The sequence below is a fragment of the Solanum dulcamara genome, chromosome 10, assembly GCF_947179165.1.
Source record: "Solanum dulcamara chromosome 10, daSolDulc1.2, whole genome shotgun sequence".
Classification (NCBI taxonomy): Eukaryota; Viridiplantae; Streptophyta; class Magnoliopsida; order Solanales; family Solanaceae; genus Solanum; species Solanum dulcamara.
The window spans coordinates 54914370-54986458 of record NC_077246.1 but is presented as its reverse complement, the minus strand read 5'-3'; the positions used below and the strand labels follow the sequence as shown (position 1 = coordinate 54986458).

Sequence of the window (72089 nt, the reverse complement as noted above, 5' to 3'; positions counted from 1 at the left end):
ATTTGATAGGTCATGGGTCACCCAGATCATCGTCTTTCAAAAGATAGGGTCGTTAGAAGTCGATTCCTTTTACGAACTCGTCCTAAAGCTTAGCCACGACAGATCTTTTGGACTTAGCTTGGTCCTAGGGGTCTTCCGTGACCCCACATCACCTCTAGCACTTCTCAATTTCTCAAGGACTCATCTTAACTCCTGCAAATGCTCCACAATACCCGAGTTCGACCCTACTCGAATACAAGAAGGGTCTGAATCTTAGGGAAAAATTTTGAGGGGTGTTACAAATATATATATTAAGCCCATATTCAGGGAAAGAAAGCTCAGTCAGATAGGTCACCGTGCGTCAATTTTCGGTGACTACTAGGATTGTTTTGTGTAAACCCCATATTCAGGGAAAGAAAACTCAGTCAGACAGGTCATCGTGCATCAATTTTCGGTGACTACTAGGGTTGTTTTGTGTCAACCCCATATCCAGGGAAAGAAAACCCAGTCAGACAGGTCATCATGCGTCAATTTCCGGTGACTACTAGGGTTGTTTTGTGTCAAACCCATATCCATCAGTGTTTTTGTAGCACCATGCTATCTTTCCAATGACTACTTTCTTATATCTAATTGCGTAGCACCATCCCATCTTTTCGATGACTACTTTTTCATATCTAGTTTGTGTAGCACCATGCCATCTTTTCAATGACTACTTTTTCATATCTAGTTTGTGTAGCACTCTGCCATCTTTCAGGTGACTACTTTTACATATCATATTTGTTTCGCACCGTACATCTCTCCAGGCTACTTCTCATATTTAATTTGCATAGTATCGCGAATTTTTGCAAACTATTTTCTCATGTCTGAGTCGCATTGCACCGTGTGTCTTTTTGGTGACTCCTCAAATTTAATTTGCGTACTTCCATACGTTTTTTCGATGACTCCTCAATTTTGATTTGCATTGGATCATGCCATCATTCCAACCTTATCCGTATAATTCTCTTTTTCAGTTAGGTTGTGCCGTCAATCCAACTCTATCCATATAATTGTTTTTCTTAATAGGGACATGTCATCAACCGAACCTACCCTTATAATTTTATTTCTTAAATTATGACCACTTTTACCCATCAAATCAAATAATTTGGCGCATGAGCATGTTTTGGCCAGTCTTACGATGACTTTCTTTTTAAAGATCTACTCATCCCTTAATTTCGAGATGATCTATATATTTTATATCAGATTTCAAACACTTTCTGTTTCAGATTTACTTTTCCCAAAACAAAAAAAAGTATACTCAGATATTTGGGCTAGATTACAATGATATTTTCTCTCCCGTGGCTAAAATAGCATATGTCGGCCTTTTTCTATCATAGTTGTCATTCATCATTGGCCTTTTGATCAACTGGACATTAAGAATGTTTTTTTCTCCATAGTGATCTCGAGGAAGAAGCCTATATGGAGCAATCACCTAGTTTTGTTGCTCATGAAGTGTCTGGTGGCCTTGTATGTCAATTGTGTAAGTCACTCTATGGTGTGAAATAGTCTTCTCAAGCTTGATTTGGAATGTTCAACACTACAATTCAGGTATTTATCACATTTATCACTCTATGGTTGAAACAATCTTCTCAAGCTTAGTTTGGGATTAAATTCAGTATTTCATGAGAAGAATAGGCACATTTAGATTTACTAGCATTATATATCAAATCCAATTTTTCATGAGAAGATTGAGCACAATGAGATTGACTGGCAATTTTGTGAAGTCGAGTGATCAACTTGCAAATATCTCACCAAGCCCCTCATCGGTCCTCATATTAATTACATTTATAACAAGCTAGGTGTATATGACTTGTATGCACTAGCTTGAGGGGTAGTGTTAGAATAGGAATAGGTATATACAATCCTATTTAGAATAGGAATAAGAATATAAATAGTAATAGGAATAGGAATAGGAATAATAAATAGTATCCTACTTGGTAAAGGATTGTATTGTAGTATCCATAAATAGAATCTTTGTGCAATAATATAGAGACACAATTCAATAATATTTTTCTCTTATATTTCTCACTAATATATAAAAAAAAAAGCTGAAGCTTAATTTTTTCCACATTAGTCAGCTTAATTATAAACTTAAAAGGTTTTTTTTTTCATTTTGGCATGATGGTTGAAAGTAATTGTGGGTGCTAGCAAATATGTATATTATATATATACAACATGTACCATTGTAACATGAACCAACCTTCTGGTTAACACTCCAACTCAACTTTATTTCATTTTAACCTCCAACTTCATTTCTCATGTATCATTTAAGCACAAAATGTTGACAGAACATATTTGTGAAATTACTCACTTTTTAAAGTAAGGGATTGTTTTTAACGTTAAGATTCGACATTTGTATCGTTAACAACCTTCTCACCTATTTATTTTCTCTATCTTCTCTTCAACATACTTTTTCCTTCATCTACTTCACTTATCTTTCTTTTTTTTGGGTACCTCCTTTTGTATTTAACTCTATCTATGCTAATGATATTATTCTTTTTATTTTAATTTATATAATTCATTTTGTCCATATAAATTTAAAATCTCACTTATATTCTACTTTATAAATGTAACACCCCGTCCCATTTTAACTTTAATTATTCCAAGGACCAAGAGAAAATTTGTGAAAAACGAAACTAGAGACAAGGTTTGCGTCGCGGACCTGGGCTAGGTATTTTTGCTCCGAATAAAATATTGAGACAGTAGAGTGCGCATGTGTCCGCGTCGTATAGAAGAAAAAAATCTAGAAAAATGGATCTGGGGACCAGGTCCTCGTCGCAGACCTGGGAATTAATTATTTTGTCCGTCGTTTGTCTTAATGAGGGGTGTTTTGATCTTTTCTCCACCTTTTCCAATAACCTAATACGTTTGGAGACTAAAATCCTTTCCTTTTCAGTACCTGATAGGGTTTTTCCCTCATTAACACCCAAAACCTTTTGAGAACAAGAATTAAAGAAAAGAGGAAAAGCTAGGGTTCAAGAATTTCAAGCCTAATCTTTAATTTTTGCTTAACAAATCTTCGTTCTAGGTATGTAAGGCTATTATAACGTTGAACTAAGGTTGTCCTTGTGCATTATATGTCTATATAAACAAATTGAGTTTCAACATTGAGTTTTTAATTTGGATAGTGCGAGTTGTGTTCTTGTATATATTCAAATATATCTTGATGAGTTTCTTGAGTTGAGTTTTTGAGATTATGGATTCATGTTACATTCACATGAACCCTAGCTGAGTTTTCCATTTATTATTTTATGCACTGTTTGAGTTAAAAAATGAGTAATTATTTCCATCATTTAGTTGAAAAAGAGTTAGAGCATGAGTTGAGTTTGAGAAATCTTTTATTTATTATTTTGAGCATGAGTTGAGAAGTCTCTTAATCACTATTTTGAGCATGAGAGTTGTTGAGTATAAGTGACGTGAGCATTTTTTAACACCTATTTTGAGATTGAGTTGAGAAGTTAAATGTTTCTTTTAAATGCATTCGTTGAGTTGAGTTTATGTTTATTTTAAAGAAAAGAGATGAGTTGAAACGAGTTGACTTTTGAGCTAAGTCCAAAAAGAGACTAAATGAGCTAATTGAGTGAATACACTCATTTGAGTTATGAACATAATAAATTATATTTTTGGGAGTAGTATTGAGTACTGACTTGGGTAAGAGTATAGAACAATTCGAGCCCCATAAACTAAATAGCCAGCATAGGATAAGATCATACTGTTCATTCGGATGACTCCTCATTGTCCCAAAAAGAGGACTTCTATTGAATTCAGAGATGAGTTTGTGTCCCTTATCCTAGGAAGGTATTAAACGCATGTGGCAATGACAAGAATTCGGTGTATCATCACGTAGGTCATAATTGATGGTTGTCGGTTAGAGAAACTTTTTAAGAGGTAAATTAATATATTTTTATACACTGAGTTAAGTTATTATCTTTTTTATCTCTTATTATATTTCATGCTTATTTGAGTTGAGTGTTTTCCAGAGTTGAGTATACTATGCAGGTTTCCTTTTGTCATTTTACATACTCATATATTTCATGTACCAACATTATTCGATCTGCATCATTTTATGATGCAAATACACGTGATAGAGATCCTCAACAGGCGCATTGTTGAAGATCCATCTTTTTGCCCAGTTTTTGGTGAGACCTTTTCGCATTAAGAGTCACTCTTGAGTCTTTACTTTCAATTATTAGTTATTGGTGTGAGGAGGTTGTGGGCCTTTCTTGGTACCTATTTCAAAGTCAGTATTCTAGAGGCTTCATAGACTAGTTAGACCGTGTTCAATTTATTTCCTTGAGTATGTTTTGAAAATATTGAGTGAAGTGTCATACATTATTATATATTCTAGTTTTTCTAATTTATGTTATAGAGTTTTAAGTTACATGGTCCATTGTTCCCATCTGAATTTATTTATGAGTTAAATTCTTCTGCTGAGTGAGTTAGCCAGGCCAAGTGTTTCACTTGGGACCCATAATGGTTTTCGAGTGTCAGCCACTTCCTAGGTGTAGGCTCAGGGCATGACAAACTTGGTATCAGAACATAGAGTTCAAGACTCCTGGGTGTATATAAAGTCGATTCTAATAGATTCCTTCTTATCGGTGTGAAATGTGTCACATCTATAATAGGGAGGCTACAAAAATTTAGGAATTGTTTTACTTCTTTTTTACTCGATCTCGTGCTATAGAGTTTAACTCTATGAAATATCCTTCTAATTTGTGCATTTCATGATTTTCATATCATGCCTTCAAAGAGAACATTGAGTTAAAAGAATATTGCTGAGAACGACATTTTGCCACCATCTAGAATGTAGATCCGGAATAAAGCTCGAGCAGTTAAGGATGAAGTCGAGAATAAGACTCAGAAAGTTTCACGGACCACTTAGCCCACAATCACTTTTGAGGCTGAATTTAGGGGGAGCTATTTCTATACTCACTCAGTTGATGGCTGCATAGACAGGTCGTTAGAATATCCCAGTCCCAAGATTTAGTTCTCAGGAGCTATCTGCTAAAAAAATAAGATTCGTGATTTCCTGAGGATGAACCCACCAGTCTGAACTTGATCCATGGTTGATGAGGATCCTCAAAACTTCATTGTTGACATATGGAAGATTTTGAAAGCCGTGCATGCCATAAAAATAGAGGGAATTGAACTTGTCTCCTACTAGCTGAAAGATGTTGCCAATGTATGGTATAATCAATGGGAGGAAAGTAGAGGTGAGGATGTCGATCCTGCAATTTGGGATGAGTTCAAAAATACATTCTAAGACCACTTCGTTCCGCGAGAGATGAGGGAGGAAAAGATAGAAAAGTTCTTGAACCTGACGTAGGAGGGAATGGCCATAAAAGAATACAGTCACAAGTTCATTCAGCTTAAATGGTTCCTGATGTGAGAGCGAAGATGAGGAAGTTCGTCTCAAGATTGAGTAGACATGTGAAGAAGAAGTGCCAGGAAACACTAATGATCTCAAATATGGACACCTCTAGACTTAGGGTGTATTCCTATCAAGTTGACTAGAATAAGAAAAAGGAAAGAGAGGAGCACCAAAGAAAGAGGTCCAAATCTGCAGGTAATGAGGGCAGCCACCAAAAGGGTGTTAAATGCAATTGTTCTTTCTTCTAGAAGAGGTCTTCTTGCTATGCACCATCTACATCAAGTGCACCTGCAGCTAACAACGGGAATGACCAAATGTCTCAAGGTAACCAAAATTTTAGAGCCTAAGGCCCTTAGTCCTAGGGAAGTATGGTCCAAAGTTCGTCACGCAAGCCGCCTTGTGGTAAGTGTGGAAGACTCCACTTGGGAGAGTGTCGATATGACACTACTTGTTGTTATAAGTGTGGCCAGATGGGTCACTTTATGAGAGATTATCCATTAGACAGGTAGGGTAATTGGGGAAATAGAGCCCAATCTTCTTCGGTAACGCAGCCCAACAGAGGAAATCAGAGGGGTGCTACTTTAGGGACAGGCGAGGGTCCAAATCATTTGTATGTTATGGACAATCGACATACAAGAGAATCGCCAGATATTGTCACTGGTATGCTTTGAATCTTCTCCCGTGATATTTATTCTCTACTTGATCAAGGTTCTACTTTGTCTTTTGTGACTCCTTATGTATCCGTTAGGTTTTGGATTCTTCCTAAATGACTCGTAGAACTATTCAGTGTTTCTACCCTTATTGGTGAGTCCATTCTAGCTAAGAAAGTCTACCTTGATTGTACAGTCTCTGTCTATCATAAAGACACTTTTGAAGACTTAGTTGAGCTAGACATGGTTGAATTTAATGTCATTCTTGGCATGGAATAGATTTATACTTGTAATGCCTCAGTTGATTGTAGAAACCGAATAGTCAAGTTTCAGTTTCTGAATGAGCTAGTCATAGAGTGGAAAGGTAGTCAAGCTTTGCCAAAGGGTCGATTCATTTCATACCTTAAGACCAGAAAGTTTGTTTCTAAGGGATGTATCTACCACATTGTCTGAGTTAGAGATGACAGTATGGAAACACCATCCTTTTAGTTAGTACCGGTAGTGAATGAGTTTCCTAAAGTTTTTCCTGCGGATTTGCTAAGAGTCCCTCCTGATAAGGAGATAGACTATTGAATAGATGTTGTTCCTGATATGCAACCTATTTCTATTCTGATATATAGAATGGATCCCATTGAGTTGAAAGAGTAGTTGAAGAATCTTTTAGATAAGGGATTTATTAGGACAAGTGTCTTACCATAGGGTGCTCCTTTCCTATTCATGTGAAAGAAACATGGATCTTTGAGAATGTGTATGACTACCATCAATTGAACTAGATTACCATAAAAAACAAGTATACCCTTCGAGGATCGGCCATCATTTTGACCAACTTCAGGGTGCTACTAGTTTCTCTAAGATAGACCTCATATCAGGCTATCATAAGTTGAAAGTAAGAGAATATGACATCCCAAAGATAATCTTCAGAACTAGGTGTGGTCACTATGAGTTCCTGGTCATGTCCTTTGGTTTGACTAACGCTCCTTCATTATTTAGGACCTCATACATATAATTTTCAAGCAGTATCTAGACATATTTGTGATTGTGTTTATCGATGACATCCTGATCTATTCGAGGAACGAGGAAGACCATGTGAACCATTTCAGGATTGTCCTCTAAACTCTTAAGAAAAAAGAGTTATATGCTAAGTTTTCAAAATATGAGTTTTGGTTGGCATCTGTGGCACTGTTAGGCCAAATTATTTCTGGAGATGGTATTCAAGTTGATTCGCAGAAGATTGAAGTTATTAAGCATTGGCCCGGACCCACATCCCTGACTGATATAAGAAGTTTCTTGGGTTTGGCTGGTTATTATAGGAGATTTGTTGAAGGATTTTCATCCATATCATCGCCATTAACTAAATTGACTCAAATTAAGACAGTTTCGATGTATCAAAGCTTGTGACAAGAGTTTTCAAAAGCTGAAAACAAGATTGACTACTGCTCTAGTTTTGTTCCTACCCGAGGGAATAGATGGGTTTGTGATTTATTGCAATGTGTCTAGAGTCGAATTGGGTTGTGTTCTAATATATAAAGGCAAGTTTATCACATATGCTTCCAGACAGCTTAAGTTTCATGAGAGAAATTATCCAATTCATGATCTGGAGTTAGAAATGATAGTATTTGCACTCAAGATTTGGTGACACTATATTTATGGTGTGCATATAAATGTCTTCATGGATTACAAAAGCCTGCAATATGTATTCAGTTAGAAAGAGCTCAACCTGAGGCAGAGAATATGACTTGAGTTTCTTAAGGGCTATGACATGAGTATCCTCTACCATCCAGGTAGAACTAATGTTGTTGTCGATGCTCATAATAGGTTTTCCATGAGGAGTACCACTCATGTTGAGGAGGAGGAGAAAGAGTTAGCCAAAAAAGTGCATAGACTTGCATGTTTGGGAGCTCGTCTTGTGGACTCTGACGAGAGAGATGTTAGTTTTACAAAATGAAGTTGAGTCTTCATTAGTTATTGAGGTAAAAGAAAAGAAAGATAAAACCCTATTCTCCTTTAATTGAAAGATGATGTTCATAAGAAGAAAGTAGTGGCTTTCACTAAAGGAGGACATGGAGTGTTGGGATATCAAGGCAGGTTATGTATTCCAAGTATTGACGGTCTCCAAGAAAGAATAATGGCAGAGCCCCATAGCTCCAGGTATTTCATCCATCTAGGTTCTACAAAGATGTACCACAATTTGAAGGAGGTCTATTAGTGGAATGGTATGAAGAGAGACATAGCAGAGTTTGTATCCAAGTGCCCAAATCACCAACAAGTCAAAGTTGAGTATCAAAAGCCTTGTAGTGTAGCTCAGAATATAGAGTTTCCAGAATGGAAGTGGGAGATGATCAACATGGATCTCATATAGGCTTATCGCAATCTTGTAGACAACATGATTTAATTTGGGTGATTATGGATATGATGACCAAATTAACTCACTTTTTGCCCGTTAAGACTATAGATTCAACCGAAGATTATGCAAGGTTATATATTCGAGAGATATTTAGATTGCATGGATTTCCCTTGTCCATTATCTCGAATAGAGGCACTCAATTGACTACACAGTTTTGGAAGTCCTTCAATAAAGGTTTGGGTTCGAAGGTGAATTTTAGCACCGGTTTCCACCCACAGATAGATGGTCAGTCATAGCATACTATTCAGTCTCTTGAGGATATGTTGAGAGCTTGTGTTATCGATTTCAAGGATAATTAGGATGACCACTTGCCTCTTATTGAGTTTGCTTACAATAACAACTTTTATTTGAGCATTCAAATGGCTCCATATGAGGCTTTTTGTGGGAGGAGATGTAGATCGCCAATTTGTTGGTTTAAGGTTGGTGAGGCTGAGTTGATAGGACCAAACTGAATTCAACAGGTATGGATAAAATAAGATTACACAAGAAAGGTTGAAAACTGCACAAAGTCGTCAGAAATCCTACATTGATATTAGGAGAAGAGATGTGGAGTTTTAGGTAAATGATTGGGTGTATTTTAAAGTTTCGCCCATGAAAAGAGTTATGAGGTTTGGAAAGAAAGGAAAATTGAGTCCACGTTAAATTGGTCCCTACCAGATTATAAAGAGAGTGGGTAACATTGCCTATGAGTTAGAGCTTCCTTCAAAGTTAAATGTCATTCATCCAGTGTTCCATATCTCCATGCTTAAGAAATTCTTGGGAGATCCTTCACTCATTGTCCCTATCGAAAATATTATAGTGAAAGGTAGCTTGTCCTATGAGGAGATTCCTGTCCAGATTCTTGGTCATCAGGTTTGTAAATTGAGGACCAAAGAAGTCGCTTCAGTTAAAGTTTTATGGAAAAACCAATTCATTGAGGAAGCTACATGGGAAGCCGAGAAGGATATGACGGCCAAGCACCCACATCTATTTGTTCCTCCTAGTGTCGATATTGAAGATAATATTCCTATCCCCATCTACGAGATTAGTACCTTATTGAGTTTGATGAAATTGACAAAGTTATCTTTGAGTTTGATTTTAAAGTTCTTACATTTTATTCGTTCCTTGAGTAAATTCTAAGTGAAGTCATCATTCGAGGACGAATGATACCAAGGAGGATATGTTATAACACTCTGTACTATTTTAACTTATATTATTCTGAGGACCAAGAGAAAATTTGCAAAAAATGAAACTGGGACCAGATTTGCGTTGCGGACCTGGGCAGGTATTTTTAAGCCGGATAAAATTTTAAGATAGTAGAGTGCGAGATGTGTCCGCATCAACTCAAGATAAGCATAAAATATAATAAGAAATAATACTTTAAAAATATAATAATGCAACTTAGTGTATAAAAATATAACAATTTACTTCTATCAACAAGCGCATTGTTGAAGATCCAACTTTTTACCCAGTTTTTTTGAGACTTCTTCGCATTCGGAGGCGCTCTTGAGTTTTTACTTTCAATTATTAGTTATTAGTTTGAGGTAACTGTGGACTTGTTTTGGTACCTATTTCAGAGTCAATATTCTAGAGGCTTCATAGACTAGTTAGACAGTGTTCAGCTTATTTTCTTGAGTATGTTTTGAAAATATTGAGTTAAGTCTCATACATTATTATATATTCGAGTTTTATGATTTATGATAAAGAGTATTAAGTTACATGCTTCATTGTGCCCATCTGAGTTTATTTATGTGTTACAATCTTTCACTGAGTGAGTTAGTAAGTCCAAGTGGTTCGCTTGGGATCAGCAATGATTTTTGAGTGTCGGACACATTCAGGGCGTAGGCTCGAGGCGTGACAATAAAGGACTAAGTAAAATATTAAAATAATAAGTAAATATCTAGATTGAGAAGAACGATATATCGATATTGTATCAAATTTAGAATTATAATTACCGGAATAATGTCAATTTTTTTGATGCCTCATAAATTGGAAAAGACGGATATTCATCGTAACATAAGCTCGAACAATAATAAAATTTATGGAAAATTGTCAAAATTACCCCTAAAATATGCGAAATAGACCACTTATACCGTTGCATTTTGGGATAAAAAATACCTTCGTCGTTATTCCTAGAGACCACAAATACCCTCAAGAGTTAACAATCCAAATATTTGTGACATGGCAAGCCACGTGGACTAATTCCTCTACCTAAGTGTTGCCAACTAGGATTCACGACAAAAAAGTGGACCTTTAGCGGTGACAAAAGTCGCCACCAAAATTCTAAATTATCGCCACAAAAGGTTTTTGTTGATTTTTAGCATTAGATTATAAGGATGATTTTGTGTTTTTTCTTCATAATAGGGACATTGGTTTTAAAAAATCACAAATGACGTCGATTAAGGAGGAGTTTGAAGACACTATACATTTTATTTTTATGTCATATGTAAATTCGTATAATGTACAATAATGCATTGTGTAGTAGGAGATTCAAGTTGAGAAGTAATTTTGGTGTTTTTCTTAATAATATTGGATGTTTTTAAAATTTATAATACATGTATAATGATTTTAGAAAATTAGCGCATAACAAAAAATTAATTACCATATTTTTTGTTGAAAATGTAGGTTTTAGTGGTGACTTTTAGTTACTAAAACTCAGTGGCTAATGCAGTATTTAGTCACCACTAAAATTTAAAAAAAAACTTTAGTGGCGATATTCTAGGATTTTGTGGTGAGTTTTCTCTCAGCTAAAGGTCCAGTTTCTTATAGTGAATCTTAGTTGGCAACACTTAGATGGATGAATTAGTCCCACATGACTTGTCACGTCACTAAATATTTGGGTTGTTAACTCTTGACCCTATTTCTCATAGTTAAGGGGCAATATGATATCAACTATACACACAATTCATATGATAAATAGTTTGTGCGACCTGTGAACATTAAAAGTTTACCTACTTAAGTAGTTACTTATTTGACCCCTCATCCTCTTAAGAAGGTGTCACGATCTAAAAACCGAGTGTGGTGATACATGTCTTATCCCATCTAGACAGGTAAGCCTAAATAACCCTCAATAAGGGTAAAAACGAAAGAAAAAGAGGAATTAAGAACTAAACAGATCATAAACATTGCAGAAATCATAATATAACCAAAATACAAGTCTGAATGTCTAAAATAATACAATAATAGAAAGACATAATCAAGAGTATGTGACACCTGCCAAAATGACAACCAGCTACCTTAAAAGACTCCAATAAAGGACTCAGATGAAGATGCAGGAGGAATGATCAAGACGATGCCGGGTCGTAACTTATACAAGTATAGAAAGCAAGGGAGTGAGTACCAAAACTAAAACAGTACTCAGTAAGTAAAGTAATGTCAAACACAAGTACCCTAACACATCATCTAAGTTTGCTCATACTACAACCTACACATAATTTTGAATTGAGCCCAGCATAACAATACTATAGTGACAATATACATAACACAGTAGAAGTATCTCAGTGGTAATAACATCAACAGGCTCTCTACAAGGTCACTTTAGGTTCTCAATCAAAAATCATAATAACACTTCAATCAAACAAATCAACCAATAATAATGAGGTGCAATGCAATGAAAATGACACATGGAGTGATGCATGTATGTCATATCGATACACACCTGCTGCCTAGAAGCTCAGTACCCATGGAAGACATATATGTCCATGTATCTTCCACGACACATCGCACGTACCTTGAAATAATATGGTATCCATCACGACATGTGACATGACTTTTAAAATCATAAAGTATCCATCAAATCGTGTGCCACATCCCTCGAAATTATATGATATCCATCATGGCGTGTGACACGACCCTCAAAATTATATAAAATCCTCTACAGCATGTGACATGTCTCTCAAAATGCTACATCTACTTTGTTTTCTTTTTCTTCAACTTCACATAGTGCTCATCATAATAGTGCTTCATTAGCAAGGCAAATACTCATGTACATATACATAATACAAGGATGACAATGTTCACAACAATAACCAATCACACATAATCATGGCACATCATACATTATGAATTCAACGAATTCATTTATCTCCATATAATTATTAATAATATTTGAACAACATTTGATAACAAGTAGAACAACACTAAGGCCTTCACTGTTCTCCATTACTCCCCCCACACACTCAAACAAGGTATACAAGGTTTACCACACATTAAAAAAGGTAAAAGAGCTAGCTCCACTTGCCTTAAAAGAGGATAAAACAAACTCAACGCTTGACCCTTTCTCTTACAATGCGCCTCCGAATCAATAAAATCTACTCAAATAAAAAATTCCCATGAGAAATCATGAACAACGTAGCCATTTTGTTATTTTTGAAAACTGGGTCTAAATTGACCCAAAATTCAATTTTGAGGTCTAAGAAAATCGTAATACCCAAAGATTTTGGAGCTCGCATGCGAAAACATATCGAAAAATAAGTTGGAATTAAGCCTAAACTCCATTTTTTCTCAAAACTCAAATTCATGAAAAAAATCCTCAATTTTGGTATTGAAATCACTAATTTTGATGTTAAAATCATGAAATAATAAATAGGTAATGGAGAATTTAAGTTAAAATTATCTACCCAAAATATTTATCTTGAAAATCCTCTGGAAATTGCCTAATCCGAGCTCCCAAAGTCTATCAATAGTGAAATGAGGAAGAACCCCAATGTTTGGAATTAAGAATCTTCCTAGGTCACTTTGCTCATCTTGATCGTGACCCACACCATGCGATCACGATAAAGAATAAAAGACAACTCATTAATTGACCTACGCGATCACTACACCAGGTATGTGATCGCAATGCACAAGATTGAATGCCTTCGTGATTGCATCAGTTATCACATAGTCACAACTTACTGAAAATCATACTTACAAGATCGCGAAACAATGACACGATCCTGATAAAGGATTCATCAGACATCATGCACAACAACAAACACCAAAGGCACACAAAAATTTTAAAAAGACCCTCGGGATCCGTTCGAAATTCTGAGCATACAAATCATATATGCTACTCAACTTGATTCGATGTTCCAGTCTCAATAAAATCATCAAAATACAAATCTGAGCTCTCCTTGATCCAACACCCATTAATTCCACTTTTAGGTATTGCCAAAAATACCAAAAATCCCTTAGAACCTCTGAAAAAATAAATTGAAGCTCTACCTAGGCCTAAAATCAGCTCCAACAAAATTAACGAAATTCCAATTTGAGCGTCCGAACTCCAAATATTGATCAAAGTCAAACTTAGGACTTAACTTCTACAAAAATCACAACTCAAGGGTCCAAATCACCATAGAAACCTTGGAACTAAAAACAACTCTCTTAGAACAAATTCTGCATTTTGAAGCTGATAAAATTGATGAAATTTCATTTCGAGACTCATAGCTTTAGATAATGATTAAAATCACTTTTAACAACTTAAAGCTTTCAAAACTCTAAAACTTCCAAAATCTCAATTTTTCGATTTGTTTTTAATTTTAACCTTATAAACTAATTAACAGGGAAACTATCGGAAGGGATAAAATGGTAATTTTCCAAGAATTTCCAAAAAATGGCCTTTAGGGTCATTACATTATCCACCACTAAAAGTCATATTCATCCTCAAACATAAAGTAAATAAAAGTACATGAATCCTCAAAAGGTTGTGGATATTTGGCATGCATATCTGACTCGATCTCCCAAATAGCCTCCTCAATCGAACGATGCTTCCATTGGACCTTCACAAAAGCTCTTCTTAGTCCTTACCTTTCAAACTTGCCTATCCAAAAATAGCTATAGGTGTTTCCTCGAATGTCAAGTCTGGATCTAAAATCACAGAGTTAAGCAAAATCATATGGGACTCATTAGGAATATACTTTTAAAGTATGAAAATGTGGAAAACAGGATGAACCACAAATAAACTAGGTTGCAAGGCCAAATTATAAGCCACCTCTCCAATTCGCTCAAGATCTCAAATAGACCAATCAACCTAGGTAAGCTTGCCCTTGTTTCCAAACCTCATCACACCTTTCATGGGTGATACCTTAAACAATACATGATCTCCCTTCAGGAAATCCAAAGCTCAAACTCATCCTTTCGGCATAGATCCTCTGTCAACTCTAGGTTGTTAACAGTCTACCCTGAATCAAATGAACCTACTCCATGGTATTTCTAAGCAAATCTATATTCAAGGTGCTCACTTCCACGACATCGAACCACCTAATTGGAGATCTACACCTCCTACCATATAAAATCTTAAATAGATCCATCTGAATGATGGAGTAATAGATGTTGTTATAGTCAATATTCTCTAAAGGTAAATGTTGATCCCAATAGGCAACAAAATCAACAATACATGCTCGAAGCATATCCTTCAATTTTTGAATCGTTCGCTCAGACTGTCCATTAGTTTGGGTGAAATATTGTACTCATGTCCAACTGAGCACCCAACCTATGTTGTAATTCCCTCCAAAAGTGAGAAGTAAAGAGAGAACATCAATCAGAAATAATAGAAACAAGCACCCCATGCAATCGAACTATCTAACTAACGTAGATCTGAGCAAAACTTCTCATCCATATACTTCACTTGAGTCGGAATGAAATGGGTGGACTTGGTCAATCTATCAATAATCATACAAATCAAATCATAACCACTCAAGGTGGTAGGAAAACCCACCATGAGATCCATATTGATATGCCCCCACATTCAAGTAGGAATGGACATCCACTGAGACACACCACTAGGTCGCTGATGCTCACACTTGCCTGACTGACAAGTCAAACAATTGGACACAAATTCAACTATGTCCTTATTTATATCGCAACACCAATTATCTTGACTCAAATCATGGTACATATTGGCTACTCTAGAGTGAATAGAGTATCTCAAACAATATGCCTCATCCATAATCAATCTAGTCAAATCACCCACCTTAGCCTTACAAATCCTACCTCTTATCTTCAATACACCCGCAGAATCAAGTATTATTTCCTTAGCTTCATCTCTCAACACTTTATATTGAAGGATATACATTTTCTCATCCTCAAACTTTCTCTCCCTAATTTTCTCAACCAAGGTAGAACGGACCTCTACAAAGGCAAGAACACCACTATCCGCAGAAATCTGCAATTGAAAAAAGTTGTTAGCCAGCCTCTAAACATCTATAGCCAATGGTCGCTCCTCAACTCAAATTGAGGCAAGACTTCCCATACTAGAAGACTTCCTACTTAAAGCATCAACTACTATATTTGTCTTTTTTCTAGGATGATACAGAATAGTCATGTCATAGTTTTTCAACAACTCTAAACACCTACGCTGCCTTAAAGCTGGATCCCTTTGAGTGAATATATACTGAAGGCTCCTACGATCAATGAAAACCTCAAAATGCACCCCATACAAATAATGACGCCACAACTTCAACACAAAGGCCACATCTTCCAACTCTAAGTCATGGGTGGGATAGTTCTTCTCATGAGTCTTCAATTGACAAGAAGCATATGCAATCACCTTTCTTTTTTGCATCAATATACCACTTAAGCCAACTCCAGATGCATCAGAATACACAATGAAACCCACACCCTCCTCGAGCAAGGCCAAAATTAGGGTCGTAGTCAATAAAGTCATAAGCTTTTGAGAGCTCACCCCATACTCATCGGACCAGAAAATCCACCTTTTTTAAGTCAATCTAGTCAATGAGGATGCAATAGAAGAGAAACCATGCACAAAGCTCCTATAGTAACTAGCCAACCTCACAAAGTTATAAATCTTGATAGGTGAAGTAGGACTCATCCAACCCCTAATCGCCTCAAGCTTGACCGAATCCACTCTAATACCCTCCTTAGACACTAGCACTGAATCAAGCCAAAACTCACACCTCAAGAATTTTGTATATAACTTCTTTTTTCTCAATATCTAGAGCACATTCCTTAAATGGCGAATATAATCAACCTCGGTTTTGGAATATACCAAGGTATCATCAATGAAAATAATCACAAAGGAATCCAAGTATGGAAAACACACTTCATTCATCAACTCCATAAAGGTTAGCGGGGTGTTAGTCAAACCAAATGGCATCACCAAACTCATAATGGTCATACCAAATTCAAAAAGCTATCGTAAGGACATCCAATGCCCTAATCTTCAATTGATGATAACCTAATCTAATATCAATCTTAGGGAATGTTGCCTCTCCCTGAAGCTGATCAAATATATTATCAATGCATGAAAAAGGATATTTATTCTTAATAGTCACCTTGTTCAACTGCTTATAATCAATACATATCATCATAGAAACATTTTTTTTCTTCACAAATAGAACTGATGCACTCTAAGGTGAAACACTAGGGCGAATAAACCCCTTACTTAATAAATCATTCAACTTAACCTTCAACTCTACCAGATCCATACGGTATGGAAGAACAGAAATGGGCTTAGTGCCCAGCTTAAAATGAATGGCAAAGTCAATATCTCTATCAGGAGGAACATCTAAAAGTTCAGTTGGAAATATGTTCAGAAAAGTCTTTGACAATCGAAATAGACTCTACAGAAGGTGGATCATCAATAGTATCTTGGATAAAGGTCAAATAGGACAAGCACCTTCTTTCCACTAACCGTTGCGCATGAATGAAGGAAATAACCTTACTAGGGTAAGAACCACTAGAACCCTTCCACTCAATTCTCGAAATACCAGGCATCCCTAAGGTCACAATCTTAGAATACAATAACAACCCAGTGAAATTCCACAACGTGGGGTCTGGAAAGGGTAAAGTATACGCAGACCTTACTCCTACTAAGGTAGGATGGTTATTTCCGGGGAAGGTCACAATCTTAGAATAACACTCAATAATAACATGATAAGGAGAAAGACAATCCATACCCAGAATGACATCAAAATTTACCATCCCTAATATGATCAAGTCTACCCAAGTGTCATGCCCTGCCAAAGTAACAAGATAGGATTGGCACACCCGATCCACCACTAAGGACTTACCCATGGGTAGAAACACAAATCGGTATGGGCATGCGATCACTCATCAAATCAAATCCAGCAGCATAATAGATAGACATATAAGAGAATGTAGATCTTAGATCAAAAACTACAGATATATATCGATGGCAACCCAGGACGATATCTATGATAATTGCATCTGAAGCCTCAATTTGGGATCTCTTTGTAAAAATCATAATAGTGACCTTCTCGACCACCTCCTATCTGATCTATACCTCTACCTCCATCATGTGGAACCATAGTACTACTAGCACCTCTAGTAGGAACCTGGCCACCTCTACTTGTCTGAGATCTACCTCGACCTCTAGTTTAAGGTACTGGTGATGTAGCCAAAATTGAAGAACCAGGTTGGGGTCCTCTTTGATCCTGCACAAGGTAGTATCATAATACATGCTCAGGATATCTACCTCCAAAATAGAATATCTGAACCGAGGATTGTTGTGATGGTCCAGAGGAACCACTATAACCACCTTAACCCATTGGCCCCTACTATAAACCATAAGAACTCTGACATAAACTGTAGGGACCATGAGATATCTGACCACCTTAAGATGCTTGTATAGCTTCATGAACTAGCCCATGGCACTAAAAGAACTACCTCTCCTAAAGGATCCCCTGCCTTCAAATGAAGCTCTAAAAAATTGACTGGATGAATAAGATCTCTTAATGTCCTTGAACTCCTCACGCTACATCAATTTTTCCTTCTTGGCAGCTCCTACTATGAACTAGAAGGAAGCACCCTCAAGGGATGATCTGAACATTGCTGAATGAATAAGGTAGGATAATCCCTTATGAACCTTCAAGTCCTCTCAGTCTCATCTGGAATAAAAGTTAATGCATGTCTAGACAATTGATAGAAATGGGTCTCATACTCTGTAAAAGAAGACAACCCTTCCCAGACTCTTGAATCTCAGTCTTCTCTCCTCTCTCACACTCCAAGGGACAAAGCGATTATAGAAAAGCACGAGTAAACTCCTCCCAAGTTGCCGGTAGAGATCCATCCGATCTAGATTCCAAATAAACTCACCACCACTCTTTGGCAGGCCACGTAATTAAAGTGTAGCATAGAGGACCCCATGAGAATCAACCAAACTAACTATCTTAAGCAACTCTCGACACGTAGAAAAGAACTCATACGCATTCTTACTCTTTCCACTCAGAAACTGAGGTGGATCCATCTTTTTAAACTTCTCATAATGATGTTGTTCATCATCATATAACACTACAAAGGTACATCTTAGGCTTTAACCCATGATAAAGTATCACCATCGACCTTAGGATCCATTAGTGGTTGCCTCATTGGACCATGAATAATTAGGACCTAATATTGTTCTAGGGCCTGAGTCCTTACTCTAGTCCAAGAATCATGTGGTGTACCTGTTACACCCCCACTTTGATTTAAAACTTCAAGCACACCCAAAACCATCAGCAAAGTATACTGAAGCAAATGGGCAACAATATATATTAAAGGAATCTGATCCCCTTTAGCATTCATCATAGGCTCGGGGGAGACATATCTAACATGAGCTCTGGCTGGTGATTCTCCTAGAGCATGGCCTCTTCCCCTCACATGAGCTCTATCTCTACCACTAGATGGGGTCTCAATGACATGATTGAGGACTACCTCTTTTTCTCTACCAGTCGCAGTAGTTTTGTCATTTCCATCTGACAAAAGGACACTTGATAACTTAGAACTAGCAAAAGTAACTATGCACAAAGAGAAAGAATGGACAAAAGGAAGTTTTTGAATAGTCTTCCTAGCCTTTTGAAGATAAGCGAAGAACGTCTCTATGCCAATCCTAAAGACTCCACTTGACTTGGCTTGTACACACGACCTATGGACTTGGCTCTGATACTAATTTGTCACGATCCAAAAATAGGGCGTGATGATACTTATCTTATCCCACCTAGGTAGGTAAGCCTAAAAAACCTTGACAAGGGTAAAAGTGGAAGAAAAAGAGAAATTAAGAACTAAACATTTCATAAACATTGTAGAAATCATAATATAACCAAAACATTTCCCAAAATATGGTGTTACATGTACAAGCCAAAAATAATAATACAAATTTGAAAAAAAAATACAAGGATGAATGTCTATAATACTAGAATAGTAGAAATACATAATCAAGAGTATGTGACGTCTGTCGGAATGAAAAGAGGCTCCTCATAAGACTCCAATGGAGGCCTAAGACGAAGATGCAAAAGGAATGATCGAGATGATTCGAGCTCATGACCTACATAAGTGTAGAAAGCAAGGGAGTGAGTACCAAAACCACAAAGGTACTCAACAAACGTCCCTAGTTGTCCCTAAGTAATGTAATTCTGAATACAAGTACCTTAACACACCATCTAAGACTCTACATACTATAACACGCACATAATTCAAAATCTAGTCTAGCACAATAATACTATAGTTACAATAAACATAACACAATAGAAGTATCTCAGTGGTAATAACATCAACAGGCTCTCAACAAGGTCACTCTTATTTCTTAATCAACAATCACAAAAATAACACTTCACTCATACACATCAACCAATAATAATAAGGTGCAATATAATACAAATGACATATGGAGTGATGCATTTCTGTTCTATCGATATACGCTCACTGCCTAGCATCCCAAGACCCATAAGGGACATATTTGTACATGTATCTGCTATAACACATGGCACGTCCCTCAAAATATATGGTATCCATCATAGTATGTGACACAAACCTCAAAATCTTATAGTATCCATCACAGTGTGTGACACATCCCTAGAAAACATATGATTTCTATCACGACGTGTGACACGACCCTCAAAATCATATAGTATCCATCATGGCGTGTGACATGTCCCTTGAAATGATCTATCCTCTTTGTTTTGCTTTTTCTTCAATTTCACATAATGCCCATCATAGCAGTGTCTTAGTACCAATGCAAATAAGTATGTACATATGAATAATAAGAGGATGACAAGGTTCACAACAACAACCAATCACACACAATCATGGCACATCACATATTATCAAGTCAACAAATTCATTTATTCCTATATAATTATTAATATTTGGGCAATATTTGATAACAAGTAGAATAACACTATGACCTTCACCATTCTCCATTCCCCCCCCCCCACACACACACAAAAACAAGGCATAAAGGTTCACCACTTTTTAGAAAAGGTCAAATAGGTCAACTTACCTTAAAATAGGATAAAATAACCTTGGCACTTGAACCTTTCCCTTATGATGCACCTCTGAATCCCCCAAATCTACTCAAATAAAGAATCCATATAAGTCATCATAAACAATGATACCCATTTTGTTATTTTTGAAAATCTAGTCTAAATTGACCCAAAAAGTCAAACCCGAGGGCTAAGGGCAAATTTGAAATTTTTATAGAAAATTATAATACCCAAAAATTTTGGAACTCACACGAGTCGAGAAATAAGTTGGAATTAAGCTTAAACTTTAATTTTTCTCAAACAAGTTGGAATTAAGCTTAAACTAATTTTGATGTCAAAATCATGGAATAATGAATGGTAATATAGGATCAAAGTGAAAATCACTTATCCAAAAGATTTATCTTGAAAATCCCTCTCGAAATCGCCTAATCTGAGCTCCCAAAGTCTATCAATGGTAAAATAGGGAAGAATTCCAATATTCAAAAATAAGAATCTGCCCAGGTCACTTTACTCATTGCAACCAACACCACACGATCGCGATGAAAAAAACTCAATTTATTAATTTACCTACGCAATCGTGAAACCATGTACGCGATTGTGATGCACAGGATATGAGGCTTTCATGATCGCATCGGTTATCATGCAGTTGTGAGTAAAAGCTTATCTAGGTGATTGTAAAAGAATGACCAAGATCGTGATGAAGGATTTATCAAACATTAGGTACAACAACAACAACAACAAACACCAAGGCACACAAATTCTCCTAAAGGACCCTCGAGATTCGTTTGGAATCCCAAGAATAAAACTATATATGCTATTCAATTAAATTTGACATTCTAGATTCAATGGAATCATCAAAATATGGATCTGAAGTCTCCTTGACTTGGCACCCGTTAAGGCCACTTCTAACTAACTTTAGCCAAAAAGCCCTCGAAACCTCTGAAAAATAAACTGAAGCTCTACCTATGCCTAAAATCACCTTCTAAATCCAACATAATTGATGAAATTTTAATTCGACCACCCATACTCTAAATGTTGACCAAAGTCAAACTTAGGCCTTCACTTCTACAAAAATCACAACTCAAGGGTACAGGTCACCATAAAAAACTTGGAACTGAAAATGATAATTCTCCTAGACCAAATTCTGTATTGCTGAGCTGATAGAATTGACAGAATTTCATTTTGAGACTCATAGTTCCAGATGACGACTGAAATCACTTTTAACAACTTAAAGCTTTCAAAATACTAAAACTTCCAAAAATCTCAACTTTTTGATCTGGTTCCAATTTAACCTCATAAACTGATCAAACATGACTCAGAGCAATTAACAAGAGGGGTAAAATGGTAATTTTCTAAGAATTTTCAAAAATAACTTTCAAGGTTATTACAGAAGGTGATCTCAAGTTCATGTTTAACTATATATACACAATTACACGTGATACCTATACCGTCAGTATAATAGTCAACTTGTATATACAAGTTAAATTATTCATTTTAATTCATCTTTCCTTTCTACTTAAATCTATCTGTTTCAAATAAACTACTTTCTAGACATACACTGCATCCGTATCATTTATGGCTATTAGTAATATGCTAAAGTAGCAACATTGATTGAAACATCAAGAAATAGTCAAAAGTTAAAGGGCATTCCAATGAAAATTTAATGTAACTTTCCAGGGTCTCACACAATGAATAAGCAGTGAACCATTCTTTCATTAACCCATTGATCGCTTAGCACTCGTGGTATGTGTGAGACCCCAAAAGTTAAAAAGTTGGAACTTTGAGTTAAAAAGGAAAATAGTGAAACATTGGGGATTGGAGCTCATAAATGGCGCTTAGCAACTTGCAATGTGGGTTGGGCGACATGCCAGAAAGGTTCAGGGTTTAAGAATTTTTGACGAGTTACAAGTTGATTTGGAAACTTGCCTAAATCAAATCGGCGAGATGGATACCTCACCTTTTTTATCAGAGAAGTTAGAAGATCCAGAGAGAAATTGGGTGAGGGGAGGATCAAGATGGTGACACCCCAACCAGAAGGAGAGCTACGTCGAAGCTTGCCAAATACATAAGATATCTTCTCCCATGAACACATGAGGTTGGAGAGCTAAGGTGGGGATCCGTGACTCACCGATGTGTCGGCGAGCATGACCCAACTTGCCTTTTTGGTCTCTGATAGTTATTCTCTAAGAGTATTTTTGTCCTTTCCTACTCATTTTATTCCTAGAGTATGTCATTTTGAGCCTAATTCCTAAAGCTATAACTACCCTAACCCTTTGAATTCCCCTCATTCACTCCCCAATCCTTACGTACAATATTTCTCTCTCTAATATACACTCCCAAGGGTTTCATATTCAAGATTCAAGGAATCTCAAGTTTAAGTCTCCATAATCTTTATATTCATGTCTTTATTTATCAAGGTATGTGAGAGTTCATTAATGGATTTTATTCATCCATTGGGCCTCCAAGGGTCCCAACTTTACAAATTCAATTTCACCCAATTGATAAGGGTTTCATGTCAATTCATCATGATTCCTTTCTATTCAATTTAAATCAATGTTATTCTTCATTATCATGCATGAATTTACTACCGTACACGATTTCTAATTTATTTCACATGGACCCATGGATTGAGCTATGATTTCATATTGTAAATTTTGAACTTATGAAATTATGATCTTGAATTAGATGACATATTTTTATGAAAAGCTATGATGATGATGAATTCTATTTCAATGATATTTCAAGCAATGTATAAAGATTGTGAAATATTTTCTCATAACTTATGTTTAAGAGGTGAAAGGTTTTTCTCACCGACTCATGGATTCTTATGAATTACTCATGTACTGAGCTACTTTTATGACTATTTTTATGATGATATTTTAATGAATTCCATTGGGATAATGGCTAAGCACCGAGAGGAATTTTAGGTGGGGTTCGGTCCGGTAGCCTAAGTAGCTAACCAAGGAAATCCTAGTAGCAACCTACAATCCCTAACTATATTTCCATCATAGATTGCCTTTATGGTTTAGCTAGTGGATCCATGTATAGCTCATGATATTAAGATGTTCTTGCGGAGTCTACCTTGGCAAGTAGTCTTTCTCTTCTTGATGTGGGAGTTACATTAGATTTCATGTTATGGCTCATATTGTCTTAAGTGTCAGTTAAGGTCCTATCCCACACAAAGGTATAAGCTATGATATAATCTCTTATGTCGATTTTATGATGCATTGATCATATGATTTTGACGCATTAAATGCTTTTAAGTTTTACTCATGATTTCAAAGATATTGAGCATCCATTCCACATTCATATTACTTATGTCCTATTATTATTTTTCATGCATGTTTCTCAAATACTTAGTGAATTCCATGTACTAACGCATACTTTTGCCTACATTATATCATAATATAGGGTCCAACGATCACGCTTGTGGCTAAAGTTACTTCGATTGCTACCACTTGATTGGTGAGTCCTCATGTCTCGAGGGCGTAACTAATATAAGTTCATGCCCTTTTATCTTGACATTTCTTTCTTCTATGGGTGAGCTAGGAACATGTCTTATGCCCCCCATCTAGACTAAAGTAGAGACATGTTAGACGTCTAATGAGTTATAGTTTGAGTGTTCCTTTATATTGCTTTAAGCGTTTCTCCTATTGAGACTTCATTGAGACTTACTTTCTGCTTATGTCTTTCATTGGTGTTTTAAGTTACCTTGTGTGTGTGATGTATGATTAGAGGCTTAGTTGAGGTCCCTCTAGATTTTAATTATCGTGTCACGCCTAGGGTCTAGCTTGGGTTATGACAAACTTGGTGTTAGAGCACAAGGTTTTAAAGTGTCCTAGAGAGTCTAACATGTTGCGACAAGTACAATCTTATTCATCAGTATGAAGGCGCCACATCTATGAATAAAAGGCTATGAGGAATTTCAGGAAATTCCAATTCTTTTATGGTTTTATCGTGCGATACAATTGAACTCTAAGGATTTTCCTTTAATGTTTTCTCTCTGCAATTTCAGAACGATGCCTCCAAGGAGAAACCCTTTCTGACAAGTATATCATGTAGATTTCTGAGCAGCATTCCAAGTACTTGCTCAAGTAGTGTCGGCTCAATCAATCAAGAGGTAGTTGCTCCTGTGAAACCAAACGTGGTTACGTTTTCGACAAAGGTTTGTGACTTCATGAGAATGAGCCCCCCAGAGTTTCATGGGTCCAAGGTTGACTACGATCCACAAGAGTTTGTTGAATATATTCATAAAATTTTGGAAATTATGGGGATTAGTTCGGTGGAAATAGCGGAGTTAGACTTTTATCAATTAAAAGGGGTTGCAAGGATGTGGATTGACCAATGGAAAGTTGAGTGTTCTAGAGAAGCGGACCATGTTACTTGGGATGAGTTCAAAGAAGTGTTTCTTGACCATTTCTTTCCCCTTGAGCTATGAAAGGCTGAGATCCAATTGTTCATTAACTTGTAGCAAGATAACATGAGTGTGAGGGAGTATGCCCTCAAGTTCACACAATTGTCAAAGCATGCACCATTTATGGTATCCTACTCAAGAGCCCGAATGAGTAAATTTGTGTCGGGTGTTTCGGACTTGGTGTCCAAAGAGTGAAAACTACCATGTTAATTAGGGAGATGTATATCTCAAGGATCATGATCTATGTCTAACAAATTGAGGATGAGAAGCTTAGGGAGAGGGCAAGATAGTTTAATAGAGAAAGGACCGATGGTGGTAACTTTTCACACTCTAGGTCCGAATATGATATTCTTCCTCAATTTTGCCAAGGGTATTCAGGCCAAAATGCTTCAAATGCTCTGACTACAAAGTTCGATAAAGATAGTGTGTCTAACCCTAAGGTCCAAGGAGGAGCCCCAAGTAGCCAAGTCATCCCCACATGTAAGAAGTATAGGAGAAACCATAAAGGAGAATTCTTAGTGGGTTCTAATGCATGTTTTAGGTGTGGTAAGACGGATCATCAAGCAAAGAATTGTAAAGATCGTGGTAGACCCCAGGCTCAAACTCAGGCTATAGGTCATCTAGTTCATTAGGGTGCTACTATGGGTGCTGGTGGCGGTCAGTGCCACAACTGATTCTATGTTCTTCATACTAGAAAGGATTTGAAAGAGTCTCCAGATGTTGTGACAAGTATGTTGAAAGTCTTCTACTTTGATGTTTATGCTTTGTTAGATCCGGGTGCTACTCTATCTTTTGTTTCTCCTTACCTTGCCATGAGATTTGTTGTTGATCCCGAGCTATTGATAGAGCCTTTCTCTATTTATACTCCAATTGGTGATTCAGTTATGGTTAAAAGAGTCAATAGAGATTGTCCGATCTCAATTTTTCATAAAGGTACCTCATGCGATCTTGTAGAACTTGATATGATTGATTTTAATGATATCCTTGGTATGGATTGGCTTCATGCATGTTATGCTTCCATATGTTGTAGAACCCATGTGGTCATGTTTCAATTTCCTAATGAGCCTGTCTTGAAATGGAAGGATAGTAACTCCGTGTTTAAAGGACAATTCATCTCGTGTCTCAAAGCTCAAAAAATGATTTTCAAGGGTTGCATCTATCATCTAGTCCAAGTTAGGGATACAAATTTCAAAGCTCCTACTCTTGAGTCAGTTTTGGCTGTTAATGAATTTCTGGAAGCTTTCCCCAATGATCTTCCAGGTGTACCTCCCGAAAGAAAAATAGACTTCTGTATCGATATTCTCTCTAATACCCAACCTATCTCTATTTCTCCTTACCGTATAGCCTTGGAAGAGCTCAAAGAACTAAAGGACCAGTTAAAGGACATGTTGGATAAGGGTTTCATTAGACTGAGTATCTCTCCTTGGGGTGCTCCAGTTCTCTTTGTTAGGAAAAAGGATTGTTCTCTTCGAATGTATATTGACTATCAACAATTGAACAAAGTCACTATTAAGAATAAGTATCACATTCAAAGGATTGACGATTTGTTTGATCAACTTCAAGAGGCAAGTTACTTCTCAAAGATTGACCTTCGATCGGGTTATCATCAACTCTAAGTAAGGGAATCTGACATTCCAAAGATGGCATTTAGAACTCGGTATGCTCACTTTAAATTCTTGATAATGTCTTTTGGGCTAACAAATGATGTTGCAGCTTTTATGAATTTGATAAACTGGGTGTTCAAGCAATATTTGGATATGTTCATGATTGTTTTCATGGATGATATTTTGGTCTATTCTTGGAGTGAAGAGTACATGCCAATCACTTGAGGATTGTGTTGCAAGTCATCTAGGACCGTCAATTATTTTCTAAGTTTAGCAAGCGTGAATTTTGGTTATAATTGGTTGTATTTCTTGATCATGTTGTCTCTAGTGAAGGTATTATGGTGGATCCAAAGAAAACAGAAGCGGTTGAAAATTGGTTTAGACTTTTTTCTCCTTCTGATGGAGTCTCTTGGGCTTAGCCTGTTATTATAGATGGTTTGTAGAAGGTTTCTCTTCCATTGCATCGCTCTTGACTACTTTGACTCAAAAGAAGGTGAAATTCCAATGGTCTAAGGTATGTGAGAAAAGTTTTCAAGAGTTGAAAGATAGACTTACTTTTGCTCCGATGTTGACCTTACTGGAAAGCTCGGATGGGTTTGTTGTGTATTGTGATGTTTCAAGGGTTGGTCTTGATTGCGTTTTGATGCAAAATGATAAAGTGATATCCTATGCCTCTATGCAACTTAAGGTGCATGAAATGAACTATCCTACTCATGATTTGGAATTGGCGGCAGTTGTGTTTGCCTTAAAGATATGGAGGCACTACCTCTATGGTTTCCATATTTATGTATTCACCACCATAAGAGTTTGCAATATGTGTTCAACCAAAAGGATTTGAACCTTCGGCAAAGAAGATGGCTTGAATTGTTAAAATATTAGTATATGAGTGTGGTTCACCATCTGGGTAAGGCGCATGTTGTTGTCGACATTCTTAGTAGGTTGTCTATGAATAGTGTTGCTCATATTGAGGATGAAAAGAAGGAGTTGGTTCTTGATGTTCATAGGCTAGCTTGTTTAGTAGTTTTCTTGGTAGATTCGGAGGATGGTGGTGTTGTTGTTCAAAATGCTTCTTAATCGTATCTTGTGGCAGATGTTAAGGCGAAGCAAGAGAGTGATCCCACCTTGGTTGAGTTGAAGAGAGCGGTTGTCGAAAAATCTATTGAGGCTTTCTCCCAAGGGGGAGATGGTGTATTGAGATATCAAGGACGGTTATGTGTCCCGGTGTTGATGGATTGAGAGAAATGATATTGTTCAAAGCTCATAATTTGCGGTATTCAATTCATTCGGGCTCCACAAAGATGTATAGATATTTGAGGGAAGTGTATTGGAGGAATGGCATGGAGAAAGATATAGTAGAGTTTGTGGCCAATTGTCCTAATTGTCAACAACTGATGGTTGAGCATCAAAGCTCGGGAGGTTTAACTCAAGATATTGAGATTTCTATTTGGAAGTGGGAAGCTTTGAATATGGACTTCATTACGGGTTTGCTTCATACTCTTTGGCAACATGATTTGATTTGGGTTGTTGTTCATCGAATGACTAAATTGACCCATTTTCTTACCGTTAAGACTTCCTATTTGGCCGAGGATTATACGAGACTATATATTCGTGAGTCGGTTAAGCTTCATGATGCTACTTTGTCTATCATTTTGGATCAAAGCACGCAATTTACATCTCAATTTTGGAGGTCTTTCCAAAAGGGACTTGGTACTAAAGTTAAGCTAAGTATCTCTTTCCCCCCTCAAACTGATGGTCAAGCTGAAAGGACAATTCAAACATTGCAAGACATGTTGAGGGCGTGTGTTATTGATTTCAAGGAAAATTGTAGGGCTGAGCATAAATACCGAAAAACTAAAATACCGTACCGAACCGAATTTTTTTGGTTTTTAGGTTTCGAAATTTTGGTTTTTGGTTCATATTTTTTGTAACTTTGATTTTTCGGTTCAGTTTTCGATATCACATTTTGTTGTATTTCGGTTTTTCAGTTAACCGAAATTTAAATACTTTTTAATTTTTATACATATATATTATATATAATAGCCAAGCCCAAGTTAGATTTAAAAATTAAAATAGCCCAACAATCCACTACAGTGCTGCGGCATATTCCTAATTTCCTATTTCCTGTTAGCAGTATCGCATGCAAACAAGACCATTCTAATCTTTTTGTGTGCAAATTTGAAAGATATTTGGACAGGTTAGACGCATAGACAATCAAAGTATCAATTTTTGAAGCCCCCACTTTTCCAAATAACATAGGTTGCAAATTCTAGTTAGCAATTTGGAAGTCAATCAGTTATTTGCATAGCTTTTTTCTTTAAATATTGAAAATGGAGTTGGTGCTTAGTAGTGTTTATCATGAATGCATTGATTGAGTTTTTAAAAAATCATTTTTAACCTTAAAAATAATCCAATTTTCAAATAAAATTTAGCACATTAAATAGGCCCTAAATCGAAAAAACCAAATTTATTAAACCAAAATCGAACCGAACCGAACTAATTCGGTCTGGTTTTTGGTACACATAATCTTAAAACCGAAAATCGAAAAAAACCGAAATAAGAAAACTGAACCGAATTACCGAACGCCCACCCCTAGAAAATTGGGATGAGCATCTACCATTGATTGAATTGGCTTACAATATTAGTTACCATTCTAGTATCCAAATGACTCCATTTGATGCTTTGTATGGTAGGAGATGTATGTCTCCTGTTGGGTGGTTTGAAGTTGGTGAAGTTTCTTTGATAGGTCCCGAGTTGGTGCATGAGGCTATGGATAAAGTTAGACTCATTAGAGAAAGATTGAATACCGCTCAAAATCGACAAAAGTCCTCTACGGATGTAAGAAGAATGGAACTTGAGTTTGATGTTAATGATTGGGTTTATTGAAAAATTTTCCCCATGAAGGGTGTGATGAGTTTTGAAAAGAATGGAAAGCTTAGTCCCTAATATGTAGGCCCATACCAAATTTTGAGAAGATTTGGCAAGGTGGCATATGAGTTGGATTTGCCTTCGGTGTTGGCATCGGTGCATCTAGTGTTTCATGTGTCTTTATTGAAGAAGTGTATTGGTGATCCTATCTCAATTGTGCCTTTGGATAGTGTGGATTTGAAGGAGAGTTTGTTATGCTCTTGTTCTGCTTTAGAAACAATGACATTAAGACTTGTATTTCTTTTCGAATCTTTTGTATTACACTAGAGGCTTGTACACGTGACAATCAGATTTTGGAGGTTATATTGAATTATGATGTGTTATTTGTGCTATTGAAACTATACTAGACTCTCATTCTGTCTTATTTTCGTATTTTCTAAATTTGTTGGATTTTAGACTGACTCGTATTAGTGGGATATGGACGAGTGTCATCACGCCCATTTTTGGGTAATGACACCAAGTATTTTGGTCCTTACTAAGGTGCTACAGAGGATTAGTGTTGTTGAAAATAGCTTTAGCTACTAACAAGATCACAAATTCATCCAGCATTTCATGCTTGTCAATTAAAGAAAAGGGTAGGACCAGCGGTACAGGCTCAAAGCACTATGCTAACCTCCGTTGAGTCTAGATGGGCGGGCAATCCCTCGACTATTTTGCAAAGAAATAACAAGAGTGACAATAAAGGTGTTAGCACATTTTGGGCCAATCTGAATTCGGAAGATGCAACATGGGATCATTAGAATTATCTGAAGCTTTAGTTCCCACATTTCATTGGGAATTAGTTGGTTAATGCACTCGAATGACAACACACGAGGGCTGATAGTATCCTCAGAGGTTGTGCATCCAACAACTGAGATCAATTGTGTGTAAAAACTGATTACTCGACATTGCTAAGACAACTGAGAATTTTTGGTATTCTTCTTCCCCCTCATTTATTTTCCTTGACTTCTACCCATCTTTCTAATCTTCTTTCACAGGTGAGAGATTACTTAATTTAATGAACTATTGAAGTGGAATAGGGCATTCTTACATCTGCACTTCTTGAAGTAAATGATGCACCAAAACTACTACCGTAAACAAAGTAATCACAATTGTCTCCTGGTAGCGATCATTCACAGACAGATTGTGCAACTTTATTATATACAGCTCTTGATTTGTTTTTTTTAAAAAAAAAAAAAAAGCTTTACTATGCCAGAAAGGTTCCAAATTTCAAAGATCCAACATGTCAGCGGCACTGAGGTCAAGTCGTCCAAATTTTGATGATCATCTAGACGACAGATAAACTCAATGCAAACTCATACTCCAACAAATTTAGTTAAGGCGGAGGTATCAAGAGCGGTGAACTCGTTCACAGCATCAAGCACATCATGAGCAAGTTTTACAGCATCCTCCTTGCTTTGTGCCTAAAATGATCATATAGTCTAATATCAGATTATTGTAGTTGCAGAAAATTGCAAGAGCTTCACAAATCATCAAAAGGAATAGTTTTAACCTCAATATTAAGGGGTAGAACAGGGTCATGTAGTGAGAGTCTTAGAAGGAACCACCCGCCATAACCAGAAACTCTAACCTGTCATTAAACAAAATTGATCATTAGACTCCCAATATATGTGTGCAGATGTCTAAGGATCAGCAATTGATAGTAAAAGAAGGTCAGACCAACAGCAGGATACATATGATGATTCAGCACATGCAATGACTACGACTAAACAAACGAAATATGCTGGCCATAAACAATTGATGCTCACTATGCTCCAATTTGAAGGAACTATGATAAAAATTCAATGATATCAACAAGAATAACCTCATCTACTTATGCTTGGAAAAAAATCGTTAAAAGCTTACCCCTTCATAGTTAACAGGTGCTTTCAGAAGCTTAGCATCCGACTCAACTGTATTCTCAAGTTGCTTTAACACTGCTTCACCATAATCACGGAAGGATCTGGATACACAAGCATGTTCCTCAATTTACAGAAATACAATAAGCATAGCCAAATTAAATTGAGACGGACACCGTAGCATACCCTCCTTGAAGATCTGGGTGATTCTGATCAATCTTTAGTCTAAGTTCAACAGCAACAGCTGGTTCTTCGAGGCCCTCCACCATGTCAGTCAAGACTTTGCTGCCGCCGCCTAGTCCTGATGTTCTAGCTGATGCAAGCTTATTCAGTAACTTCACCTGCAAGTGACGAAAACCAATAGACGAGCTTTAGAAACTATACTGACAACAAAAATCATAGAACCCAGATATTAGTTTCGGCAGAAATGTACCATAAGGTATGCACCATCATCAAGCCAATGATTCTCCTTGAGAGCTCCATGGCCACTAGTTTCAATAGCCAAATGTGCTTCTTCACCAACAGAGTTCTATAAATATTCTACTATTAAGTACAATCTGTCTCAGAGAAACTTAAAGCTTGGCAACAAAGATTTAAAGAAATACTAGAAAAGCAAAGAAATTGGAATTGGCCAGAGTCATAAGCCATCTTTTTAGGCATATGAGTTTATCATAGTTTTGGAGTTTGAGGCGATAATTTCTTCAAGCAGATAAGTTCAGCAAGTTCAAATGTACCATACTAGACTAAGCTCATGAAGAAAAAGATGATTAGTTTTCGGAGGATTCCAGTTTGTCTCAAGGCTCAATCCTGAAAGTTTGTGATTATATTGAAGAATGCACTCAATTTCAGAAATAAATCCACAAGTTCGTGTTGCTAGCTTCTCCCATTTCAGATTACTTTATCACCCCAGGTGAACGAAGTTAAAAAAATTCCAATAGAAGCAAGGGAAAGTTCAGATGAAAGCATTCTCTCCTAAAACTAGTCACATGCTTGTCTAGTTAAAGAATTAATAAAAGCACTTAGCACAATGCATCAAATTCTTGGTAGAAACTAGTAAATCCATGAATTATAAACAAAACGTTAGAGTTTGAGATAAGTTGATAAATGCCGAACGGAGGTCAGGGATCAGAGCTCACCTTTTTCTTTACTAAAAGGCAAAAGAGTTTGCAAAGAAACAAGTGGTCTCACACAACTTTCTGTAGTAAAAAAGTGTTCAGAATATTAGACCTTTCCAAGAAAGAGGAATTCTTTTTCTTTTTTGGGGTTGGTGGAGATTTTTTGACACAATACAAAATGTAAAGGACATCAGAATTGGATCAAGCTAAAATATACCTACAATTACTATATTTTGGAGAGATGGTACTTCCACTAGAGAAAGGTGAATAAAAGAATGCTATGACATGACGACCACAAGCACATGAAACAGAATCGGAACCATTTTAGTTAAGACATCATGTTGCTATCTGAGCCACTAGGCAATTGGACAATCCAGGCAACCAAATAATTGTCCAATTGCCTAGTGTCTCAGATAGCAACATGATGTCTGCATTCCCAGCACCAGACAATGTCATGAAGAGGATAGATGCTTTGAGAAGAAACTTCTTGTGGCAGGGAAATGAAGATAAAAAGAAGTTCCATTCAGTCAAGTGGGAAGAGGTCATAAAAAATAAGAAAGAGGGGGGAATGGGGATCAGGAACATGGAAAGACAAAACAAAAGCCTTATGTTAAAACGGTTGTGGAAGTTTAATGACAGGAGAGAATATGCTATGGAAAGAAGTGGTCAAGGCAAAATATGAAATGGAGAATAGGTGGATGACAAAGATGGTGACCACACCATATGGATGCCGTATATTCCAGGTGGGAAATGGCACGAAAGTGTTATTCAGGGAGGACAAATGGATAACCCAAAGACCCCTGAAACAATTATTTCCAGACTTGTATGCACTAAGCCTCCTACAAAATGCAACAGTGTCTGGGATGTGGACAGAACAGGGGTGGAACTTGCATCTTAGGAGGAACTTAAATGATTGGTAGATGGGAAATATAGTGTCTTTCCATGACACAATGGCACAATATAGTAATCTGAGTGAAGGGGAAGATAAGGTTGTTTGGAATATTGGCAGCAAAGGGGTCTTTCAGTGTCAATTCAGCTTACAAAGACCTTAATCAATCAAATGATAGGATGGAGCACTGGCCATGGAAGATGATGTGGAGAACTAAAATCCCATAAAAGGTAAATTGCTTCACGTGGCTACTAGAAAAGGAAGCAGTGCTAACACAAGAAAATTTGAGGAAGAAGAAGTTCCAACTGTGCTCAAGGTGCTACTTATGTGAGGAACAGGCAGAGACAAGTCAACCATCTATTTATGCATTGCAAGTAGGCAGATCAACTATGGAGAATATTCAGCAGTCTTAGGAAGATCACTTGGAAGAAACCAAGGAACATAGCACAACTACTAAATTGCTGGATCAATGTGGGTAATACTTCAGTAAAGGAGGGGAGATGGAAGATTGTCCCAGCTTGCATATGGTGGACAGTGTGGAAAGAAAGGAATCAAAGGTGTTTTGAGGGCAAGAAGAACAATTTACAGATTTTTAAGATGAATTGCTTAGCTCTTTGTTATTTTTGGTGTAAACAGGAAGTATTAGTAGAGGCAGAAGACCATTTTGATGTTTTAGACTATTTGTGACAAAAAACACAGATAGAGTCTGTTAGGTTGTAATATGTTTTGGAAGGGGGACTACATCATTGTAGTATACCTGTGGATATATAGATGAAAAAGTTACAATTTTCAAAAAAATAAGACCATGATAAGATCCATCTTATGATGGATGTGCTAATATGTTTGCAAAGATGAAGGGACCATTGAAATGCTACCATCAGAACCATGCATCAAATAACCAAATCGTACCAGACGAATAGCCTCATCAATTACATTCTTGTATCCTCTTTTGAACCTGTGATGCTTCCCTCCTGCAATAATATTATTAAATTTAGCATCCATTCTCATAACAAGGGTATAACAGGTGACTTTGACTTCTCATCTGACCTAGATTCTTTTCAATAAATGTTGTCAGCCCATCTGATGTTACACTGTCTGTGACAATAGTGGTCCCAGGATGCTGGTCAAACATTAACAAAAGTAGCAAACAGTTAAGATGCTTGTTAGAGGAGTTCTAGAGACATTTGTCAAAAGGAGATACTCACTTCCTCCAAAATAATTGCGGACATTAAAGCAATCAAACGATTTCGGTTAAATTCACGACCACTTGAATCCACAGCGGCAGACCTGACCAGAACACATATCAGAAAAGGGAAACGACTACTTCCATTGAAAGAAAAGACTTGTATATGGCACATCACCTGTCAACATCTGTATCAAAGATGATTCCCAAATCAGCCCTGTTATCAAGTACTGCCTTGGTGATAGCTTTCATGGCTGTCTTATCCTCTGGGTTAGGTATATGATTGGGAAATAAACCTAGCATGAGAATCAAATAATTACCAAGAGTCACAGAGAAATTTGTATGTGAAAATTGCAGGTTATATCTTACCATCTGGCTCCAAGAACTGACTACCAGAAGTAATTGCACCCAGAGGCTCAAGCACCTTCCCCTGAAAATCCAGCAAAATAAGAACATGATCAAAGCATCTAAAGAGCAACAATGGAAAAAAAAAAGGTTAAAGTGATATACCCTGAGAAAATTTAAGTTACAAATTAAGATTATAAACAGATTTCAATATATCTTAAAGACCTTTTACATGGTCCTTCAGTCTCCTTTCCCCTAGTGAAGCTTCAATTGATAAAAATTATTGAGGCATTTTAGTTCCTCACACATTGACAAGAGTTGAAAGACAATATATCAAGTAAAAACATATCCTTTCTAGTGTAACCGCCTTAATTTGACTTAACAGGCTGGCACAGATCTCGAGAGCTAATTTACAACGTATTCCAAAGAAACTACACCTAATGGAAGACATAAAGCTGATATTTTGATAAGTTTTAGGGTATTATATGCAGTTTTCATTTAACTTTTGCAGGGTATATTATTGAAAAAGGTATAGAGAGTACGGATAGATTTATAGTTCAGGAAAGTGGGATCACGTTAGCATGGCAGCAAAAGAGAGTGTAGCAATATCTTTTGGCAATTAAAAGTATTTAAAATTTCTCAATCATGTAGTACTAGCTTTCTCTCAACTTCTTGGTTTTTCTTGTTCATTCTCCAGTCCCCCTATCTGTAATTCCTCATCTTTCACAACTCCTAGAAGCTCCTAACAACTACATATCATTGACTGCAGAGACGGACAATGGTAACTGCATAGTCAATCAAATACATAAAGATCAGAATGAGATAATCACACTAATCTAAATACAGAAGCAAAAAAACAGTTAAACCATCAGATGACTGATTAGTCGTGAACTAGCCCTGTAATACCGTCCAAGGATTTGAGGAATTATATCACCAATAAGTGGTTCTCTATATCACAGTCCCAAAATAAGAAGCTAGAGAAGACATCAGACTAAAAGCAGACAATAATTCTTACTTCATATTGAGGTAGCTAATTAAAAAAAGGTTGGAGCTATTTATCTTCAGAACTTAATTCCTCAAACTTCCTAGTTACACCTATTTTTAATTTAAGACTTTAGAATAGTGTGATAAACATGTGCATAGAAAGTTTAAAATGTTTTGAGAAGTCCCAACGGCTCAACCAGTTTCATTAAAAGGTGGTACCTAATAGCACAGAATTAGATGTGGCAACAAAAAGTGAGTTAAGTTTGGTTAGGAGTAAGAAGCTTAATTTCATCCGAAGACAGTTTTTCCCTGGTAAGAAGCTTAATTTCTCCCAAAATCATTTCCCTAGATATCTCCACATTTTCAGCAATATTCTTTTTTTTTTTGAAATTGGTAAATTTGTATTCATCAGCATTCAGGGCTATGCTGGCCACCTCCAAAAATTTACAAAAGAGTTGTGGATACTTACAAGGATCCTATAAAATCCACTAATTGGATTTCTTCTTCTATATTCTGTTCTTTACACCAAAAACCTAACATAGTAATAACTTTCCACTTGATCTCCTGTACAGAGCATTCTTTCCCTTGAAAGATCCTCTGATTTCTCTCCTTCCATATAATCCACCATATGCAAGCTGGAACTGTTCTCCACCACCTCTTTTGACTCTTACTGCCTCCTCTCTTCATCCAGCAGCTAAGGAGGTCTTCTGTGTGCTCTGGCATGCTCCAGTTCAGATTAGCTATGTTGAAGAAGAGTTCCCACACTTGTGCAGTCACTTTGCAGTGAAGAAAGAGGTGCTTGTTTGTCTCAAATTCCTCTTTGCAAAGTGTACATCTAGAGGCTATATTAATTCCCCTTTTCTGCATAGCCTCATGTGTCAAGCAGGCTCTCTTAGACACTAACCAAGTAAAGCACTTCACCTTTGGTGGAGCCACACTCTTCCAAATGGTATTCCAAGGACCTGCTGATCTACCTGAAGTTTCTACTGATCCCCATTTGTAAACTTTATTTACAGAGAACAAGTCATCCTTGTGGTGCCCCCAAATCAATTTTTCTTCTTCCATGTTGGTACCTGGGAATCCAACAATCATCTTCAGCAAATCTGTTACCCAGGGTATTTCCCAATCATTAAGCATCGTCCTAAAAACCAAGTTCCATCCATGTGGTGACCACATTTCCTGTATGTTGCACTCAGGATTTACACATAGAGAAAAGAGTCCTGGAAATAGAGACTGTAAGGTGCCATGACCACTCCAATCCTCTTTCCAGAAAGAGATTTTATCCCCCCCCCTCCAACTTTGACCTTTGTGTTAGCCTTGAGTGTCAACCAGAGATTTCTAATGGACCTCCAAACCCCAACTCCGTAGGTGGTAATCACTTCATTTGTACACCACTGCTCATTCTGTCCATATTTATGGGATATCACTCCCTTCCACAAGGGCTGGTCCTCTTGATTGTACCTCCAGAGCCACTTCATGATCAAACTTTCATTTTGTAATTTTAGGTTTCTCACTCCTAGAACACCATATCTTTTGCTTTGTTGGACAGTAGCCCACTTCACCTGAAGCTCTTCTCAATTTTGTTCCCTTGCCATAAGAAATCCCTTCTTAGCTTGTCTAGAGTCTTAACCACTTTCCCAGGAATAGGGAAAAGAGACATTACATATGTTGGTAAGCTGTGCAGTACTGTATTGATTAATGTAACTCTCCCTCCTAGTGAAAGATATTGTGATTTCCACAAGGCCAGCCTTCTCTCAGTTTTTTCAATTATCCCATCCCAAATGTGGAGTGTCTTGTCTTTAGCACTCAATGGCATGCCTAAATAGATTGTGGGCATTTTCTCTATCTTGCATTTCAGAATATCTACTAGTATCTGTATCTCCTGAACTTCATTGACTGGAAAAATGCTGCTCTTCCTCCAGTTCACTCTCAGCCCTGAGCATGCTTCAAAAACCACCAATATTACCCTGAGGTAACATATTTGCTCCTGTACCGCTTCACAAAAACACCACTGTATCATCTGCATATAATAGGTGTGTCAATTCCATAACTTCATTGGCCTGTTTTTATGTCGAATCCTCTTATCCAGTTATTGATTGAAACCTTTCTTAGCAAACTTTCCAGTTCCTCCATGGCAATAATAAACAGAAAGGGTGACAATGGGTCCCCTTGCCTAAGACCCCTTTCTGCTGGGAAAAAATCTGCAGGCTCTCCATTTATCAAAATAGAGAACCTGGTGGTTTTAATGCAGAATTCAATCCATTTGAGCCACCTAGCCCCAAACCCCATCTGTCTAAGTGTGCTGATTAGACAGTTCCAATTAAGGTGATCATAAGCCTTTTCTACGTCTAACTTGCACATCACCCCTGGCACATCATCTCTGAATCTAGTATATAATTAACACAATCAACACATACGCATATGTATTTGTATAGATAACGAATTTGTGCACCCTGATATGCTTATCAACACCTTCAAAACGAAAAATTCCCTTTATCTATCATGCCACACATACACATTTATTTATTTTTTGTGTGTGTATACATCTGTGTATATACACCCACATTAAGATAAATAATTTAATTCAGAATGAGAAGCTCACCCATATATAATCGTATACAAAAAGGAGAGAATCCACGCCCTAATACACTTATCCACGCATTCACAATTTTGAAGACTAAAATGCCCTATACCTAATCTTTCTTCTCCATCCCCTCCAATCTTCAATCAAGACTTTTTAAGGCTTTAGATTCTCCTTAGCTACTACAATCAGGTGTTGAAGTAATCCTATTACTATAATCTATTGTAGATAACACAGACGAAAGAGAAAGATCACTAGATGCATCCTAGATTGAACTTTTACTGAAACAATAGTAATCGGTAGAAAAAGGAAGATTTCACATCATTAATTTGCTGTCATCTGTCGACTGCCAATAGCCTGTTGAACTTGCGACCAAATTAATAAGCGATTAGGCTTCCATTGAGTAAACATTCTTTACAGATAATTGTCAGAACATAAGAAAATTTTCCCAGTTTTAATTTTCATCAAGAGTCTTAGTCTTCGAGGTCCCAATAAAAAATAATTCCTAAAATATCTTTTTTTATGATGTAGACCAAAATGAATTTGACTATACAAAGTTGTTTTGATAGAACTGTGTACTAGACATCCCAAAAGTCTAATCATCCATCTATACAACATGGAATTTCCTTGTGACATTACAAAAACAAGTACAACAGATGCCATTTTTTACTCTTAATTGAATTCCTCACTCCTTCAAAAGGTCCTACTGTTTCTTTCCTTGATAGTTACCAGATGATACACAATGGAGTGTATATATTTTTTTATCTTGGGGTCTAATTTACACGTAGTCCAACCGCTCTTTTCCTCTGCAACTTTGGTAGGATGAGAAATTTTTGTGTGATTAACTAATCAAAAGGAAGCTGTCAGATCACTAAGTTTCTCTATATTCCTAGAGATATCAAAACCATTGAATCTGACAACGATAATGGTGAAAGGCCTGATCGGTGATGTGAGATTGGACCATGGGGGTGCGTGGGGACAGATAAATCCTGGTAAGGGTGTCGTGGAAATTGTACCTATAAGTATGTTAAGTCATGGAAATAGACCCAGCCCTATTAATAACACAGACATACACACATCTTTTTCTTCTTGGTTTTTCTTTTTTAAGTTATAGTTGGTGTTTTTCTTGGTTCAGAAGGTTTTCATGCGATGTATGGAAGGTGAAAACTGTCAAGACACACTACAAGGCTAAAAACTTACCACAAAGAATCCGCCTGCTCCATTCCCTGCATCAACAACGATATGGAATCCATCCAGTGGCTTTTCTGAGAATTGAACCACAAAAGAAGGAAAAGAGAAAAAGGATGAATGAGCACTAACAACAGCCTGAACAACACTGGGTAAGAAAAACAATTAAGGTAGATTCTCTGAAGACAGTCGGGATATTTCATTAGATTGGAAGTACACAATATTCTTAGTCGCAGGTCAATACCTTTTGATTGTAGTGCAATCACAAATTAACATTATGATTTGCATCCATTTCTTCAAAACAATGATATTCTCATTAATCCAGAAACATACATGGTAAAAATACCTATATTTCCTGCAGCTTTGCGGACTGCTGCTACAAGATTAGATGCATAAACAGACATGTAATCCACTCTTTTAACATTGAGAGAAGCAGCTGTTTCCGCCCCTTTAGAATCATCATTTGCAATATTTCTGTATATATCAGCAGCTCGCTCCAAGATATCTTTGATGTCGGGCTTCCCAAGTCCTCCCGCACTTGTAAAGAACTTGAACCCGTTCCTGTTGTAGGGAAGATGGCTTGCTGTTGGCAAACAAAATTACAGCATTAAGCCAATTCTATTAATATTGAACTGTATGAACTCCAACAGTGAACCAAGCTGCCATACAAGGGAAGCAGCAGGACTTCTCCATGTGCAAGTAACAGATGGTATTACGCCTCCAAAGATAGAATTATTATTGAATTTACATCGCAATTCATATTAGATAAAAAATTCATGCACTCACCTGTTATCATTATGGAACCATCCACTGGACAGGAAAATTCTTCGTTTACGGTAAGAGTGCTATTGAACATGGCTGGAGTGGATGCCAATCTACCATGGGGAATAAGAGGGATGTGGGGCAGAGAAAGGCACCATCGTTAGGCATGTCATCACTTGAATGACATCAAACAAACAATTTAAACCAAAGAAAGATGATATGCACCTATCTCTCTTCAATCTTGTGGATATTAGGAAAGAAAAGAAAGCTTCCTTGCATTCCAATGTCTTTACATTCTATAAGAAGGGTTTTACTTATACAATGAATCCTACGACTAATTAAGAAAATACAATCAATAACAATTAAAAAAAATACTATATTCCTATAATTAGGCTAGGCTCTATCCTCGCCAGACCCCACTTTGTGGGACTACACTGGGTATGTTGTTGTATAATTACGCTAGGAAAAACGATAACTCCTAAAATCATGCTAATTAATTAACACAATCAACAACAACAACAACAACACTCAAGTTGGAGCCAAGATGTCCCACATGCCCAACTTACAAACCAAAGTATGGAAAGCTCTTTTGCTGCCTCTTGAAGCACATCAAATAGTAGTTTTTTCCTGACTATACACAAAGCAAACTCAAGGTACCACGAGTAACTTTCTCTTTGATGAAGTGCCGATCAGTTTTAATGTTTTGTTCAGTCAAGTTGAAGAGAATTCTGAGCTATATTAATTCCATCTTTGTTGACGCAGTACAAGGAAAGTCTCCCTTTTTCAGACAATCTCAGTTCTTCCAGCAACTTCTGTAACTTTTGCAACTTTTGCAGCCAAAGAAGCTGACAAACACCCTCGCCATAGCTCTATATTTTGCTTCTGCACTAGATCTAGCAACTACACTTTGCTTCTTGCTTCTCCAAATAATTAGACTCCCTCCTTACAAGTGTACAGTAATCATACATAGATCTTTTGTCAGTTGTGCCCAATCTGCGTGTGTAAAAGCTTCAATGTTGAGGTGACCATATTTAGAGAAAAGCAAGCATTTCCCTGGTATAGACTTAAGATACAGCAAAATGTGAAAGATAGCTAGCACATAAGGATCTCGGGGATCATGCATGAACTGACTCATAAAGCTATTGAATAGGCTATGTCTAATAATCTAGTGTGAGAGATAAATGAATCCACCAACCAACCTCTGATACCTCTTCTTATCAACTGACTCTTTAACTTTATCTTCTGTTTGTAACTTGTAATTGCTTTTCAATAGGCGATTCTACTGGCTTGCAACCTGTCATACCAGTTTCTTTCAAGAGATCGGGAATTTTATTTTATTTTTGAACTTCAATAGATCTGGAATTTATTTCATTAAAGAAATAAAGATTCTTCTTTCTGAAATAGCAACCTCAACCCCAGGAAATACTGCAACTTACCTAGATCTTTGATCTCAAATTCTTGAGCAAACAGCTTGTTCAATATGGTCACCTCCTGTCATTACTATGTCATCAAACATAAACTATGAGAAGAGTGAGTTTACCCATTTGATATCTTATGAAGAGGGTGTTATAGACATTGTTTGCTGGTAATCAAACGAGATCATTGTTTTGCAAAATCTGTCAAACCAAGCTCTAAGGTAATCCATAAGGGATCTCCCAATACACCTCCTCTTTTAAGGCTTTATGAAGGAATGCATTCTTCACATCTAATGTTGTATGTCTCAATCAAGATTCTACACAGGAAAAAATAATTCTCATAGTGTTCATCATTGCAATGGGGGCAAATGTCTCCCGATAATCAACTGCATAAATTTGAGTGAATTCCTCAGCCACCAAACTTGATTTGTTCTTTCAATAGAGTCATCAAAGTAACAAGTTTCCAAGTCTCATGTTTTGCAAGGCCTTCAATTTTGCAATCATAGTTTGCTTTTATTTAGGATATGCAAAATGTTCTGAAAGGTTTTGCTCTTTTTGCCTTTCAGTGCCATCTTCAGGTGATCGAAGACTTGATCTAAGAGGTGGATTTCCCTTTATAGGAGGTGTTAGAATCCTAGGAATATTCTATGGCATATGTATAAATATAGTAGGTAGCTTGATTTACTCCTAGATTTACTCATGTTTTAATTAGGTATTGATTTCCTTTCCTTTTTAAGACATGCATACTTAGCTATTTAAACCCCAATAGCTTGTGGGAATAATCAAGTTGAATTCTCTCTCAAACTCGTCTTCTAACATGGTATCAAAGCTTTCTTTAGTAAGAAAATAAGAATAAAATAAGAAAACAAAATTCCTGAGCATTTTTCCAGCGAAACCTCCACTATTCCGAGATTTCCACACTCTTCAAGGGTATTGTGCATCTAGCAATACTACCATTACGATCGGAATCCTCGTGTGTGGTGTTTTCCGGACACTTTCCATCCTTTTTTCCAGTGAGACAACAAGCAATTTTCCAGATCTAGGGTGGGTTTTTTTCCAGGACTTACTTTATTTTTGGACACTAATAGGTCTGTTTTCATGTCTCTCGAACCCGATATGTTTAGCACTAAATCTGTGGGCTCCAACAACCCAAACCAAACCATGGCATCACCACAAAACCTTTGACAGGTAATGCGAACTATTGATCTTGGCGAACTATTGATCTTGGTCCTCTGTTCAGTTATGGTGCAAGGGACAAGGTGTTCAGGATCACTTTGTTACACAGACCAAGGATAATACTGAAAAAGATATGGGCAAATGGGAGAACACTGATGCTCAATTGTGTAGTCTGTTATGGAAATCTATTGATTCGAAGTTGATGCCATTATTCCAACCATTCCAAACTTGCTTCTGAGTTTGGGAAAAGGCTCGTAGGCTATACAAAAATGACATATCTCCTTTTTATAATGTGATTTCTCGGTTGACTAACCTTAAAAAGTAGGACTCAGATATGTCGACTAATCTAGGACAAGTTTAGGCAGTTATGGAAGATTTTAATGAGTTAATGGCCGCCACTCCAAATGTTGAAAAGCAATTGAAGCATTGTCAGAAGATGTTTCTAGTTGTTACACTTGCTGGACTTCCATCTGATCTTAACACAGTGCGTAATCAAATTTTGCCTAGCTCGAGTTGTTCCTGTTGTAAATGACCCGTTCGCTCAATTGTTATGAATAGTTGCACCACTTATGTCGTCTGGTCATCCGGTACCACCTGCAGATTCTTCTGTTCTAGCATCTCAGACTTATTCAAACTGAAAATCGACATGGAGGCTAGTATGGGAAACAACGGCCAAGGTGTGGCTATTGTAACAAATTAGGACATACCCGAGATGTGTGCTACTCTTTCCATGGTAAACCAAAGAATGCTCATATTGCTCAAACTGAATCCACAGGTAATCCAGCCAATCAATTGTTCTCTTTGCCTGAGGTAGAATACAATGACTTTCTTCAGTATCAGGCGAGTAAGAAGACATCTTCATCAATAATTTTCGTTGCCCAGATTGGTAATCCTATTAATCTTATTGCTTGTATCTCACAATCCACCACACTTAGCCCTTGGTTCATGGACTCAGACGCTTCTGACCATATTTCTGGTTAACAAATCTTTATTGTCTAATATTACTTACTCTCAGTCCCTTCCCACTATTATGTTTGCTAATGGTTCTCAAACCATGGCACACTAAATCAGCCAAGCCAATCCCTTACCTTCCTAGACTCTAAATAATGTTCTTTTTGTCCCTAGTTGTCCTTTTAGCCTCCTGTCAATAAGTCGTTTGGCTAAGGCTTTAAATTGTTTCGTCTCATTCTTTAGTGACTTCTTTCATCCCAAGTCTCCTCCCTTTTCTTAGTCATTAGGAGCATACGCACTTAGTCAGATACCAAGAGAAATCTTGAGTCTTTCTGATGAGTTTGCAAGTAATGGAATAGGTTCCCAAGCTTCCAATCCCTTTTATCCACATTAGAATGATACCAACCCCCTCATCCCACTATCCTCTAGTTGTGCAAAATCACTCCACCTATTCCCCCATAATTCTTTGATTATCTCTTAAATGTCCCCCTGAAGCTTAGTCTCTTGAAAGTACATTATATCTAGCTTCCAAGTGAGAATGAGATTCTTAAGCAAGCTTCTCTTTCTTTCGCAATTCAGCCACTCATGTTCCACGAAACTATATTGAGCTACCCACCCCCCACCCCCCCGCGTCCGCTTCTAGTCCCATTACTCATTATTCTTGAACCCTGATTTGAACACAATCTTGGTTCAAACTGGCCAGAAGATCATTAGACCTTTTCCTTATCAGTCAATTGTTGAGAGAGAACTGTATCATTGGTACACTTAGCTTGGAGAATCCTGATAACACTCGAGCTCCTCATATAACCCACTAACCTCAGAATATAATCGGTGATAGTCAACTCACCTTGCTTTATGGTATGAATTTTATTTCAAATCTCAAAAATCTAGACATCATTACCCATGCGAGAGTAATAAATTTTCAGCAGTATCAAGAAATAAATTTGGCTTAGAGATTCGAGATGCATAGTATTAAAAAGTTGTCATAACAAATGAATTCTCAAAGTTAACTACACCATTATAAGATGTGGCAGGTTTTTCTTCTCTCCATTAATATAACCAAGAAATTTTAGATATTTAATATAAAGCAAACAAGACCTTGACCAAGCAAACATACGTGCCAACTCAATCAGTTTTCACAGGACTAATTTGTGAAAGAGAATTATTATCCACTGCCTTTGTATCTCCCATAGTTTTAATCAGACTCCTAATTAGAAAATAGAATTCCTTTCTAGAAGAAGAAAAGATAAAATTATTGCAAAAGTCAGATTACGTCATAGGAACCCCAGCTCCAATAGTAGGAAAAAATTGAAACTAACTAGGTGGGGTCAGAATAGGCCTGAAACCTAGGGGGTTTTTTCAAAAAAAAGTCGCCGGGGATCGCACTTGTTGACGGGTGAAGCCAGCTGTATAACCGGATTTGCGACTGTTGGTAGCCCGTGCAATAGTCTTTGTCAGATCTGTTTTCTGAGATTTGGTTGATGGAGCCCGGAGGTAGGGGAAGCCTATAGTGGTATTAATTTTCTTTTCCCACTACACTAATAGAGGGCTCAAAAAGCTACTGTAATAGTAAGCGAAGGAGAAAACTCAACCTCTTTTTGAGAAAAAGGAAACCTAGTGCTGCGAGGCAGAAAAAACTCACCTCAAAAGGCAGCAATGGCTTTGATGTAGATTTGGAGAAAGAAGAGAAAGCTTCTTTGTATTTCAGTATGTCTTTACATCTCATGAGAAGAGGTATTTACACCATGAAATCTATAACTGATTACGGAAAGAAAATCAATTGAAATATAAATAAAACTATTATATTCCTATAATTACGCCCACTTGGGGGATTTCACTAGGTATGTTGTTGTTGTTGTATTCCTATAATTACACTAAAGAAAAATAATGTCTCCTAAAATCGTGTTAATTAATTAACAAAAACAAATCTTACAACATTTTGTAGACATCTTAATTGGAAGTGCACGAACTATAGGCAAACAAAAATTCCTCGCTTTACAAACCCAATAAGAAATGGTGGGGTGGGAATGAAGCAAGTTGTCTTTGTACAAATTTGAATCAAGCTATGTCTTTGATGGCATTATTCAGCATTGTGTTGTATATTAAGGATCAAATATCCGGTTACAGTTGTATCAACCCAAGATATTTTAACCAATCATATCCATAAGATTCCTTTTAGAAAACTATAGGTAATCAGCTTTAGAACCAATTAACTAGTACTCATGCAGAAATTCCAAACCCACACCTGAGGTTGGATCATAGAACAAGTCGAGCTGTAGGTTACAAATTACTGCACATACCAAACAGACAATGAACAACAGATTGATAGAAACCATTTGTCGAATCTCTACATTCTTACGTAAATCTCTAATGAATGGTCATTGGTCCTGGCATATATGAAGTTTTTTATTTGATTAGGACAGATGTGAAGATTCATAATGAGTTAATGATTTATCTCTGGGTGGGGGTGGGGGTGGGGGGGGGAATATTCAGACTCCTTAGATCTCTTTGAAATTACAATTTGCTTTTCAGATCTTCATATTAAAAAGGTCTCCCCTGTAGGCCATACAGCAACCAAAAGAACATAGAATCAGCTATCACCTTAAAATGATTAAATTCCCTTCTTTATAGGTTCTGGGTTAGATGAGCAAAGACTCTGTAGTCAGCAGTCAGCACATATAAGTTACAAATAGGACCGAAAGAAAAGCATCACCCACCCATATTGGATGACTTCCACTCCAGCTCTAGCAAGTCCTCGAGAAACTGCGTCCTGAAAGATAGCAATTCAAGCTTAATCAAATAGACAGCAATGTACCCCGTGAATGAAAGAATAAACCACCAAAGTACAAGAGAATGGATGCCGCTGAACTAAGAAGTCCTTAACAGCTACAACAGTCTACAATAGGAAATATTTTCATTTTGATTTTTTTCATAATCTCTGGGTGGATTCTTCTGTTTTGATTGTACACAGTGTGTACCACTGCCTATGTACTACACAAACAAAAGAACAACCAACTAAGGGGTCATTTGGTTTGAATACAAATTATGATGGGATTAGTTATGATGGGATAAGTTATGCTGAAATTATTTCTTATTGACTGTTTGATTTGTTATATTCAAAATAATATGCATTGCATAAATTTTAAGAATGAGTTATTTGTTTACAAAAATACCCTTCACTTTATTTAGTTTTTTATATTTTCTTTGCCAGCTTTAGTTATTCATACTTAAAACTAAAACTTTCATCTTATTTAGCTTAAATATTTGTGTGCATTCCCATGATGGTACCATATGTATTTAAAACTGAAGTTTTCATCTTATTTAACTTTAAAATAGAACTTCCATCTTAAATTTGTTAAAGTAAAAGAGAATTTGTCATTTATATCACTTCATTTAAGCAAATATCACTCTTTAATTTTAAAATATTAAAGTTTTCATTTTAATTGATATATAAAACACAAGCTTTCAAGTGACTAAAAGAATATGTAATTAAAAATATGTATTTAGTAGTAGAGAAATCAAAATATAAATAAACATAAAAATTAGTCAAATAAAAAAAGGGCAGCCCGGTGCACTAAAGCTCCCGCTATGCTCGGGATCCGGGGAAGGACCTGACCACAAGGGTCTATTGTAAGCAGCCTTACCTTGCATTTCTGCCAAAGGCTGTTTCCAAAGTTTGAACCCGTGACCTCCTGGTCACATGGCAGCAACTTTACCAGTTACTCCAAGGCTCCCTTTCATAAGAATTAGTCAAATAAATTAATAAATAAAAACTATATTTATATGATGTAATTTTTTAATAGAAAAATATGACTTATCCTGGAATTAGTCAAATAAATAAATAAATAAAAATTATATTTATATGGTGTAATTTTTTAATAGAAAAAATATGAAGAATTATCATAAAAATAAGGAGTAGTGAAGGTTGTGAATGTTATTATACATGATATTAAAAATAATGTGAATAAACATGAATGTGAAAAGTGGTGTATAAAAAGGGTTTAAAGGGATATCTTTGTCATTTTTTCTATTTTATCCCGGGATAAGTTATCTCGGAATTAGTCAAATAAATTAATAAATAAAAATTATATCTATATGGTGTAATTTTTTAATAGAAAAATATGAAGAATTATTATAAAAATAAGGAATAGTAAAGGTTGTGAATGTTATTATGTATGATATTAAAAATAATGTGAATATACATGAATGTGAAAAGTGATGTATAAAAAGGGTTTAAAGGAATATCTTTGTCATTTTTTCTATTTTATCTCGGGATTACTATACCACCCAAGGGGAGGGATAACTTATCCCGGTACTAATTATTAATTCTGAAATAAGTTATCCCGAACTTGTCAACCAAACAACAAATTGACACCATAATTTAATTCTAGGATTATTTAATGTTATCCTTCACACCAAACGACCCCTTAGGATACAAGAGCATGCGTGTCACTGCACCAAGAAGTCCTTAACAGCTACAGCAGTCTACAGAAAGAGATTCCTTTAACTTATTTTTTTCAAAATCTCCTGGTAAATTCAGCGGTTTCAACTTAACACAGCGTAAAGTTACATATGTACCACATTTATGAAAGAACAACGAACTAGAAGTACAAGACTATGAATGCCTTGGTAAATTCAGCGGTTTCAACTTAACACAGCGTAAAGTTGCATATGTACCACATTTATGAAAGAACAACGAACTAGAAGTACAAGACTATGAATGCCTCCTATGTTGTGCGGACTCTTAAAAATCTCAGCCACACCCGTGTCGACACGACATGGGTATGGGTGTGGGTGTGGGTGTGGGTGTGGGATCTGTACAGGATTTGGTCAACTTAACTTGGGTACTTTGACCACATTCTATGACCAAGAAGTATAGAATGATTTGGTATTTGATTTTGACTTCTGGGTTTATGTCATATACAGTTATGTTACATATTAGAAAAACAAAATCATGCGAGATAAGAATAAAATATTGTTGTTTGTAAAGATTTAAGTTTTATTAGTTTTAGTTCAATAATTTTAACTATTTTACATATATACTTTATAGGTCGTAATATAATTTTATTGGTTGTATCCCAGCACCTTTGCTGACATATGACCAGGAAGTCATGGGTTCAAGCCTTCGAAACAGCCTCTGGCAGAAATGCAAGGTAAGGCTGCGTACAATAGACCCTTGTGGTCGGGCCCTTCTCTGGACCATGCGCATAGCGGGAGCTTAGTGCACCGGGCTGCCCCTTATCCCAACACCCATATCCACGCTCAGATCCATACCCCGTATCCTAAAATTTATGAGATGAAGAATCACACCCAAATCAGATACCCGCATCCGAGTCCGAGCAACTTAGAATGTCATTGCACCAAGAAGTCATTAACAACTACAACAGTCCGATCAAGAAATTGTTTTCTTCGTCAATTTCAAATTAAAGACGTGAAGGATGCCTTACCTATGTTTTATCCAGAATGTAAGAATGATTTACTGCCAATGATTGAAATATATAATCAATCATGGTTAGATCAAATAGGGATAATAGCATTTTTGATCTCCAAATTATTGTTTTTTCTTATTTTAGTCCAAAAAGTATTGGAGAGAGGTGATTAGATAAAATATGACGCTACTTCATATCACCGAGGATATGACCTTAGATAGAAAGGAGTGGAGGTCGCGGATTAGGGTAGAAGGCTAGTAGGGATAGAATGGTGTCTTGCCTTGAGTCGGTTTAGGGTTGGTCGTAGGTCTAGGCGTGCCATCATAGTTATGTTGTTATTGCCTTTGATTTTCACATTACTTCGCTTCTGTTATTGTTCTTGTCTTGTAAAATTTGCATCGTTTTTCTTTTTTTTGGTCATTATGCTATATATATTGTTTTTCTCTGTTACTTGGGATTGTGACTTTTGAGCCGAGGGTCTTTCGGAAACAGACTCTCTATCTCCATGAGGTAGTGGTAAAGTTTGCGTACATCCTACCCTCCCCAGACCCCACTTGTGGGATTTCACTGGGTATGTTGTTGATGTTGTTGTAATATCTGACAAAGCACATTTAAAATATTGAAATGTGTGTTTTTGGTCACTTTTATGTAGAAGTATGCTATATTTGGACTATTTTTAGAACTATATTACCGTCAAATATGAAGTGACGATACAAGCTTAACATAAAACATGGGTAATTAAATGGTGGAGTGGTTAAGAATTATGAAAAATTTATGAATATTCATGAGCAAAGGGATCAAAAGTGCACATTTCAATTAATTGAAGGTTAAATATTATTAGTCCAATATCACAAGGACTAAAATCAAAATTTAGCAATAATTAAGGGATTAAAAATGCTATTAAGCATTGTTTTAAACAATGCAACACTTCCAAGGCATCTCGTATTTTTCTTGGCCTGTTAAGAAGTAAAGAAGTTGCTGACCGGAAACTTATGAATATGCCTTCTAATACCTTTGGATGCATCTCACTGCTGTAGTCACTATGAACCAGAGACAAGGAGAGTCCATGATCAAGTGTTAACACCCTATAGTTAAGCCAAAGAGAACAAACTAATAGAAAATGGCCCCCAGCTTACAAATTGTTTCCATGTAGAAGTAATTAGGAGTTCCCCAAAGAAGCAAGAGATGCAACTCTTCAGATTTCTTTGTTCTGTTATTGTTTTTCTTTTTTCCTCTATTTCCCCTTATTCAATTTCTCATTTTTTTTTCTTTAACACAGGAGCTACTAATAGTAAACAAGCTGAACTATAGGCTCTCAGATACCTTTGCATATCCCTGCAGTCACTAAAATGAAGGTGATCCAAATTGTTTTCATGTAGAAGCAAACAACGGATGCATATAAGAAGTAAGTCGAGGCACCACTATCAGGTTTCTCCTTTTTTATGTTTTACTTTCTGGGCTGAGAATATTGGGGGGGAAAAAGGTTACTTATGCCAGTAGGTTCTTTATGTGCAAGGGATTGGGTGAACATGGAAAGCATGACTTTTGGTTTATATATCAAGATATTCTTCTGAATTTGCAGCTTCCTGGCTTTCAGAACTAGTCATTGCCCTCTTCCTGCCTTGCCGCTCTCCGACTAGTCGTATTGAAACATTTGAATTAGCAGCTTCCTGGCTTTCAGAACTAGTCATCAACCTCTTTCCTGCCTTGCTAGCTCTCCGACTAGTCGTATTAATACCTGCCTTCCTGCTTGCCTTGTGCTGCTTTCAGACTTGTAGCTAAGTCATACTACATTGTCCAGTAGCTTCAAGGATATGGTGGCAAATCCTAGGATGGTTTGGAATACTTCAAGGCACTGTGAATGTGGTAATGTTCAGCTGGAATTGTGGCAGAAGAAGAAGATGCAGGGCGCTGAATATTGCTCCTTTAGTATTTATGTGGGTCGTTTGGAGAGAAAAAGGAATAGGAGAAATTTTGAAGGTGTGGAGTTGATCTTTGAATAATTTAGTAGCCTCTTATCCATTATTTCCATTTGGTGCACCCGTGAAGTTCCTTTATGTATAGAAGATTGGGTTTGTTGAAAACCATATTTTTTGGTAGATTTTATACTTTTTGGTATACTTCTTGTGTGCAGACGCTTTTTGGCCCAAACATTAATAAAGCTTGTTACTTAAACAGAAAAGTTCATTAATGTATGCCAGTAAAATGCTGGGAAAAGAGTACAGAGTGTGATGAACAGAGGAAGTCAAGCATGCCACCAGGTTCTAATACATTTGCCACTACTATGTTGCACCAAAAATTTAGCAAGAATATACAATTGCTTTATAGCTTAAGTACAATATCATTCTTGTCTTCAAAACTTCTAGCATTTCTTTCTTTCCAAATAATCTAAGCATACAACAAGTATGGTGTTCGAAGTAGTAAGAAAAGATTTAGCAATGCCTTTCATTTTCCATGCATAAAATTCTAAAATAGAACTTGGCATGCACAATTAAAAATCAAAATGTTGAAACCAGGTTTCGAAGTTGACATGACTCTTTATGGTGTAGGACAGGGCAGAAGCTCAAGTACAATATGGACAATACTCCCTCCGCCACTGTATGTGACACAGTCGAGAGTACGATGTCAAACGGCCTATTTTTCGGTATGAATTCGGACATACAATCTTCAACATTTAGAAACTACATAAAGGGTACTATAAGTCATAACAATTAACGATTCAAAATATTTAAGAGGCATATAAAAAAATGCAGTCAAAGAAAAAGTATTTCGACTCACCAAATAGTAAATTTGTCACATAAAGTGGTGCAAAGGGAGTATTGTTTTTGTTTTTATCTATTTATTGTTATTCTCAATCATACGTGGTTTAAAATTTTGGAAGATCATTGTTTTTCTTTTTAGTTATTAATTGTACCAACAAGACAAGGGGAGACAGAAGGAAGGACACATTCTCTCCTTGAATTACCCCCCCAACTCCACATTTGTACCCATTTAAGTGGTCAAACCTCACAAAATTAGCAAGAGGACACAGTGGAGAAGGCATGCGAGAGCAATAAGAGTGAGGAAGTGAGAAGATTCAAGTGTCTAGACCTTTATCCCCAACTCCCATTATATCTCCCATTTATAGTTGTCAGTCAGACCAACTTGGCAAATCAACTTAGAAGGATGACATAGAAGCGATGATACGGGAAGGCATGACAAGTGAGGAAGTAAAAAAGGGCTAAGCTTAACCCCCCCCCCCCCCATTCCCCTAGATAAGAGGAATCCCACCCCATTCAATGTAATTGTTTATCCTCAGACATGCGGAGACCATACAAAATAATGGCAGCAGGATATCATTAAGGAGTCTAGCATGCTTTCCCAGGAACCTAAAATAGGAGATAATTAATTATTTCCCCATTTTTGATGGAGACTTATTTTATCAATTAAAAAAGTAAATACCCTGCAAGGCTCTACCAGTTATGTACTAATAAACGTTAGCTGCATCCCAAAAAGATGCAAAACATGCCTTATTTTAGTGAGGAATATTGGAGAAAAAGGACCCATGAGGCTAATACCTCTGGCAACTTAGACTAACAAAAAGCAAGAAGGAATGTTCTACCTTGTAATAGTTGAAATTACATGATTTTTTGACAAGGAATCAGATTCTAGTATTATATCAGAAAAACCGCATAGGGATAGTGTTGGTTGGTATGTACAGCCCAACTACAAATTGTCCATTGTACTAATAAAATCTATCATGGTGCCCACACCATTAACATTAACTCTAGCCATGTTACACCAGAAAAGGAGCAAACAAAGACATTTCTGCTTAAGGCTGAAATAGCTGATTAAGAAAGGGTATACAGCTTAACTTTCTTATATAGGGTTAATACCTGTAACTTCTGTGCAGAAATTCGTGAGTCATGACCGACGGAGACTCTTAAACATTTAGAAGAAACATTTTTCTTTTTTGCCAGCAACCAACCAGAAAAACCTGCTGCTATTGCTTCTGTAACTGTCTCTGTGAGAGTAAGAGGTTCCCCCTCAACTCCATCAATAGCTACTCCGCGTATATCACTGGGTAAATAAAGAGGAATAAATCATATTGGAACTTCTTATGAATAACTGTTTGTTAGCTACATGCCTACATCATAAATGGATGGGTATCCATGGTCTTGCAGAGCAGGTCATCTTAGATGGATTCTATACTAAAGATGATACTCTTGATAAAAATATTAAAGATGATACTTGATGAACGTTTATTTTAAGTTCTCAAAAAACTGTGCCATGTTATGCTTCTGTTATAATTATCAAATGGAAAATATTTCATTTCAAAAAAAACTATCAAATGGAAAATATAGTTGAACTCCATATAGCATGCAAGCCTTGAAGACTTACAGTCAAGTGATACAAACAAGGAAAAGGTAGATATTTATAGAAAAAATAATGTTAAGAGTCACCCACAGGGAGCTAAAGATCAATAGGAATTCACACTTATCTTAAATGCATGTCTAGACCACCACTCTTTCAATTAAATTCTTTCAATTTTTGTTCAGATGCAAGTTTTACAACTAAAAAGTTTTAAATGAAGAAACTTCAGTTAGCAAAAACTTTACCTGCATTGAGAAAATGTAAATGATTAGTTAAGCATGGTCTGATTCTCTACTAAGCATAACAGATGTATCAACACTGACAACACCAGGCTATCAGACATTAAAAAATAAAAAAAAGCAATATCAGCTGTTCTTTGAATTCTCCTCTCTTTTTCCTCTACACTCACCAATTCACTTGCTTTTTTTTTTAGAATAAGAGATTCCCTGCTTCCGGATCATATAGTATCTTTTTCGCTAATCGAAACACCAAGCTATGGAGAAGCAAAAAAAAAGAAGTACAATAGCTATTGTAGCATCATCCTCTCTTTTTCCTCCACACTTGCCAATTCAATTGTTGTACAGAATGAAAAATACAAGCTGGCAAATCCTCCATTATCTTTTTCACCAATCTATTGCAAAACAATTGAATATTACATCCAATCAGCTAACCAATTTGAAACTTATCGAAAGAAGCCTGAAGCATGACAAATTATCCACCTTAACAAAGATGACAAGTATGAATTAGCAAGAACCAAGTACCTTCCATTCTGAAGCTTAAGAAAGTTGCTTTTCTCAACAGACGGAATTGCAGTAGACGAAGAGGCAGCTGCACAAAAATCCATGTTTTTAGCATTATTTAGGACAATATGAGATGGTTGCTTAAGATGCAGTCAGAGAAATTAATCATGGTTATGAGTTGTCAAAAAAGAAAATGATAACTAGATAAAAGTACACACCTATTGTGGAAAAATCAAAAGACTACCAATTTAAGAACAAAATTAAGCACTGAAAGGAGTGTCACTGAACAATTAGATATGCTAAACATTTTTTGGAAAGTTATGGCTTAATCTGAGATCAACCTGAACAGTAAGATTCTAGAACAGACCATTGCAATAAACAATTCCTCGCTTAAATTTTGATAACGAGCCCAGTTGCATGGTGGAGTTGCCATTCCATGCCAACTTCCCTCCTACAGGGGGAAGCAAGTTGCGCCTACTAAGGGTACAATAGTGCGGTCGGTATTTTGTGCTCAACTCCCTATCCTGCTGGCAGCACTTTGCTACCAGGTTATGTTGGACAACCTTCCCTGATATTGCTGCATGATTAAAGATTTCAAGCATTATTAAAGTAGCGATCAATGAGGTCTCAATGAATAGATCACAGTTTTTCAAAAAAAAAATCCTGTTACATTTGTTGTGCATGGTCTATAACATCTTGAGTCATTCTGAAGCCATCATGTTTTGATACCTCTTTATCTTACTCCAACTGCCCAAATATTTCAGACCTATTCCATTGTTACCTAGACATACTCATATGTATACATATTGCTAAAGCCTAGTTTATCCAATAAAATAGCAATTAAAATGAGGAGTAACCCAAGAAAATTTTTACCCGGGAATCTATTTAATCAGTCAAGCAGTAAGTAGACAATAGTTCACCAACCAAAAGCAAAAGCAGGAGGTGGAATTGAAGGAAAACGTAAACACTTTCAAAAAGCAGTTAACCAACTACAACAACAACAACATACCCAGTGAAATCCCACAAATGGGGTCTGGGGAGGGTAGGATGTACGCAGACCTTATCATTACCTCATGGAGATAGAGAGGTTGTTTCCGAAAGACCCTCGGCTCAAAAGTCACAACCCCAAGTACGAGAAAAAAATAATAGATATAGCATAATGGCAAAAAAATAAAAAGCGATGCAAATTTTACAAGACAAGAACAATAACGATAACAAAGTAATGTGATAATCAAAGGCAATAACAACACAACTATAATGGCACGCCTAGACCTACGACCAACCCTAAACCGATACAAGGCAAGACACCATTCTATACCTACTAGCCTTCTACCCTAATCCGCGACCTCCACTCCTTTCTATGTAAGGTCATGTCCTCAGTAATATGCAGTAGCGCCATATCTTGTCTAATCACCTTTCTCCAATATTTTTTCGTTGTACCCCTACCCCTCCGCATAACCCCCAAATCCAACCGCTCACACCTCCTAATTGGGCGTCTACACCCCTCCTCTGCGCATGTCCAAACCATCTCAGTTTCGCTTCTCTCATCTTGTCTGTCACAGAGGCCACTCCCACCATCTCCCAAATAACCTCATTCCTAATCTTATCACTCCTAGTGTGTCCACACATCCATCTCAGCATCCTCATCTCCGCAACATGCACTTCTAAACATGAGAGTTCTTTACTGGCTAGCACTCCACTCCATATATCAACGCCGGTCTAACCACCATTCTGTAGAACTTACCTTTAAGTTTAGGTGGTACCTTCTTATCACACAAAACTCTAGAAGCAAGCCTTTATTTCATCATGCTGCCCCCAATGCGATGCGTGACATAATCATCAATATCCCCACTACTCTGGATGATGGATCCAAGATATTTAAAGCTTTCTATCTTGGGGATAAGTTGAGTGGCAAGCCTCACTTTCATGCCCTCTTCATCCATCGCAATACTGAATTTGCACTCCAAGTATTCTGTTTTAGTCCTGCTCAATCTGAACCCTTTAGACTCCAAAATTTGTCTCCAAATCTTCAACCTATCATTAACTCTGTCCCCGAGTCTCATCAATCAAAATTATGTCGTCCCCAAATAGCATACACCATGGAACCTCCTTCTAAATAGACCGTGTCAGCTCATCCATCACCAAGGCAAAAAGAAAAGGATTCAGCATAGATCCCTAATGTAGTCCTATCTCAACAGGAAAATACTCTGAGTCACCTCCCACCATCTTGACCCGAGTTTTGACTCTAGCATACATGCCCTTTATCGCCCTAATATACACCATCGGGACACCTTTAGCCTCCAGACACCTCCAAAGAACATCCCTCGAAATTTTGTCATAAGCCTTTTCAAGATCAATGAACACCAATTGAAGATTATTTTTTCTTTCTCTAAATTTCTCCACCAGTCTCCACATAAGATGGATTGCTTTAGTCGTCAATCGCCTCGGCATGAATACGCACTAATTCTCTGAGATTGACACTCCTCTCCTCACCCTCATCTCCACCACTCTCTCCCATATCTTCATTGAGTGGCTTAGCAATTTGATACCCCTGTAATTATTATAGTTTTGAATACCACCCTTGTTCTTATATAATGAAACCATAGTACTCCACCTCCATTCATCGGACATCTTAGTTGTCTTCAAAATAATATTAAACAACCTAGTCAACCACTCCAAACCTACCTTGTCAGTGCTCTTCTAAAAGTCCACCGGAATCTCATTGGGCCCGGTCGCTCTCCCCCTCCTCATCTTGCTAATAGAACGTCTAACCTCCTCAACCCTAAAACACTTGTTGTACCCAAAGTCCCGAAGACTATGAGAGTGCGTCAAATCACCCAGTACAGTGTCTTTGTCTCCTTTTTCATTTTAGAGTATGTGGAAAAGTTTGCTACATTTGCTTGATAGAGGTCTCATCTACTAACATTTCACCTTCCTCGTCCTTGATAGATCCAAGTCGCGGGCTTTCCTCTCTCTTGCTTTGGTGAGCCTATACAATCTCTTATCCCCACCTTTTTCCCTTAACTCGACATATAGACATTCAAAAGCTGGTCTTAGCACTGATGACCACCGACTTCGCTTTCGTCTTCGCCTTCTTATAGATATATTTAACCAGAGAAATATAAGACTTAAAAATATCCTTAAGATAATAACAGACACGTAGAACTTGAAAAGGCTTAAATCAGGAGGGCAGCCGAGTGAGGGAAGGCTTCAGCCTCCACAGATCGCCTAGGCTTCCCTCCATGCGATTCTACCATGGTGAAGCCCGTCCCACACTATTATGCCAGACTATCATCAAGTACTATATTGTGTTTTCCCTTACATGCGTTCATCTATCATTTGAAGGAAAAAAGTAGATTTCAATTTAGAAAGATAAATATTGGTTGACATCCACTATTATGAATGAACAAAAGGAATAAAGAATACTACTACACCTTGTTTGGATGGTTGTTACCCGTTGTATTGTATTGTATTACTAATTTAAACACAATGTTTGTTTTGATTGTTACTTAAATTTTATTGTATCGTATCATTTAAACCAATCATTATGTAACGATGAAAAGTCTCATTTTGTGTAACGACCGACTGCGTCATTACCTTTATATTTTCTTCTCATTTTTTCTTTATTTATCATTTAGTAATTCTATTTTATCATTGACCTTACCTTTTTATAATAGCTCTATCTCATACCATACCTTTCTTATAGGTTTATAATTCAAATTATTGATATTTGACATTATGTAATGACGGAGAAATATACAATCACGTTGTATTTGTTAAAATAATACAGTACGATACAATACAACACAATATAATACAATATATTATGAAACAATATGTAACAACCATCTAGACAGAGTGTAAAAGAAAGTAATTGGGGCAAGACCATTAATATTGTAAAAATTTAAGTGTAGCCCTACCTTCCAGCCACATTGTCATCCCTGGCCCTAGCAACATGTATCTTCTCTAATCTCTATGTAGTCTTGCTCAACTCTTTTCAGTTCAATTTTTTTTAAATACAGTTTCTTGTTAAGTGGTTTTGTAATATCATAGATTTGAGGTTATAATAATGAACACAACAGGAACAAGAGAATCAAATGCTTTATTAACTTTGTACTAGTGGTAATACACCCATGTCGCATCTCCAGTTATGCTGAATCTACACCATTACTGAGCCATACATTCATTAAATTAGACCAACTCTCTGTGTGCTATTTATCAACAAAATTCTGGGCACAAGTGTAAACGTGGAAAAAGAGCTGATTCACTACAACCAAAAGGTCATCTCAACAGAAAACAGTCCAACAGTTTCAAACCATTACAAGAATCAGTGGAGTAGTTAAGTATTACCTGCCATTTTTGCGGATACCGATGCAGGATCTCGATTTTGCGCGAGAGAAAGACGATATTTAGGGATAGAAGGAGACTGAGGGTGATGGGCGGAGAAAGAGGAGTATATCTATATATATTATATATTACAATAGAGAAGGAAATAGCAAATGAGGCACTGAGTTGGTGGCGTCTGCCGTCATGGATAACTGTTACACCAGAAAAAATGAGTCGGTATTATTCCTTAGATTTAAAAGAAGTAATTATTTTGGTGAATATTTTTTTAATAATAATTACTTGTTATAAAGTAATTATTACAAGTGGTGGACATCCACCATTATTTATTTAATAACACTCTCTTTTGGATGTTCACGTGTAATGTGTCTTGTTAAAAAATTTACAAGAAACAATATACATAGTTATCATTTATCATAAACACTCATAGATGTTATGCCTCGTTAAAATCTTACTAGAAAAAATCAGTGGAAAAAAACCTAGTGAAGAAAAAAGAGTACACATATCTGATAATATCCTTGAGTGTTGCCTCATTAAAAATATTACCAGAAAAATTCAGTGGAACAAAACTTTGGTTAAGAGAAAAAAAGAGTACAGCGCGTATTTTACTCCCCCTGATAAAAACTTCATTTGATATTTTGGAGACGACACATTCCAAGCTTATATTTTAGTTTCTCAAAAGTTGATGTTGGTAATGCCTTTGTGAATAAATCTGCAAGATTATCACTTGAACGAATTTTTTGTACATCAATATCACTATTATTCTGGAGATCATGTGTGAAATATATTTCATTCTGTCTCCTTTTGTGAAGCCACTTTTCAACTGAGTTATACATGCAACATTGTCTTCGAATATAACTGTGGGTACTTTGACATCATTTTCCAGGGCGCATCTTTCTTTAATGAACTGTATCATTGATCTCAACCACACACATTCTCTACTTGTTTTATGAATTGTTATTATTTCAGCATGATTTGAAGAAGTAGCATCAATTGACTTCTTTGTAGATCACCATGATATAGTAGTTTCTCCGTATGTAAATAGATAGCCTGTTTGAGATCAAGCTTTGTGTGGGTCTGATAAATAACGTGCATCTGCATAACCAATAAGATCTGCACAATCTTTGTTAGTATAAAACAAACCCATATCAATGGTACCCTTTAAGTATTGCAAAATATATTTGATAATATTTCAATGTCTTCGCTTTGGGATGAACTATACCTTGCTAGCAAATTAACAAAAATTATTATGTCAGGCCTGATTGCGTTAGCAAGATACATAAGTGCACCAATAGCATTGAGATATGGTACTTCAGGACCAAGAAGTTCTTCATTCTCTTCTGAATGTCGAAATGGATCTTTATCCACTTCAAGTGATCGAACAACCATTGAAGTACTTAATGGATGTGTTTTGTCCATGTAAAATCGTTTTAAGATTTTCTCAGTGTAGGCAGATTGATGGACAAAGACTCCGTCTACTAAATGTTCAATTTGCAGATCCAGACAAAGTTTTGTCTTTCTAAGATCTTTCATCTCAAATTCTTTATTTAGATATTCAATCGTCTTTTGGACCTCTTCAGGGGTTCCAATGAGATTTATTTCATCAACATAAACGGCAAGTATAACAAACTCTGATTTTGTTTTCTTCGTAAAAATACATGGACAAATGACATCATTTATATAACCTTTTTTTTATCAAGTACTCAGTAAGACGATTATACCACATACTCCCTGATTGTTTTGGATAGTATAATGATCTTTGCAATTTGATTGAGTACATCTCCCGAGACTTAGTACATGCTTCAAGCAATTTTAATCTTTCTGAGATTTTCATGTAAATTTCATTATCAAGTGAACTATAAAGGTAATCTGTAACTACATCCATTAGATGTATTTCAAGATGTTTATGTACATCTAAACTAATGAGATATCAAAAAGTTATTCCATCCATAAAAGGTGAACATGTTTCTTCATAGTTTACCCTGGGTCTTAGAGAGAATCCTTGTGCAACAAGGTGTGTCTTGTATCTTACAATTTCATTTCTCTCATTTCGATTTCGTACAAAAACTCATTTATAGACAACTAGTTTTACACCTTCAGAGATTTGGACTACGGGTTCAAATACCTCACGTTTAACAAGTGAGTCTAATTCTGATTGAATTGCCTTTTGCCATTATGAACAATCACATCTACGTCGACATTCTTCAATCGATTTAGGCTCAAGACTTTCACTATCTTGCATGAGGTTAAGTGCAATATTATATGCAAAACATTATTCATCATAATTTTTGATCGATCTAAATTTTATCTCCTCACCGATAGAACTTATTGAAAGTTCTTCATTCACTTGAGTCTCGGGTTCGCTGATTTCTTTAGGAATATCAGAATTACTCAAATCTTGATCTTCTTCAGAAGGTTCTTTTGTAGTATCATCTTTATTATTTCTCACGCTTCTCTTTCTAGGATTTTTATCCTTTGAACCCAATGTTTTACCACGCTTTAGGCGTGTTTGAGATTCAGAAGCTATGATACTAGTAGATGTTCCTTTTTGGACATCAATCTGAATAGACACATTCACTGCAGGGATATGTGACTTAGTTATCCATTTCAAATCAGTAAATGCGTTTGGCATTTGATTTGTTATTTCCTGTAAGTGGATGATCTTCTGGACCTCCTACTTACATGTGCAGGTATGTGGATCAAAATGAGATAGTGATGAAACTTTCCACGCAATTTCTCTTTCTCTTTTGGGTTTCTTTTTCTCTTTCCCTAATTACGAAAAATTTGTTTCATCAAATCGACAATGCAAATCGAGTAGTAAATAAGTCTCCTGATAACGGTTCAAGATAACGAATTATGGAGGGTGAGTCAAACCCAACATATATGCCCAACTTTCATTGAGGGTCCATCTTTGTACGGTGTGGTGGTGCTACAGGCACGTATACCGCACAATTAAAAATTTATAGATGGCTATATTTGGCTCATGATCAAATACTAATTGTGACAAAGGGTATTTATTATAATTTATCGGTTTGAAATGTACAAGTGTTGTTGCATGTAAGATAGCATGACCCCAAACAATAATCGATAATTTTATTTTTATAAGTAGAGGTCTTGCTATCATTTATAGGCGCTTAATAAATGACTCTACAAGGCCATTTTAACTATGAACATCAGCAACAGGATGTTCAATTTTATTCCAATTGATAAAAAATAATCATCAAAAATTTGGGATGTAAATTCTCCTGCATTATCAAGGCGAATAGCTTTAATTGGATAATCTGGAAATTGCACCCTTAATATTATTATTTGTGCTAATAACTTTATAAATGCAGGTTGCGAGATGATAAGAGGCACACATGAGACCATTTCGATTATACATCTATTAGGATCATAAAATATCTAAATAATACACTAGGTGGATGAATAGATTCACATATATCCTCATGCATACGCTCTAAAAAGCCAGGAGATTCGATGCTAACCTTCAGGGTTGATGGTTTGAAAGTTAATTTGCCTTGATAACAAGAAGTACATGAAAATTCATCATTCGTAAGAATATTTAGGTTCTTTAACGGATGTCCAGTTAAATTTTTAAGAATTCTGTAATACCCCCTAAAAATGTTGTATATGGTATTCCAATTTCTGACGAAAATGATACTTCTTGTGTATTTTGGTATAGCTTTACATATGATGGTCTAAATTAGGTGATTTAAATTTTTAAAGAACCCCAACAACATTACCTACAACTTTTGTGAAGACCATAACTTAAGATTCGGAGCTAAGTAGGTCAAATAAAGTAATCTTTACAAGACCTGGTGATGTGATGAAATAGAGTATTTGTAGAAAAAAATCATATCTCACTATAAATTGCTCTAAATCAGTTGATTCTTAAACAATATGAAATACAACTTTTAGAGCTACAATTTATATGAAGACACTAAATTCTAATTAGGAAGTTATCTTGTTAAGCGTAACTCTCACAAAGAGTATTCTGTTAAAAGAAGATTCATCTCACCAACCATAGAAGATCTAGATCCATTTGATATCATCCATGACATAACAATCCTCCATTAAAATTTTAGATTTTTCTTTATAATTATTTTAATTATTGTTAGGTCCCTCTTTCACACCTATAAATACCACCTTATTTTATTATTTGGTTCATCAAGCTTTCTCAAGCAACTTTTCAATCTATACACTTTTTTACTCTTTCTCAAAATATAGTTTTAGTTCTTAGTAATGTAGAAATACTATTTCAGTAATTCATATACTCCAGATAGTACACAAAATGCTCTGGCGAGGAGAAAATGCTAAGATTCAAGAGTGTTCATTAAGTCCTTCGATTCTGAGTAAAGTTTCAGATTCCAAGTATGTAAGGCTTTAATGAGAGTATTCATTCCACTCTCATGCCTAAAGTATTTTTGATTATATGATAAATTATGTTTATTTTCTTTAAACTTTACTCTAAGTTATGTGGTTGTTTATCAATGGGTTCTTCCATCCATGTAGTCCAAAACTCTTTCAACGAAATCTATTGATTTCAAATAAAATTTTCTTATGGATAATTCTTATTTCTACTTAATAGCATTAATCATGGTTAAACTAATGATTATTGATCTATTTTGATATAAAATAATTTCATATGTATGAAATAATGGCTTGCAAGTATTTTCTCTACTTATCTCTTTAAAAGTTTTTGAAATTTATGGTGCGTTGTTTAAATCATAGTTTTTTTTTGATGAATTTCAAAGTATTTATACATAATTTAATTTACATACATGTTTCAAATTTGAAGTGATTTGAACCCACCTAGTTTTACTATATTTTCAATGAAGTTTGACTTGAAAGCTTTGAATCCAAATAAATGTTTATGAAAGCAATGTCTATGATCAAAAGCTGAGTCTTATTAAATAAAAGAATGATGAAATACTATGAATGATTGATTCTTTATGTAATAACGACAATTCCTACATATTTGAATCACCAAATATTTTAATGAGTTATTCTACCGAATATGATATTTTGAATTCTCAAACTATATGCTATGACTATTTTGAAGTATTAAACTATTCTGTGGGATTGACTTAGCATCAAATAAATCATTGAGGTGGGATTCGATAAGGGAATCCTAGTAGAAACCCCTTGTCGCATTACCTATGTGCCAACTCAGGAGCCTTTGTAGGCTTAGGCTAATGGATCCATAAAATTCCTTATAGTTAAAGTTAAAGAATGAATGTAAAGTTGACGGAGTTCTATCCTAGGCAAGTAGACTTCCCGGCCAACGTAGGGGGTTATGTTGGATTCCATGTAATAGCTTACATGGTCTTAATGTTGGTTATAATCAACTTCCCATAAATGAACATTTCAAATGATATTTGCATGATTACCCGTGCATGTATATATCCACGTATGTATGATTTAAATGATATCTACTTGATTACTCATGAATGCACTCATTTATATACTTTACCTTATAAATGTCCTAAATGTTTTACATTGTATTGCATGCCTACATATTTAGTACATTCAAAATACTAACGCATACTCTTTTGCCTACATGATATCATCATGTAGGGATCGATGCTCCTCTTCGTTAGCCTCCACATGGCTAGTTGAGATTTCATTTGAAGGCTACTTTTGGAGAGTTCCCATATTTCGGGAACAATACTTCTTTGTCTTTTTAACTTATTATATGTTGAGACCTCTAGACACTTTTCTATGGTAATTCATTCTATTTTGATTGAGGGTGAGCTAGAGACTTGTTAGAATTATTGTTGGACATATATAAGTTGAAGATTTACTATTATGGTTTTCGATTATTTTTTTTATCATTACCTATGAAAGACTAAATGAATGTTAAGAGGCTTGTTTGAGGTAATTTCGGGTTCCTCATTCGCCGTTCACGTGTAGGACCTAGACTTTGATCGTGACAAACTTAGTATCAGAACCTGAGGTTTTGAATGGTTGTCGAAATCCAACATACCACATCGAATAGGGTCTTGTTAGTGGTTGTGAAGCACGCCACAATTATGAATAGGGTACTATGAGGCGTTTAGGAAAGTTTTCCTTCTTTAATGATCCATGTTGTGCGATAGAGTATACTGTCATGCCTTGAGAGTGTACCCTAGATGTAGATGATACTCATAAACCATCTTTGGCCTCCGAGAGAATCACTTGGTCTCATCACTCATTCGTTCATTAGCAGAAGACTTAAGTGAAAATAAGAATATTATGTGGGCTCACCATCGTCAACATCAAATAAAAGAAATAATCTTTAGAAGAAGTAGTTCCAAAGGAGAACTACTCCAATTACATCATTAAACTCTGTCTATAAAGCCTTTAACACTATCAGATGGTGGCAATGGCATTTTCATGGCTACCTCAAAAGAAAAATTATACTTAATAATAATTAAAGGATAAAGAGTTCTTCTGAATACAAGAAGGACGCACCAAATAGCTAGAAAGTAATGATCTTCAACGATGCGCCTATTGAGGATATCTAACACCTGTATCTGCATCATAAAACGATGCATGTCGAATGACATCAGTACACGAAATGTACGAGTATGTAAAATGGCAAGAAAGTAAGGACAAATATCAAGAAACTCCTCTTAGGAAGACTCAGCTTTAGGGGGTGTTACACATACTTTAGGTCTTTTCCCCCTAACAATTGTTCTTTGCAATTTTCAGAAGATACCTTCAAGAAGAGTTTCAATCCAAAGAGGGATTAATATTAATGAGGGTGGTATTCTTGTTCAAAATGGTTCAGAATCATCCTTGGTAGCGGATGTAAAAGCAAGGCAAGAAATGGGTCCAACTTTAGTTAAATTAAAGAAATTGGTAGGTGATAAGAAGATTGAAGTTCTCTTACAATGGGGAGATGGAACACCTAGTTATTAAGGTCGTTTGTGTGTTCTACTATTAATGATATTAGATGAGTCATGATAGATAAAGAGAGAGTGGGTGTTCCATATAAGGATGATGGTGGCATGTTTATCTCATTTAAGGTTATAGACATGGAAGAAGAGTTAGATGGATCTAGTTGTATGCATTAAATAGGTAAGAATATATTGGTGTGCCCTTGGTATGAATTAGTGAAAATTTTGATGTAGAAATGCTAATGTAGGCATGCAAATTTTTAAGTGATATTGACTTCAAGGGAACCATAAAGTGGTTAAAATGATAGAATTGAATGCCTGGTTGAAGATACGTGAGTGATGACTTCTTATTAAGACTTCCAAATGAGTGTATTAGAATGGTTATAGAACTAGCCTTGAATGTGGTATTAATGACATGTGGGTGAATGTATGATGTATTGGGTATTTCTTTATTAGATCTCGTGGTTTGTTGAATATGGTAGTACGGGGTAGTACTCTTGGAATAGAATTTCGTATAAAGGTATAGGGCCCTAAGGCTTTTTATTAGGTAGCATATGAATGTGATTTGTCATTGGAGTTAGCCTTGGTTAATCTGGTATTTCATGTGTCTATATTGAGGAAGTGTGTAGGTGATCCAAGTTTCATTGTTCCTTTGAAAGTAGTGAATGTTGAAGAAAACTTGACCTATGAGAAGATCCCGATTGAGATTTTGGACCGACAAGTCAAGAGATTGAGGAACAAGGAAGTTGCATCCGTCAAAGCCCTTGGAGGGGATAGACAAGTCGAAAGTGCTACAGTGGAAGCGGATATGATGAAATGATACCCCCATCTTCCTTTTTCTCTACACAAGCCTAAGGTATTAAGTTGTCCTTGCTCAATTTCATTGAAATCCTTGCATTTCAACTTTTCTTATCATATGCATGCAAAATTATGAAATATGTTTCAAACGTTGTTGTAAATTGTACTATTGCATTAATGATGGGTTGTTGGTTTAAACTCTACACTACTCAAGCTAAGTCTTGTTTCATTCAGGGACGAATGTTCTCAAGGGGTATATAATGTAATTCCCCCTAAAAACGTTGTATATGGTGTTCCAATTCTCGATGAAAATGATACTGCTTGTATATTTTGGGCATAACTTTTTATATAATTGTCTAAATTAGGTTATTCAAATTTCTGAATAACCCTAATAGCATTAGCTATATCTTTTTTGAAGACTATAATTTAAGATTTGGAGGCTAAATAAGTCAAATAAAGTAATCTTTGTAAAACCTGGTGATGTGATGAAATAGAGTGTTTGTAGAAGAAAAATCATATCTCATTGTAAATTGCTCCAAATCAGTTGATTCTTAAATGACATAAAAGACAACTTCTAGAGCTACAATTCATATGAAGACTCCAAATCTTGTTTAAAAGCAGCTCTGAAAAAGGGTATTCCGTAAAAAGAAAATTCATCTCACCAACCATAGAATATGTAGATCCATTTGACAATGTGTATGACATCAATAGTCCTCCATTTGACATCACTCATTATATCACAATCCTCCAATAAATTTTCAGAATTTTCTTTATAATTATTTTAATTATTGTTAGGTTCCTCCTTCACACCTATAAATACTCACCTTATTTCATCATTTTGTTCATTAAGCTTTCTCAAGCTACTCTTCTCTCTGTAAACTTCCTTACTCTTTCTCAAAATATAGTTTTAGTTTTTCGTAGTGTAGAAATACTATTTCAGTGATTCATATACTCCGGATAGTACACAAAACGCTCATGCGAGAAGAAAATGCTAGGAATCAAGAGTGTTCATTAAGTCCTTTAATTCTGAGTAAAGTTTCGGATTCTAGGTATGTAAGGCTTTAATGAGAGTATTCCTTCCACTCTCATGTCTAAAGTATTTTGACTTGAAAACTCTGACTCCAAATAAATATTTATGAAAGCAATATTTATGATCAAAAGGTAGTTTTATGAAATAAAAGAATGATGAAATGTTATTAATGGTGAATTCTTTATGCAATAAGGACAATTCATGCATATTTGAATCACCAAATATTTTAATGAGTTATTCTAACGAATATGATATTTTGAATTTTTAAGCTATATGCTATGACTATTTTGAAGTTTAAACTATTCCGTAGGATTGATTTCGCACCGAATGGGTCATTGAGGTGGGATTCGGTAAGGAAATCCTAGTAGCAACCTCTTTTTTCATTAACTATGTGCCAATATAGGAGCTCTTGTGGGCCTAGGTTAATGGATCCATGAAAGCCCTTAAAGTTAAAGAATGAATGTAAAGTTCACTACTAAAAAACTGTGAAAAAACGACGCAAAAAAACGACGGACCACATCACTTTTTTGGTCAAAATCGACGAAAAAGCGATGCAGTCACTTCCTTCACTTTTTTGCTCGACGCTTTTAAAAAAACAACGGAAAGCATCACCCTAAATTTTTTTAATTCAAAAAATATATAAAAAAATGACAGACTCCATCTTTTTATTTTTTAAAAAAATAATTATTTAATATAAAGTGATGGATTATTGGTCTCCGTCCGTCGCTGTTTGATCTTGGAGTTATTAAATTTTTTTCAGAAAAGCAACGGACTTGAAGTCTCTGTCCGTCACTTTTCTGGAAAAAAATTTTAAAAAAATTCAAGAAAAGCGACGGACTAAAGTACCCTGTCTGTTGCTTTTTTGTAATATTTTTGATAATAGAAACCTGTAGTTTCTGCTGCCTACCTCCAATCAAAATTCAATTCACTTCATAGCAATTCAGCCCATTCAAACACAAATAACAACTAACAAAATACGCAAAATACATAATAACAAACATAATTAAATATTTAAAATTAATAAAGTCATTATTTAGAACGTTTTAAAGTGTTTTAAAGTTAATAAAAGATTTCAAAATGTTTATAAACTAACATAGGGAACCTAAGGACTATTTTCTATGTCTTCATCACTATCGTCGAATTCATCTGGAGTGGACCCTCTTGAATAACGGGGCGGAGGTTGATAGGCGAGGTTGAACACTTGTTCTTTAATTTGCTCAACTTGTTCATTTATACTTTTTTTTCTCTTCAACCCTTCTTTTCTCAGATTCTGTCAATGCGCGTGTAAGTTCTGCAATTTGCTGAGACATAACAACTATATAAACCCAGTCAATGGCCTCGGCTTGACACGGCGATCCAATACCTTCTAAACCTGATTGGAGTCATCGTACATTATTCCTAGAGCTCATTCCATATATTCGGCCCTTGTGGCTGCCTCTAACCACTTTTTTTGTCCAAATTTGAGTGGACTGTTCAGACGTTAGCTGGATCAAATCTCTCATATTACGTATGTGCCGCTCATAATCTTGCTTCATATTAAAAAATAAAAGTTATAGTATGTATATATATATATATATATATATGTATATATATATATATATAATATATATATATATATGTATTAAAAATAAAAGTTAGAATCAAAATATATTATACATTATGTTAAATAACTTACATAGGCTCGTTCAGCCCTTTCCTCCACCCACTCATTCGGATCCAACGCATTAGTCTTTTTCTTTACATCAGTCTTTTTAAAGATTTAATGACGATATGGAGTGCGTCCAATTCTTTTTTTTTATAAATAAAAGTATAATTAATGAAATAATATTTTGTCAAATAATTTATTTAAGAAAATAAATTTAAACATAAAATTTAGAAACCTTACCATCTCCCTCTCAATCATACCAACATTCTTTGCACCTTCGGTGTGCAACGAGCTACCCTTTAGGCTGGCTCTTGCTTTTTTATCTTGGTCGGACAAAGGCTTGAATTTTTTGGTATCCCAATACGGCATAATTCTTTAAATATATGAGGCAACATCTAACTCAAATGTGCCTTATCATCCCTAGCTTTCTTTAGACAGCTAGACAGTCTGGCGCTCGCTTTTCTTTCAAAAATGGTCGCAATGACCATATTGTACCTTGGCTCCTAGGTACATAAAGTCTAAAAAAATAAATAACGTTAAATAATTAGTTAAGTAAAGTATAGTAAAAATATTAAACGTAACTTAAAAAATAGATTTAAACATATATATATCTTGAATTCATTAAATATCGCCTGACGAATACTGTTTGTTTGCTGCTTCCAATTTTTTTTGAATGTATATATCAATATATGTTAACTAATAATGATAGTATATATAAGAAAAATAACTTAATTACTTATATAAGAAAAGCATTATCTCTCAAATGGATACATCCACCTTGTTTGAACTGGTCCTTCAAGGTGGGTTTCTTTTACAAGAATCGGAAGATGCTCCATCACATCAAAAAACCCTCATGAAAAAATCTTCTCCAATTTTGTAGTAATAACAGAAATATTTTCCTTCATTCTGTCTAAAGTACTTTCCAACAACTTTCTAGAACATAAATCTCTAAAGAAAAGACTTCTCCATTCACATATGTCACGTTTCTCATCCAATGTGAATGAATAACTGGCTTTAGGCATGACAATTTTACCATTTTGTAGTTCTTGCAACCACAATTCTTTTCTCCTACAATATTCCTTTAAGTCCATTCTAGCTCTTGTGTTTTCTTTTGTCTTGCCCTTAACATTCATTACTGTGTTAAACAAATTGTCAAAGTATTTTTCTCAATGTGCATCACATCAAGATTATGTCGTACGATATTATTCTTCCAATACGGTAACTCCCAGAATATGCCCTGTTTGTTCCAATTATGTTCAACACAATATCTAGAAAGTCTAGATGGTGAAGTTTTTGTAACTTTAGGCAATTGAGAAACTCTCTCCAAAATTTGATATCCTATCAGTGATGGAGGTGGAAGGTCATTTTTAACCCTGTTTTTTAATGCATGTTTCATCTTTCTAAACTCATGGTTCATTGGCAAGAACTGACGATGACAATCAAATCATGAATTTTTTCTGCCATACTTTAAGATGAATGTCTTATTATTTTCCATGCAATGATGACAAGCAAGCTTTTTAGCAGTTATCCAACCAGACAACATCCTGTATGCAGGAAAATCATTAATAGTCCACATTAAAGAAGCATGCATAACAAAATTCTGCTTAGTTGATATATAATAAGTCACTACGCCTTCAAACCATAATTGTTTAAGATCATCTATCAATGACTGTAGATAGGCATCAATCAAACTTTTAGGATTACGAGGACCTGGAATAACACAGCTTAGAAACATGTATGGACTTGTCATTCACATATCAGGAGGAAGGTTGTACGGGGTAAGAAATACAGGCCAGCAAAAATAAGGTGAGGCAGCATTAGAGAATGGTGTGAAGCCATCTACACACATCCCTAATCTTACATTTCTTGGTTCACTAGCAAAATCAGGATACATATTATCAAAATGTTTTTATGCTTCTCCATCAGATGGATAAGACAAGACACCTGGCGGCCTTCTATATTCACGATGCCATATCATATGTGGGGCAGACCTCATCGATGCATTCAACTTCTAATTAATTCAAATTATAATTAAGTTCAAGTCGTAATTAATTCTAGTTATAATTAAGTTCAAATTCTAATTAATTCAAGTTATAATTATGTTCATATTCTAATTAATTCAAGTAAAAATTAAGTTTCAAACATCATGACATTCAAGTTGAAGTTCTAAATTAAAATATCCTAAAATTCAACTATCTAAGTTATTCAAATTAGCTATAAAGTCTAAAGAGTTCAAAATTTATACACAATTAAAAAAAATTTAAGTTTAACTTCAAAAGTCCTAAAGTTCAACTTCATCACTTTAAATATCTAACTTTACTTAGCTTAATTAATTATAAAATCTAAAGATTTCAAAAATTATACAAACGTAAAGTTCAAAATTAGTATCTAAGTTATTTTAATTATAAGTCCTAAATTAAAGTCCTATAATTCAAGTATCCAATTTTTAATATTTTTTGAAGTTTCAAACTTCAAAATATCCTATATTCAAGTATTTAAGTTATTCTAAAGTTCAACATTAGCTTAGTTAGTTCAAAAGGAAACTTAACTTCAATAAGATTTCTAAAGTTAACAAAAAATTCAACTTCAAAGTTCTAATTAAGTTCAACTTCTAAATTTAAGTATCCTAAAATACAAGTATCTAAATTATTCTAATTATAAGTTCTAAAGTCGTAAAACTCAAGCATCTAATTAAGTTCCAATATTTTTCTCTAAGTTTCAAACCTCAAAACTTCCTAAGTTACAATCCATTATACAAACAAACTACATGGAATAAACTAATTAAGTAACTACTAAATCACAAATTACTATCCAATTTACAATCTAATACAAAATCTCAAATCTAACTTAAAAGCTTAAAATCAAAACTATAACTAGATT

The 72089-nt window shown here is 35.9% G+C and overlaps 1 protein-coding gene across 2 annotated transcripts; it reads right to left on the bottom strand.

Annotated features, from left to right (window-relative positions):
- Positions 1-30551: 30551 nt before the first annotated feature.
- Positions 30552-59053, bottom strand: LOC129904982 (uncharacterized). 2 transcript variants are annotated; one of them, XM_055980389.1, is made up of 18 exons: positions 58862-59053; positions 54879-55088; positions 54533-54599; positions 53294-53477; positions 46707-46759; positions 40472-40560; positions 40032-40268; positions 39698-39762; positions 34957-35017; positions 34766-34883; positions 34610-34691; positions 34452-34524; positions 34314-34375; positions 31834-31929; positions 31587-31741; positions 31408-31504; positions 31055-31132; positions 30552-30965 (listed from the first exon to the last, which is right to left on the bottom strand). In XM_055980389.1, the coding sequence occupies exons 1-18, from the start codon at positions 58866-58868 to the stop codon at positions 30858-30860; spliced, it is 1842 nt and encodes a 613-aa protein (XP_055836364.1). In that variant the 5' UTR covers positions 58869-59053; the 3' UTR covers positions 30552-30857. The 2 variants fall into 2 exon arrangements, with proteins under 2 accessions (XP_055836364.1, XP_055836365.1); XM_055980390.1 differs by lacking the exon at positions 54879-55088.
- Between the last annotated feature and the right edge of the window lie 13036 nt (positions 59054-72089).

What these genes read in the sequence shown, in the direction of transcription:
- LOC129904982 (XM_055980389.1), bottom strand. An exon ending in CAAAGCTGCAGGAAATATAG is followed by an intron (nt 39,763 to 40,031) that starts GTATTTTTACCA and finishes TTCAATTCTCAG; the next exon opens with AAAAGCCACTGGATGGATTC. An exon ending in CACCTGTTAACTATGAAGGG is followed by an intron (nt 31,133 to 31,407) that starts GTAAGCTTTTAA and finishes GTTTAATGACAG; the next exon opens with GTTAGAGTTTCTGGTTATGG.